The sequence below is a fragment of the Peromyscus maniculatus genome, chromosome 5 (genome assembly GCF_049852395.1).
Source record: "Peromyscus maniculatus bairdii isolate BWxNUB_F1_BW_parent chromosome 5, HU_Pman_BW_mat_3.1, whole genome shotgun sequence".
Classification (NCBI taxonomy): Eukaryota; Metazoa; Chordata; class Mammalia; order Rodentia; family Cricetidae; genus Peromyscus; species Peromyscus maniculatus.
In genome coordinates this window covers 101,685,599-101,757,687 of record NC_134856.1, presented here as the reverse complement: position 1 = coordinate 101,757,687, position 72,089 = coordinate 101,685,599, and the positions used below count along the sequence as shown (strand labels likewise).

Below are 72,089 nucleotides of genomic sequence, written 5' to 3'. Positions count from 1 at the left end.
ATGGGAACTACTACTAAGATCCACAACTGGACAAAATGCAGAGAATAAGTGAGCATGGGCTTCAAAGTCCCAACTGGTACATCTATAACACAGCCCTTACACTTAAGGCTCAGAGAACATCAGGGATGGAAAAGCTGTAAAAGCCAGGAAGACTGCTGGGAGCTAGTGTCTTCTAGACAAAACAAGGGTGATGTGTCCATAGAATTTCCACAATATGTTTGGTTGGGCATGACATGTGTCATGACTGCACCAGTTACAACATGCCAATTTTGATAGGGGAAGTGGTTTTCACATGGTCCCACCCTTAGATAAAGAGCTACAGGCAGTCCAAGTCTGCCAAGGTAGGGAGAATCAGTTTTCTCCAGGGTTAAGACCCCAGTAAGTTTCCCAACCCTAAGTTCAAAACCCTCAACACATGTACACATGAGCAACACTAATTGGACTCAGTCAGCTATAGATTATACACGCAAAACACAGGCATGCCCATGCACACACAAGTGTGTGTGTGTATTTGTAAAAATATTGATTATAAAAGAGGCCACAAATTTGAGAGGAGTTCATGAGGGGGGCACAGGAGGATGCAGAGCCAGAAGAGGAAATTACACAAAGAAAAGACATGTGAGGCAGCTATCTCAGTGACCACTAGCTTCTGATTCACAGAAGGAACCTCATGAACAGTTCCCCTTTCCAAACTCCTTGGCTGAGTTCCAAAGCAGTTCTGTTTGGCCCAGGAGTCCCATAAGCTTGTTTTTCAGGGTCGTTAGCTTTGACCTTTATCCCATGGGCAGAGTCTCAGTCAGTCTCTTGAGGAATGTGTTTGAATATTTCTGATTATGAGTCTTCTAACCATCGGTGATGTTCCTTTCCTCCATACCATCTTTGCGTCACTCTTTCTGCCTTGCCTTGCTCTAAGCAATAGGCTGCCCTCCATGCCTGTGTTAGGGGCTTTTTGCTGTCTGGCGTCTTGTTGGATTTGACCATTGTCAGGAGGCTCCATCTAGTGGGAGGAGGGAGACTGAGACTTCTTCCCTTCCTGGTCATTACAGTTCAGCAGCTGCCTACATCCTTTCCCGAAAACTGTTCCTGCCGGCATCCTGGCTCTCCTTAGATTCTTTTACCACTGTGTTTTGTACTGCCTCTTCAGATCAGGTGGTGCTAATCTCTGGGTACATCATGTCCCTCAATGACTTCCCTATTCTTGCCCACTTTTCTCGAAAGAGCAGCATCCTCAAGTTCATCCATCTAGGTCACGCTATTAATACAACCTGCATTCTACTTCTTTTAAAGAAGTTAACTAGAGTTCTACAGAGCTTAAACCTATTCCTTAAAACAGAAGGAGTAGAGAAACAGACCACACCCTCTCCATCTGTGAACGATCTTCGTCTTCTTGTGAAGGAAAAGCTTTTGTGATGTCACTGTATTTAAACAAATAACAGAGCAGGGAGAGGGGGTTGAGTTTTGGGTGGAAACAAACTCTTGGTGCTAGATGAAAGATAAGCATGGCCTTGCATGCCTGCCTTGAAGAGAACTCACTTGCTTCTTCCCTCCCCCAGGGTACAAGACTTATAAAGCCAATTCTGCCGTAAACTCCAGAACACTGAGAATCCAGCAGGGACTTGTGGTTGTTGCTAACATGTCCTCAACTCCTCCTTCAAGTTCTTTTTTTCTAACAAATACAGGGAATGTGTAAAGAAAAAATTCTTTTTCTTTGCCAGCATTTTACTGTAAAAATATGCATCTATTTTATAATTCATTTTAAGCTCATCTTTCTTAAGTTGCAACCTTCTTCGTTTTGAGTATCAAGTATCCCCACATAGCTTAGTTCATGCAGTGAGTACAATTTCCCTTTTTTCACCATTACTTTACAAAGGGCCCCTTTAAATTACAGTTAGAGAATATTCTTATAACTCTCTCTGGTTTTGAAGAAGGCTAAGCACACATTCTGCTGAGCTGGAGAGATGGCTCAGAGGTCAAAAGCAAGCCCTGCTCTTGCAGAGGATCTGAGTTTGGTTCCCACTGCCGACATCAGGTGGCACCTCTGGCCCCTGTTCCCCCCCCCCACATGTACATATTTCTACACACAAACACATACATTGAAAATAACAACAGGAAATTTATTTTTAAAAAGAAAAATTATTGCACCCACCATTTCAAATGTGCATGTACCACCTTGAAAGTGGATTTAGAATTTCGATTGCCGTAAGATCTCTCCACTGAGCTCATCAAACAGAAAGATCACATAGGTTGCTTGAAAGGAGAGAAACTGCAAGAGGAAAACATTCAGGGCCTAAAGCACAACATGCAGTATGGCCGACACCACACTCCTGTTGCATGGGGCACGGGAGCATACAAAAGGATGATTCGTTGCTGTGCCGAGGGAGTAGCAAGGCAGAGTAAAGACATTCCAGAGGAAGACACTTGTGTCCTTTCTTTAAACCGCCAGACTATTGAAGTAATGGTCCCCAAGAAATTGGAATTTACCCAGGAACACCAGGCTGAGGGAAGGGAGAAAATGAAGTCTGTTCCAGCCAGAAGAGGAACCTGTCTCTCTGAAAGATATTTCACGCAGTTCTGACAACTCCTTGGCCATCTTGCAGGAGAGCCTGGAGCTAAGACAGTAATAGGTCAGCGGCCAGCAGGACCACACTGTGAACAGGACTGCTTGGTTGTGCACACCTCTTGTCCTCTATTTAAACCTCAGCCTTACATCAGAACTCTGACAGTAAACATGGAGTCACCCAACCTCTATTTGCTCCTCCTCAGGTGGCTGCATTGAATAAATCTCCCTTTTCTGCTTTCCTCTAATTGGCCTACTGAGGACTGAAGCCAGACTAGCTTGTAGGGCTGCCAAGGCTCAGGTTCTGACTGTAGCAAGTCTGGTAACAGTAGTGGAAAAATTTCTATTTATATACAAGAATAAGCTAATTGCATAGTACTGATGCTATATATGTGGGATATCACTAGCATGAGGGTCTAAATATGAATAAATATATTTAGTGTGATTGCTTGTTAATTTTCAAAGGAAGATATATGGTGGGATACTATGAAACCCTTCATTCTAGAAGACTTCTAGACAAGGACATTATTCTCTATGAAAATGTTTTTCTCTTAAGGGAACAAATGTTCTCAGCTTAGGGAAGTATCTTGATTAAAGGTTGTGATAAAGAAGGCAGCTGGCTTCCTCAGTTAGCCTAGATGAAGTTGTAAGTAGCAGGTATTTGAATGTTGCCTCTGGAAGTTTCAGAAGGGATTTGAGGACAGGAAAACAGAGCTAGTGACCACCTCTACTCAGTGGAGAGGCACCTGCAGCGCTGTTAACGACAGGCCTGTGAGAGAGACAGTTGCAACATATGATCCACGAGACATGGGGATGTTTATTTCATGTAAATCTTATCTGTTCTTCTGGGAACTTGTTTGGGAGCAGTTTCCAGTTGGCAGGAGAAGCTTGAGGAGAAAGTATAGTAGCCCCATGTACCTCTTACCCTCACATATTTCCACCCCTCCACCACACCAGCATCCTTCCTCGGAGTGATACCTTTACCACATCAGTGTAACAATATTGCTTTCTATACCCGCTCAAAGTCTACAGTTACTATTACAGTTTATTCTTGGTTTTATATATTCTAGAGGATTTGAAACTGCATGGTGGTAGGCATCCACTGTTTTAGCTGCATAGAGAATAGTTTCAAAGTAAGTGGGAAAATCTTCTGGCTCTCTTTATCCATCTTTCCCTTGTCCTAACCCTTGGACCACTTATCTTTTTAAGTGCAATTTTCAGACTCATATGACTGGGACTATAAAGCATACAGCCTTATAGCTTAAGTTTTCCTGGAATCTTTTTATGGTAGGCATTATCATTCCTTTTTAGTATGGAACAATATTCTGACACTTTGATGACTATCTACTCACCTTCTGGAGAATATCACTTTCCAAGCTACTATGGGTCTTCCATATAGGCTTTTATGTGGCTCTGGTCTTTCAGCTAACCTGAGTAAATACTAAGGAAGCAGACTGCTGTATCATAGGGTCGAGTGAGTTTTATTTTGTAATGAGCTGCTTATAATGCCTTCAATTTCTGCAGTTAGCAGTTAGAAAGAGGCTGTATCATTTTATCCCCTACCAGCAACGAGCAGGACTGTGGTTGGACTTCTGGATTTTGGCCATCATAATTACTGTGTCCTGGTACTTCATGGTTCCTCTAATTTGCATTTTCAGATTAGCATGTGGCACAGAACAACTTTTTATAAATTAACTTTTATTATTATGTATCTTTTTATGAAGTATGTGTTTAAATTTTAGGTTCATTTAAAAATATTTTTATTGTTGATTTTTAAAAATTCTTCATATATTGCAGATATGGATACTTAATCAATTATATCTAGTACAAATATTTTCTCCCAGTCTACTTATCTTTTTATTATCTTTCAAAGTAGATTTTTTTTTACTTAATGAATCATAGCTTATCAGTTATTTCCTCTTGTTTTCAGAAACCATCAATCTAGGGTTGCTGGCCTCTCTCTTGTGCTCACTTTTGAGGTTCTGTTTCTGGGCTTTACCTTTTGGTCTGTGGTCTATTTTGAGTTAATGTATGTGAGAGAGAGAAGGGCTATGGCTCTGGACTTACTTGTTTAGGCCAGTTCTAGAGCCTCTGTTGAGAGGCATGCAGGCTTGTCTCTTCAGCCATGTCCAGTACGGTTATTAGCTACCAAAGACATTTTTTTTTCAATTCTATTTCAGTGTTGTTGGTTTTTAGAAATTTAGTTTGGTTTTGATTTTTCTTTCTTAGGACTTCTGTGTCTAAGACTTAGCAAGAGGGAGAGATGGATATAGAGAGACAGAGGATTTTCCCACCTACTTTGAAACTGTTCTCTATGTAGCCATAACAGTGGATACACTCCACCATGCTCCTTGGATCTGTACATCGTCTGCTTTTCTCCTGTGAACTAAAGTTCTCAGAAAGAAATTACACCTTCAGCTGAACCTTCTGCATGGTCGATTAGCTGATTAGAATTTTGATTACTGTGAAGAGGTTGGAATGTTGCATATCCAGATCCTAATTACAATTTGTTTTGGACTACCTTTAGCCACTAAATAACATTACTTGTTGTTGTGTGATAAAATCTCTCATCAGGAGATGCAACACATATGTACTCACCCCCAATAGGGACCCCAAGACTAAACAAAATATGGACACCACCAAGTCCAGCTTGGTGAACCAATGGGATCACTTACAGGAGCAGAAACAACTCAAGGACAGCTGCATCACCAAGGTCCACCCCAGCATGGGCGAGGGCTTGTGAAGGCTAAGAAACCTGGAGCACACTGTACAGACTGAAGGCAGCTCAATAGATTGGAGAGTTGTCTTCCAGGTGACTCTGATCTAAACCTCTTTCAGGCAACTTTGGTGGTCTCTGCTTCTTCCAGGCAGCTGGCCTGGATTCAGAGTCTTCTTTGCAGCTTTTCTCCTCTCGAGAGTCTTCTTTGCCACTCAGCTTCCCTTCCTCTGAGGAGGATTTCCAGCTTTTTCTGCTTTCTCTGGCAGGGAGGGGCCTTGTGAATCTTGTCAGTTTCAGGGACTTTCTGAAGCTACTTCAAGTTGTTTACTTTCCTGTTTAATGAACTTCCTATAGGATGGAATGTTTCAATCCTATTGGACACCATTATAGAACATTTGCCCACCTTTGTTTTAGACACAGTATCTACAACTAACAGACAAAAGTTAGTGGAATGTATTAACAAAACCTTAGTTTCCATCGACCAAAAGACTAAGAGTATCTAGGTAGTATCTGGGACCTATAACAGTGGTTTCTTCACTTGGCCATCAACCAATGTATTGAAAGGGTGCCTTCATTTATTACTTTCTTCATCCCGTTACTACAAAAGTTCATCAAACTGTTACCATGTTGGAAAATGGAATTTGGGATAATCTAAATCTGCGTTCCTAGGCCATAGTCAGGACAGTCTAGTATCTTACAGGAGCCTTACCTTTACTTTTAATTTTCCTCTCTTCTGTGTCTTGATGGGATTCCTCTTCATGAATACTGGACTTGGTATAGGAATTTTTAAAACCACAGCAGCCTTGGTGTTTTCTAAGGCTAGCCTGTGGCAATGGACAAATGATGGCCTCATGAATGACAGTCTCCTTCAACACACACAGATTCTTAGTTTTCTTTACCCAGTGCTCAGAGGGACAGGTGAAAGCAAATGTCATAGGCAATGCATTTGATAGATAAACATATTGACTACATAGTAAAATCTGATTTCATTCAAAGTCCAATTATTAAAGGCTAGTTGCTCAATTTGAAGGGAGCAGGCCTCTGTGGATATCATGATCAGTTGAAATTAAAGGCAGAATTTTCTAGAAAAAAGTTTTTGAAAGGAATAATTTCCCCAATAAGAAAAGACCAGCAGGACTTTAGAGATTGATCTGCATTGGCTTCTCTTCCAGAAGATCCCATTTGATTGCCAGCACCCACATGTTGTCTGATAACTATCTGTAACTCTAGGCATCTGACATCCCTTCTAGCCTCTAAAGGGACCAAACACACAGAGGTATGCAAACATACATGCAGGCTAAACACCCCTACACATAAAATAATAAAATAAAATGAAATACAATTACCTACAAAGACAAATAAGGTCTCTTGACCTTCTGTAGTGGTATCTTTGTTGATATACAGGGCTTCAGAATTCAATCAAAGGCTAGGGTGAGTAGCTCTATCTCAGGCTACACAATCAATATGTTTCTGAGTACCGTGTTTGTGTTTTAGAATCTAGAAGTTGAGGCCAATTACATACATGTTTTGTCATAGGATATTCTTCTGAGGTAAAAATTATGTAAGTACCTGGAAGCATTTTAAAATTACAAAATCTTAGGTTATTGTTACTTTAGACAAATAAATGCAACAGAAAGAAGTGGGATGGAGAAGGGCAGGAACTATGACCATTCTGTGAAGTCTAGAACTTCGAATATATGGTGTCTGAGAATTTTTGGAAATATTGGGAGGGTACAGAATCACCGGAGGCTGAATACAGAAAAAAATTGCATCATTTCTTTGGTTGTGAAGTAAAAGTGTGATGTCATAAACGGTGAATAATTTCTATATGACTAGGTAAATCATTGGATATACAACAAAAATATACTGCTTTGGAATTCTATATGAGCTCATTTTGTAGCTCTTGCAGCTCAGATGGAATATATTACAGGGATTTGGTCTCCTGCATTGTGATCTCATTACATCTTCTTAAAGATTTCCCTTAACCACCTTCTTGTTTTTAGAAAGGCTTTCTCACTACCAGTCTACTTTTCTCCATTTATTCCCCTCTATTTTCTTACTCAAGCTCAAGCCTGTAACACCAACAAGTACTTTAGTGGTGATACATAATGTTCAGACTCCGGGCAGTTTCCATCTAAAGAATTCAGTGAAGAAAATGTAGTGGTTACGCCCAGCCAGCTCTGCATGTTCACAAATCCAAGAGGCAACTTACATTCTATTTGTGCAGGAACTGTGAAGGGGGATGCTAAGAGGGTGGGGTCCACTATCCTGCTGAAGGGATAGTGTGATCTTCAGTCCACTGACAACCTTCAGTACGTGTCAGTAACCTGACAGCTTTCTTTTAAAGGTTCCAGTAACACTGGCTGGAGGTCAAGACTTTAACAGATGGGCTTTGGGGAGACATTCAAGATCCAAACTACAGGAACGACCTTGTCTGCTGTCTCCCAATCAATGTCACTTCTGAATCAGCTTCCCTTGATTGACTTCGCTCCTCATTATATTCCTTTCCTGCTTAGTCATGCATCTATAATTTTTTAAAGGATGTTGTGTGTGTGTGTGTGTGTGTTTAGGGGAGGTATGGGCATGTGTGGCATATGGCATGTAGAGGTATGGCCCATGAAGACCAGAAGAGAATGTCAGATCCACTGGAGCTGGAGTCCCAGACATTTGTGAACTTCCTGATAAGAGATCTGGATTCTAGTCCTCTGGTAAAGCTGTAAGTGTTCTTAACTGCTGAGTCCTCCTTCCAGCCCTGTATCTATCTTTTTTTTTTTTTTTAATTCAACGGCATCTAGTGGAAATTCTACCTGGCTGGATATTGACTGTTTGGTGCTTTTATAATTTTGTGGGGTTTTTTCCCCCTGCGATGTAGTTTGGTCCTTTTAGGCATTCTAAGATTCATTAAGCAGGTTCACAGCTGTGTTCAACCTCAGGGATTAATTCCCCAGTACTCAGCCAGTGGTTTTTGAGTTCTCCACCCAACACTCACTACATTAAGTACTTCAACATGCCTGGTGGGATCATGTGCCACTCCCAATTCTGTGAACACTGAACGGAGTTTCTGCTGTACTTCTGTATTCTCCTTTCCTCAATTTGCTGGGAACAGCAGAAGTGGAACTTCAGGGGGAGGAGTGAAGGAAGGAGAATTGGAGGGGGAGGAGTGCAGAGGGAGGAGCCCATGGGGAAGGAGTTCACTGGGGGGAGTACGGAGGGAGGGACTCATCTCATTTGGTTCCTATTGCCTGCTGATCACCACCCTTCTTTGCTTATGTCTAGTTAATGTCTTTGTAACCATTGTTTCTTTGCATTTCATTATTTTTTTCTATCTTGTTAGGCCAGAGAACAAATTCAACTCTGTTACTCTATCTCTGTGCGGAGCACAACAATTTAATACAGAACGATATGTCACGGGTATTCATGACCTTTCTTATTCTGTGGAAAGAGTGATTTGTCTCAGATGACATAATGGTGTTAAGATGACCTAAAATCAAAGGCTGTAGTCAAATTTTGTTTTCTCATTTGGTGACCAATGACTCAGTGGAACGGGACATCAGCAGTGGCCCTCTGCTGCTTTACCCCCCATTCTACTTTTACTAATTGATGATAGAGACTTTTGTTAAATGATGCTTATGCAAATTTTAAAAAGAATATAATTCTACACAGAAACACTAGGAAAAATTGTCTAAAGTAATATCTCTGCACAGAAATAGTTAACAACTGAATATTATACAGAACATTCACCATAAGCAGGAGTTATAAATTTCAATCGTTTAACTGCCACAGAAGTCATCAACTAAAACACATTTTAATCCACAGCAAAAACATTGGTGGGACGGGAAGTCAGGAAATTTGGCCAAGCCAGTAGAGACCATGGTTAATCCATATGGCCTCATGGAGACTTCATAGGAAACATTTCCTGGGGCAGAAAACTAACAAAAAGCAGCCATAAATGCATGGAAGTTGACTGGTTTGTTGGCATTGTTCCCTATGAACAAAAGAAAGAAATCCCCCCCCCCATCCCCCGGCATCTTAACTTCTACCTGGGCAAAACTCAACAGGTCACTTTCTATTAGAAATATTTGTGTTCTTACTGAAATGACACAAACGTAAAAGTTTAGTGAATTCACCTGATAAATGATGTGTGCACAGATTATATATATATATATATATATATATATATATGTATAAGCATGGGAGGATGAAATTATCAATTGACAGTCATGCATAGCTATATTCATTGATGTCTGGGACTATTTCATCCAACAATTGCATGTATAATATGTTATTTTTATTTGGTATTTATCTTAGCGTAATGTGAATGCCTTAATCTTTTTATCTTGCATTTTCATTTTTAAATAATTGGGGTTATAGACTGGACTAGATATAATATAGCCTTTATATACAGGATTTTTTTTATTTGTCCACCACAAGGATCTGTTAAGGTGTCTTTAATAGAAATAATTTGCATAAATACACTAGAAATGAATACAATGGAGAAAATAGACTGCAGAGAGATTTTGGGTTTGTTTGTTGCTGTTTTGGATCTTGCTGGAAGGAATGCTCTTCCTCTCACCTGAGGCCATCCCCTCCATCTAAGCCCTCTCATCTGTCTCCCAGTTCACCAGCTTCTCCGCCAGTGACTGCTAAATCAGCATTCAAATAGTCAAACTGATGCCACCTTATTAACACTATACAAGCCTTCTACCAACTCCTTTCCTCGGCAATGGACTCTTCCATCCTTCACTCCTTAGACTCCAGAAAGCACTATTGGTTCTGCCTCCATTTCTTACTTTTACATTCACTTCTTGGGCAATTTTCCCATGTGACTCAGCTGCAGCTGAGATCATATCAACTCTGTGACCTTGTTGCTCAGGCTGCCTGGATCATGCTATAAATGGCCACACTTAAGACTGGCCCATTTTTGAAGTTTTCAGCCTTATCGCATCGTTCTTTGACTGCTGACATTTGCTCCTCTTGCTGGTTTTGGTGATTTCTTGTAGTTTCCTTTCATAACTTTCATGGATTCTACCTGTTCCTAAATATTGATGTTCCTGGATGCCCTCATCCTCGAACTATGTGCTCTGCTGGGCTGTGTATTCTACTGCCCCCACATGCTGACTACAAGTAGTCTGTAACTTCAGCCTGGCATTTTCAGTTTTGTTTAGATGCTTTCGTCAAATTCTCTGGGCATATAAACCAATCTACAAAGTTAAGGAAAGAAAGTTAGGGGGCTGGAGAAAAAGCTCACTGGTTAAGAGCACTGAATGCTTTTCTTTAGGACCAGGGTTGAATGCCCAGCACCCACATGGCAGCTCACAGCCATCTTTAACTCCATTTCAAGGATATCCAGCACCTTCTTCTGGCCTCCCTGGGCACTTAAGTATGCATGCAGTGTACAGACATACACGCAGACAGAATACACATACATATAAAATAAAATAAATAAATAATTAAATGTCATTAATTTTGCTTGTTTATCTGAAACATGAGAAATACATAATACCTTTAATTACATATTCATTATAAGTAATGTCCTTCTTGGCATCTTTGTTCTTTCATTTCTGGGTAACAGAAAAAATACTTGTCTCAAGCTCTCCCAACACTGCAAAGCTACCCAGTGTCTCTCGTCAGGAGCTGGTTATACAGACACATCTCAGTTGTGCACCTTGCCCCAAACCCTCTTCATCCTTGGTTCCAGCAAAACCAGGTGATAAATATCCAAACTAAATTAATTATCATCACCCTCTAGTAATGATAACAGAGTTGTATGCACCATTTTTTTTTACCATTCAAAATGTTTATTTCAAACAAGATATAAGGCATCAGTGTGCACTCTAAACCCTAGCAGAAGAAACAAATCAATTCTGTAGCATATGTTAGAAAAAACTGCAGAAGTCTTAACGACAAAGATCATAAAAAACAACCAAATAAAAGGGACTAGAGACAGGAAAGCCACACTGACAACACACAGCCACAGAAACTGTGAAAGCCAGGCCAGAGAGTTCTTCCAATTTGCTAGGAAAAGCAAACACCAAATCCCACCAGCTTTAACTTAGTCCATTTTTGAGAAAAATATCCTTCACGTTAAAAATTCAGATAAACAAAAGCTAAGAGCATTGATGAAGCAGATTTTGCTTTTAAACCATCTGAGGAATATTCTTTTTTTTTTTTTCATTAAGAGAATTTTTTCATTTATTTTACACACCAATCAAAGATCCCCTCTTCCCTCCTCCCACCCTCACCAGCCTCCCCTCCCACTCCCCAACCCCCACTCCCTCCCACAAGAAGGCAAGGCCTTCCATGGGGAGGCACATTCAGCAGAGGCAAGTTTAAGCCCTTCCCCATGCCTTAAGGCTGCATAAGGTGGGCTCCACAAAGCCAGCTCATGCACCAGAGATGGATTCTGATCCTACCGCCAGGGGGCTCCCCAAGCAGATAAAGCTACACAACTGTCTCACCATGCAAAGGGCCTAATCCAGTCCCATGTAGGCTCCACAGCCATTGATCCAATTTTCATGAGTTCCCTCTAGTTTGGTTTGGTTGTCTCTGCAGGTTTCCCCATTGTGATCCTGATACACTTGCTCATAGAATCTCTCTTCTCTCTCTTTGACTGGACTCCTGGAGCTCTGTCTAGTGATTGGCTGTGGATCTCTGCATCTGCTTCCATCAGTCATTGGAGAAAAGTTCTGTGATGACAGTTAGGGTATTCACCTGTATGCACCCTTTAACAAATCACAGACCCCTAGTTACAGAATATCACTTGTCTTTAATCTGTTCCTTAGTGTTAGTCAACCGTAAGTTAATAATGAAAATGGACCTTAGATATTCTGTAGTTTCAATATGTCCTTCTAAGTTCCATGTATTGGACTAAAGTCCACTGCAATGTGACAGTGTTGAGATGTAATAAGTTCCTGAGGATGCTACCTTTGGTGAACAGACTTCTACTGTTTTTCAAGTGTGGCCTTGGGATGGTTCTCCAGAAAAGGCTAGGTTTAGCTCCTTTCCCCTCAGGCCTGTGGGCTTGTGATTGCTCATGCTCTCCTGAGGGGGTTCTTGCAGGTGTCATACAGGGAAGTGAACCCTACAAAGAAATAAGAATGAAAGCCCAGTGCAGATTGACTTCGTTAACCTGGATCTGACTTCAGGGAGTCTAATATCAGGTGACTCATTGTCAGCATATTTAAAACAGTACAATTTGGGGAAAGGTTTCCAGGCAACAATCAGTACAATCAGTCCAATTCTATGTGTAGTGAGTCTTTCTCTGTACTGACAGCCAGTTTCCAAATAGTGAAACAGAAACTTACTATTTATGAATGCTCAGCCTTAGATTAGGCTTGTTCTTAACTAGTTCTTATAACTTAAATTAACCCATTTATGTTAACCTACATTCTGCCACGTGGCTCATTCACCTTATCTCCATGCTGCCCACTCTGCTCCCTCTGTATCTGGCTGGTGACTCTTTTGTGCACCTAGATTCATCTCGAGTTGCTCTCTTAGCCCAGAAGTCCTTTCTAGTCTCTCCTGCCTAGCTATTGGCTATTCATTTCTTTATTAAACCAATCAGAAGGAGCCTTGGCAAAGGCACGTATTCACACAGCGTAAATAAATATCCCACAATATCCAGATTCACAACAAAGCTTAAGGTGTGACTACATAGAGACTCTTCACAAAGTACATGTGACCATGAGAGTGGGTTCTATAGCTAAAAGACCTGGAATCTAGTGAGGTCTCTGACAGATAGCATAGAGGTCAGCAGGCCATAAAGTACATGTGACATCTCCCTTAAGGGTGGATAATGGTCTAGCAAGGGAAGATTCTGGAATAATCATTCTGGGAAATTTGGATGAGGTCTTCCTCTATAGCAAAAGGTGGGTGAGGTCTGCCTCCATAGCTAGCCAAAAGGTCACCAAGTCGTGAATAGCCTGCACTCTCAGCTTTCTGGGTGGAAGGCAGATATTTGGTTTGTATCTCCTCTATTAAGGAGACCCCCCTGCATGACTAACATTCCTGGTCCCCATAGTGTCTCTCTGTGAGTGCAGGGCCCTCTGTGTCCCCAACACTCTCCCTTTTCAGCCATGTGGTCACCATAGGAAAGCCACTGGTCCTCTGCTAGCACCTTGATATTGGTTTAGCAAGACTCCCAAACTGTAGAAAACAAGTTTATTTTCTTCACAAATTAACCAGTAGGTGTGTGGTATTCTACTCCAGCAGCATAAGCGGGATGAGATCAACTCAGGAACTATCTCAAATGCAGACAAGTAAAAATGCTTTCAATAATAAATATTCAGGCTGGTGAGATGGCTCGGTGGACAAAGGTCCTTGCTTGAGTTTGATCCCTGGAATGCACATGGTGGAAGGAAAAAACCTAATGCTGCAAGTTGTCCTCTGCCGGACGTCTCTATACAGGACCTTGGCACTACTGTGAATGCACATGCACACAAGCAAGCAAATGGGATCAAGAGTTTTTAAAAGTAATGAAGAATTTTTAAAAAAACAAGTTTTTTTATTCTGTTAAAAAAAATTTCCAAAATGTTCTGATCCCCTATACACACCGTGATTCACTAACTATAAAGTACCCTGATTAATTGGGTAGAGAAACCAATTGAGATCTAGATACTGAAAGAACACAGGACAATCTCCTGACATGGAATATCTTCTATATTGTGATAGGGTGAACACAGATAGCCTTTCCTCCATTCCTTTGAAAGTCATAGTCTCATGTGAAGAAGTATTTTCAGTATCGAAATAAGTTTAAAAAAACTTATCCAGACATTTGAGCAATTTTCTTACACAAAGATTAAGCCAATATTTTAAAAACAAGCATTCAATTACATTCTTTATTAAAAATTAATAATACTATACTTTGTAAACACTGATGCTATTACACCCTGCAAGTGTGGAATAAAAGCATACCTCTTCACAAAAAATTAAATATTTTAAGAAACCCATAAATATTTTGAACTTAAAAATCAGATAAGATGAAGAATTCACTCATTTAATCAGATCACCATCTGGCCAAATGTTTGTTTTTATTTAATCTTTCCTATATGGAGAATTTCTCAGTAATCATTACATAATCTAACCATCTAATTGGAGTTACATGCTTAAATATGTTTCCTTTTTTTTTCCCCAAATTGAAGGTTTTAGCAATCTCAAATGGTCTGTCTGTGCAATTGTTCTAATATTCCAGATACCATTAGCTTTTAAAAATTTCTAAGTGCTTTCTTCTGTTGTATGGATCTGTCTACTCCTTTGTGGTCAGTCCCCACTGCCAATAATTTCATTAATCCTTTGAGCGTTCCATACAATGTATTCTGAAAACATCCACACCTACAATCTCCACTATTAATTAGCCTTCCCACCCTCCTGTCCATCCTTTCCACAACTTTCAAATTTCTTCTTCTCCTTCTCCTCCTCCTTCTTCTTTCCCCCCTCCTCTCCCTTCTTTTTCCCCTTCCCCTCCCCTTCCCCTCCCCCTCCTCCTCCTTTCCCAATTGTGTTGCCCACATAGTATTGGGAGCATGGTTAGCTCTGGTGTGTGGTCATCTTACAAGAGGTCTCATCATTAAAGAAAACTGACCCTCCTCACCCAAAAGCCAAAAATACCAGCTGTCAGCTACTGATGGGATTTCTTGTTCACTTCCCCTCACTCTATGCTAAGATTTTTGTCTGGCTGGAGTTTGTACACGTCTTGTGCATGTTGTCATGATCATTATGAGTACACATGGCATCTGTCCTATTGTGGATGGAAAAAGCCATTTCTTTGATGTTATCGAATGCCTCCAGCTCTTACAATATGTTCCTCTTCTACAAAGACACCTGAGACTTGGGATAGGGGTGTGACTCTAATGTCCCATTTAGGGCTGAGCATTCCACAGTCCCTTACTGTCTGTGCATTGACCAGTTGAGGCTTTCTGAGTTAACTGCCATCTAATGCAAGGAAATGCTTCTCCCATAAGGGTTAAGATATGCTCTGATGTGCAGGTATAGCGATAAGTTATTAGGAGTCATTTTAATTTGATGTTCATTTAGCATAATGATGGAATTGGGTTTTTCCCTAGGGTTATCTAGTCACTTGTTCCTTCAACAATGTCAGATATTTCACAGGTCAGACCTTAAACCCAATCAGAAAGTGGCTGGATACTCCCATAAAATTCTTGTTACAAGGAAACATTAGCATTTATTGGCAATAAGGTATCTTAACTTAAGCTATACACATTGTTTTTTTTAAAAAAACATAATACTTTTGCATGTTTAATAAACTACAATATATAAAACATAATTATATGTACTTTGGGAAACAAAGGCAAAATTCCAGTAGCTTGCCTTATTGGAGCAATCTGGAATTGGAATGGCACCCCAGCATTGAGGCAGCCGGGGGCACACCAGACACCTATCTAGTGCTCCCCATCCTCTGGTAGCACCCATGCTTTCTGCCTCCTTTCCTTGTTACCTCACAGCGAGCAATCTTTTTCAAATTGATTGCTACTCTGCCTTCCCTGGCTGTGTTTTCTTCATTTCTCCCCGTTCTCTTCCAACACATTCTCTGGTTCCTAGCCAGAGTAGATTTTTAAACTACAGAAATCGTTACATCACTGTGTAATCCTTCACTGGGTTCACTTCTATTGGCATTTATTCTAGCTTCCTCAGAGGAGCTCCTACCTGCTTGGAGACAAGCACCCTGCTGACCTGGCTGCATCCCATGGCCTGGTCTCCCAGAGAAGTGATTCAACTTTCAGGTCATTTTCAGGACATGCATTTCCTCTTCAGGGAAATGTGAGGTGAGCCCTCCTTACCTTCCAGGAACCACGGAAACAGCCTTGGCTTCCTTCAGAAAGCCTCCCCCGGGCCTCCATTTCCACAGTATCTGTGGACAACACCTATGCCGGGCCCTACCACATCATATTTAACTGACATTTTCCTTTATAATTAATCAAGGATATAGGTACTGAAACAAGGAGACCCCAAGGAAAAGGAATCACTAAGAGGCTGGCTTTTGATGATTTTTTGGGTGTGAGTCATCTTTCTTAAACTGTCTTCATCTACACTTCTTTTTCCCTGAGAAAAATAAACTACTAGACTTCAAACAATTTTTATTTGGCTTTCATGTTACATGCAGAAAAGTGTTATTATGAGATTATAGGCCCTTATTATTAGATACATGTTCAAATATTTTGTATATGTGTGGGGGGAAGGTTTACTAAGCAGCAAAGTGATGTTTTTTTTTTGTTTTTTTTTTAATTTACTGGGATGAGAATGCACTTTTCTATACAAATGAACTAATCAGGCTAGACTAGAACATGCTCATCTATCAAGAAAAATATGCAATTTCAGTGGTTGAGCACACTAAGATTTGTCTCTCAAACAAAAGCCAATATAGCCACTGATATAAGGACAGAACTCCTTCTGCCTTGTGGTTCCCAAAGGGGGTGAATAAAGGAGAGGATGTGGGAGGAGCATAACGATATCAACATGTGTAGGAAATAAACAACGTTTCTGATTGGCCATTCTTATTTGGTCAGCTGTCATATGATCTGTGAAGTTACTAGAACTGCATAATTTCCAGTGTGACTAAGAAGGATAGGTTATCCATTGAAGAGATGGCTCAGTGGTTAAGAGCACTGCTACTCTTCTAGAGGACCTGGGCTTGATTTTCAGCCCCCACATGGTGGCTAGGAACCATCTGTAACTCCAGTTTCAGGGGATTCTGGCTTCTGCAGGTAGTATGTGCTTTGGGTGCACAGACATACATACACTCAAAACCCCCATACACCTGAGATAAAAATAAAAGATTAAAAAAGAAGGCTGGAACATGAAGGAGCTGGTTTCTCTACCAAAATTAAAAATCAGTAAAATAAAGTCACAGTTGTGGGCTCCCTGAGGAGAAGCAATGTGCTATGCATCTCAGCAGCATTTCTTCTCAACTAGAAAGGCAGGAGGTGACACGTGAGGGAAGACACACCTGGTCTATTACTTGGGCTATTGTCTTGTCAGTTTGGGGTCTCAATTTCCACAACTATAAGATGTTATATATATGTTCTGTCCTTATATCAGTGGCTATATTGGTTTTTGTTTGAGAGACAAATCTTAGTTCTTTGCACTTCCTGAGAACTCATAACAGCAATGGCATAGATTGAGGATAATAATCTTTTCACACTCAAAAATGCATTCTCAATTCATTCAAGTTACTAGCTGAATTCTCCCAGGGCTGTTTCTACAAAGAAACTGTGGTTCTATAAGCATGAGGAACAATTGAACATAATTGCTTTTGAAGGACACCCAATAAGGGTCACCTAAAGCTACTTTAATTGTTGGTGAGTTTCTAGAAATTGTGATCAAGAAAGTGAACATGTGTTTGGTGATTCCTGCTTTAGGAGCATGCAATGCACTGCAGAGAGGTGAGCTAAGAGCAGTTGGATTGAATAGAAGAAAAACATTTCTAAATAAACCAGCCTGCGTAATAATATATTTAAACACTGAGTATGCAGTTTATTGCATATTTTGAAGAGAGAAATGGCACAAAAAGACTGTGCTAAGGAGAGGCTAAGCTGGAGTATGCAGTGAGACTCTGTCTCCAACAGCAAGCAAGCAAGCAGAAACTGGGACCATGAGGTTCAGTATCACCTGGATAGGTTAATGGCTGGAATGCCCTGCTTCCTCCAACTGGTGTCGTTTTATTACAGGGAGGTAAGATGATCCATGACAGGATAATCGATTCAAAGCTCTTGTGTAGGAGCCGAGAGATCTTCATATCTTTGATGTCCCAGGTTGTGGTTGATTCTCAGTGTACTACAGGCAGAGAAGCTTCAGAGCCCTGGAGGCAGCACGTGATCAGAGATTTTTGTGCGATTTCCTCCAGTGCAGCTTGTCATAGCCACAGAAGTGCATACTGCCACCTGATGGGCATCCTGAGAAGTTGCAACTACGTGTTTTTAATTGTGAACTTCAACTAGAGACAATAAACAACAAAATGTTTTTATAAACATAAAAAAGTGAAACATTCATATAAGGACTTCAGGAAGAATACATTCAGATGAAAAGATCAAGATTTCATTGAATAAGTTTAATAGCATTAGTAAACAGAATATTCTCTAAGCTCTTACAATTTTTAGTATTTTAGGAATTAGGGATCCATGAACTTCTGTGAAAGTTTTGTTAGAAAATTCACTTTCAGCTAGCACAATAATTGGTACATCTGATTTTTGGTTGCACCGAGATGCAGCCTGGGCTTTATGCATGTGTGACAAGCGTTCTGCTGGGCTATGGCCCTCCTCGCACATTTTACATCTTTGGAAATCCTACACTGTCATCAGGTTTTATCTCAAGAGGAAACAACCAAAGAAAATAGGGAAGGTGCACATACACATGCCCACTCCTTAACAAAGTTCTTGCTTTAGTCCTTTACAGTGTGGGTCTCAAAAACACACGGCTATGACAGTCACGTGAGCTTGGGAAAAAGTAGTATTGGAAGGAGTATATAGAAATGCTCTCAGGTCAGCCTGTAAGGGAAGTGTAAAGCTTATATTTTACTCTGAGCCCTTCAATTTCAAGGTTTGTGTTATTTCCCCAAAGATAGAAAAGAAAACATCTTTAGAAGAAAATGGAGTTATCTAGTAAAGGAAAGGCTTACACCATGATGTTTTGGTGGGGGGAGGTTATTAACTTAGGGAAAAAAAGAGATCCTGGAAAAGTAAGTGAAGTGACATGTTAATGTAGATGAAAAAACAGATAAAGCTCATTTTCCTGAAATTGAAATGAATCTGGGAAAGAATTCACGGACAATCAAAAAGAATTGGAGATAATATCAAGATAAACATTTTATAGGTATGCCTTCCACTGCTTTAAAAAAAACAGACATTCACATAAAATGCTGAGTATGTAAAGGAAGGGCAGACCAGAATAGAAATGCAAGAATGACCGCACCAGAGACAGACAATGTATTTTCAGTGTGTACACTAGGTCTGCAATCTTCGACCACCTTTCAAGGTAAGCACCCTTCAGTATCACCTTCTCTTTCTGCATCATTTACATTGCTTTTGCTTTATTTCTTTAGAGTTAATGTGTTTGATTGCAGAAGTAATAGTATAATTTTCTGTGTCAGTATCCAAATGCAGCAGACACACGGAATAGCTTTTTCTGACCTGCTACTTACTACCTGCTGCAACCCCAGATGAAAACTGTATTCCTGTTAAACACACATGGTTACATTTTACACTAACCATATTTTGACTGTATTGAGAGAATAAGTGCACAAATAAATAACACACTTTTCTAAAGAAATAGGCAAGGTTTGGGGATATATAGATGGATTACACATAAATGTCATTATTCTCAGCACTCTCCTGTCTTCCCTTTTCATTTAAAAACTTAATTTGGTAGTTTTTTGTGTCAGCACCTGTAGATACCAATAGCAGTATGTACCCTACACACACATCAGTGTGATACTTAACAGTTCAGGCATGCCATGTTTCATTCACTGTTCTTCTGTTGTTGGGAATATTGGAATAAGTTAATACACGCTTCCTTGACAGAACATGGGCTCTGGACTGGATCCTAGTCCAAAGAAAGCTGCATTGGCAGAGAAACTGCAGACTTGCGATAAAGTAGACATAGTAAGTGATTGCTGGATTGGTGGACCTTGCTTTTCTGGTGATTGCATTGTAGCTTTTAGCCCTAATATTGGAGCTGAGGGAAGAAGGGTGCGTGGGAACCTTGGGCATCATTTTGGCAACATATTTGTAAGTCTAAAAATTGAAATAGTACAAACAGTTCTGTGAGCCTAATTCCTAGGTGGGAAAGGGGGAAGGTGGGAACGCCAGGGTAGATTCAACAAAGGTGGAGAGTCAGAGCAGCAGGAAGGGACTGCATCTTCTGCTCCAATTTGAGGAATTTGTATCCTTTACTGCAAGGCGTGGCCAGTCACAAAGGCTCCAAAGCCCAGGAGAGAGATGGTCAGGTCTGCTGGAGAAGCCTCCCTGGAAACCAGAAATGCTGAGGCACACAGGGGTGGAGTGTGTATGTGTGGGTCGGGGACACCGAGGACAGGCTCAGATTCAGCAACTCAGCAGGAAGCAGCAGAAGGAGGGGTCTTGAGGAGATGGAAATTGTATTTCCAGGGCTGTTGCAGGAGTGGTGAAGGGTTTTTAGGTGCCAACTGCTCTTGGGTTTGGTGCCCAGTTCTACCTGCTGTGAGCAGGAGCCTCGAGCCTCCACCACAGGAAAGGAAGGGCAGAGCAGGGCTCGAGGGCTGAACGTTGGCGTCTTTGCTCTTCATCTTCCAGGGGGTGATACCAGGCATCCCTCAGCCCCTCTTTTAGCTGGACCTGCTGGGGAGGAAGGCGCAGCAGGAGCTCTGCCACCCTCAGCCTGGGCCTGACTCAGCAGTCTAGGCACTGAACTTCAGGAGCTCACGCTACCAAGGGCCATAAACCCCAGCCAGAGGGCCAACTTAAATGTTCTTTAAGGTCCCAGTCTAGCTGAGAGGGCCCATTTTGCTATGATATTTAGCAACTTTGTTGGGAAGTAGTCTTAGAGGCTGTTCCTTTCTCTCACCTTAACGCCTACTACCCTATCCTTGGTGTTAACACCCAAGGAAAATTCATGCTGTGCTTTAGAGAACATTCGTGATTTTATTCTAAAAACTCAATAACCTTGGAGTGAGCAGCTCTGAAGAGTATGTACACAGCCAACATTAACATGTTCCACTGAAGGTGTAAGAGACCATCACAATATTTAAAAAAATAAATATAACACATAGTATAACTTTACAATATTAAAACACACACATACAACACACACATACAACACACACAGTATGACTTTACAATGTTAAAACACACACACATATACCACATACACAGCGCACGCGCACACACATGCACACATAGACTATCACTTTAAACAGAACCCCCTAACATTCTTACATTCTTTTGTTTGTTGGAAGAATCCGTTCCCAGCATGCACTAGTCTGCCTATGACATTGACTCCTCTCTAGAGGCCATTCTGAGCAGGCCAGTATTTTCTAAAGGGAAATTGGACCATACACAAAGACGTTAGGTATACAAAGATAATAGTGATTAAATTCCCTCATGTTTCATGTTTCTTTTCCTTTTCCACGCAGAAGTAGATAAATGGCGAGCAAAAAGCGTGAAATCCAGCTACAGGTGGGTCTGTCCTGCCAGCAGGTCTGTGTCTGGTGCAATGGCACTTGTCCTGTCTTACAGTGTTTTGCTTTTCACAGTCAGTCATCAATAGTCAGAACCTGTGGGATGAGATGTTGCTGAACAAAGGCCTAACAGGTACTGGGGCTCTCTGCTGTCCTCATCCAGACTTTGTCCCCAAGCACCGGGGACACCTTGCAGAATTCAACTCTTGTGTTTCAAAGCTGCCTTCCTCCTCACCTGGGATGGGAATGTCCCAGCCTCTAGCTCCCTTGACTCTGCCTTTTGATAAATGTCGCCATCTTCTCTAGTGATTGATGTTTACCAAGCCTGGTGTGGACCTTGCAAAGCCGTGCAAGCTTTATTCAGAAAACTGAAAAATGAACTGAATGAAGATGAGATTCTTCACTTCGCGGTTGTAAGCTTTTCATTTTCATTCAACTTGTTTACTGTTACAATAGGGCTTACGGATTCCCAAGTACTTCAAGTACTGTCTTAACTTAAGCAACCCATCAGTCTTCAGTCGAAACAATGTTTGCTTGGCATTTTTACTATATATTTAGTTCTACTAGTTTGAGAATTAGTATGATTTTACCTAATTCCTGGGATGCTGACTGAGATAAATCATCATGACTGCAAACCTTAGAAAAATATAAAAATGGACATGTATCTGTTGATATTTCTTTTACCTCATGACATGTTAATATATGTCCCTGAGGTTAAGATGATGGGGAGCTGTGTGCTGGGTGTCATGGAGTAGATCCCGAGATACTTATCTATGCATGAATGTTTCAAAGGAAATAATTTCTCTTTTCACCTATTAGTTATAAAAATTGATGAGATTAGACATCATAGTCAAATTCATTTAACCCAATTGTATTGGTTATTCAATTTCTCTATATCCAGTTAACAATTGGTTAGAATCTTATTGTTCAATATGCCTTAATGTAAAACAGAACACTTGAAATCTATCTAGACGAATTACAGAAATGCATTTTCAATTTTAATTATTCTAATCTTAAAACTGAAGGCTGTTGAGACAGTGCAGTGGATAAAGGCACTTGCTGGGAGGCCTGATGACATGGGTTTGATCTCTGGGACTCAAATGATGAAAATAGAGACAGAATCTCTCTCTTTCTCTGTCTGTCTGTCTGTCTGTCTGTCTGTCTGCCTGCTTCTCTCTCTTACACACACACACACACACAAATAAATTTAAAAAATTTAAAAACTGATATTACCAAATTAAATTATTGTGAAATGTAATATGCTATATGAATCTACTTTTTATTAGAGGTCAATTATTGATTAATTATTTATTGAATATTAATCACTAAAATATGCTTTAAATATGAATTTTTATAAAATAATACATTTTAAGATTTATTATGGAAAATGATATGAGACATTTTTAACACTTTTTACATTGAATACATGTTGAACTGATAATATATTGAGTTAAAGAAAATACTTTATTTTCACCTGTTTCTTTTATGTGACTACCAGAGAACCTAAAATGCATTTCTATTAGACAGATGCATACCTCAGTCAGCCAGCTATAAACTGCCCAAACAGTATACTCCAGATCTCTAAACTACATAGTCCTTGAGCAGATATGAAACCTCCATCCATTGCATGTTTTGAGCATAGACCTTCCCTGCCCTTCAAGACACCCTTGGAGTCAGTTTGCTTCCTGATCTCACATGGTTTCAACTAGCCATCCCCTTCTGCAGAAGCATTCTGTCCTTCTTTTCTTTATAATTTTTAATTTTGTGTGTGTGTGTATGTGTGTGTGTGTGTGTGTGTGTGTGTGTATCTGTGTCTCTCTATGTGTGAGGGGGTGTCTATGTATGGGTGCATGTATGTTGAGTGCGAGTGTACCAAGAGGCCAGGGGTGTTGGATCCCCTGGAGCTGGAGTTACATGTAGTTGGAAAATCATTGCTTTCTTAACAAAGCAAGTGAGGCAGCCCCACACCTGCCTGTGGTACAGTATTGAAAGACACAGTCTGCCTTGGGTGAGGGACAGTCAAGTACAGTATGGAGCCAGAAGTGACCTGTCAGGAGGGAGTAAGAGACATTCTTTGGATCAAGGACACTTGGGCTGGATTGGAAGAGTAATGGCAGGACCAGGCAGCGAGGAAGGTAGAAACAGAGGTGAGTTTTACTGCAGGAACCAACATAACACAGGCTTGAGTTGCTAATGCGTGCAGTTTGATCCTTAATGCAACTATTACAAAACCAGAAAATGTTGCTGTTCCAGAAAATTGTGTATATCTCTACACCATTTGAACATAAGATCCAGAATAGTGTGGATATTGCTTTCTCATTGTTGTATAAAATATTTACATTGTTGTATAAAATAATTTATCCTTCAGGCTGAAGCTGACAGCATTGTGACTCTGCAGCCATTTAGAGATAAATGTGAGCCTATGTTCCTCTTTAGTCTTGTAAGTATAGCATTCATCATCTCATTATCAGATTCCTGTGAAGGAGCAGGTAGCAGGGAAAATTACCATGGGGCTGTTTGCTGGTGCTGGTAATTGCACAGTGTTTGCCTTATCTCTGTTTGCCTGATAATGAATTTAATAATTTGCCTTTGGGGAGCTTGTTAAGACTATCGCATACTGAGCTGATTTGAAAAAAGACAAGTCAGCATTTACTGGAGTGAGGAACCGTTCTCAGATGAGCGGCAGGAGAGAATTGATTCTAAGTGTTCATGGATTTGTGTGAAAGCATTTGCCTAATCACTCTCTCTATTGCATTTTGCTCCCATCTCTGTATTTACAAAGGTTTAGAAATAGCGTAGAAAGTTTATTCCCAAGTTGTTCTCATTGCTTTCTATGGGGGTGGGGTGATCTCTTTCCTCTTCACCCTTGTCAGTACTTCACCTGTAGTTTGCATTGGACACACATCTACAATAGTCAGAAAACAATGTGGTAAATGTTATTTCCTAAAACCAGTCTACAGTTAAGCCCTCAGTCCCGTGGTCATCAAGAGAAGTGTCAGCAGAGGTAAACACCACTAGGTCAACCTTCTGGTGAGGGCGCTTACTTTTCAATAGTAGAAATAATTATTAATAGCACTTCTTGTACACAAGCTCTCGATTCGGTTAAATAACGCTCTTGCAACTATTTCGAGCAAATGAATTATTGCTCTAGTTGAATAAAAATATATCATGCACTATGTTGAAAGTATAGCTCTTGATGTATAGTATTTTCAGCTTTTGAAGCAATATGGTCTGTGTTTAGAGTGATAGTTTTGATGCCACCAAGCCTATTTGCAGTTTAAGGAATCAAGATGAAAATCTTCACAGAGGAAAGGCTTGCTGCTTTGGAACATTCTTCCTGAAGCCTAAAAAGTGGTGACTTTTTTTTCCCGGATTTTTGTCAGACCATGAGCAAAGTAGATGTCTCTCTTTCTTCTTATCACTCATACTTCAGTTGCTTTATTTTCCTTTGTTTGTTAGAATCCACTACATTTGATTAATTTTCTAGTTTCCCACACCGGTTCTATTAATTCAGATCTAGAGTAAATTCTGTGGCTAATGTCACAGTTTGGCATTGGTTCAAAGTCTGATTTTCAAACCCACGTTCCCGTGTCCCCTCCAGGTTTCATTATCTATGTTGACACCTCACTCTGCCCTGGCTTGTGAATTCCTGGTCTCTTTTCCATCAAGGATCTTTCCTCCCAGCATACTTCATCCACTAAGCACTGTATTCATGCTTTAGGCACCTTTTTTCCTGAACACACCAGATCAACAACCACTTAGGGAAGAATAATATTCCCTACCTACAAAACTGCCCTCCAGCTGACCATTTGTTAACTTAAACACTTCCATCTCGACCTCTTTAATCAGTCAAGTTTCTCAGCCGGCAAAAACTTCCTTCTAGCAAGTTTCAGCCAGAACAGTTCTGTTCAAGAGAATTGTCAGGCTGGTATCGGACTGAGAATCCTTAGATGTACACCTGAACTGCAGACAGACATCTTCTCTTGCTCCCTCCAATGCCTTCCACAAAGCTGGAAAAATAATCTTCACAATTGGAATTTTAATTGTGGGGCTAGTGGGATGGCTTAGCAGTTAAGTGCACATCACCCACAACAGTGTCTCACAATCACCTGTAACTCCAGCTCCAGGTTGACCTCATGTCTGTACACACACGCACGCACGTACGTACACACGCACGCGCATGCACACACATGCACTCATGCATGAGCACATGAACAAAATAAAATAAATCTTTAAAAAAAGAATGTTAATCGTGAGCACAATCTACAGTCCAGCATTCTAGAGTTTTTGACTGAGGGAGGGTTGTCTTCTCCTTCCAAGGTACCCAAGGCTCCATATGGTCTGGGTTTCTCTGGGTATTGAGACCATGCATACTGGGTTCAGCCCCACTTTCCCAGAGGTCCTCTTCACTTGCCATGTCTCCTACAGGCCTATGCCCTTGCATCTGCTATTCTTTCTGCATAGTATATTTCCTCTCTTTTACTTCCCCCCACTTCACGATCTCTTATCATCCTTCATATCTTGAAGCAAGAAACACACTTCCTGATACTGAGTAATATCTCAGCTGATCTTTCTTAACAAACAAGTTCTTGTAGATGCTCTGGGTGCTCTAAGCCTCCCTTAATGGTACCTATGGGGTTGCTATTCCACGTGTCTGTGCTTTTGTGGGTCTTCTGGGTTTTTGTTTGTTATTTACTAGTGTTGGATACAAGGCCTCTCGTTCCATGCCATCATGCCTGGTTCTATGTCCATAAACAGATGCTTAGTGTATAGAAGGTAAAAGACAGATGAAAGTGCAGGACCAGTTGTGGGAATTACAGATCCAAAGAGAGTGGAACAATTGCTGAAAGCTGAGTTCTCCGAGCTCTTCTACCACTCCTTAGCCCGGTGGAATCCCTTCTGACATTGAGGGCAGGGGGTGCAGGGCAGGCTGAGCTGCAGGAGCTGGCTACTGTTTTTCCAGCTGCTGTGGCTCAACGTGAAGGGGTATGGCATCTATCTTAGTCTGCATTGTCAACCTGACACAACATTCATCTAACAGGAGAGTCTTAACTGAGGAGTTGCCTAAGTCAGATTGGGCTGTGAGTATGTCTGTGGATGCTCGGCTTGATTATTAATTGATGTAGAAGGGCCCAGCCCCCTGTAAGTAGCACCATATTTAAGCATGCAGTCCTTAGCTGTATAAGAAAGCTCGAGGACAAGCTGGCAAGCTGAGTTCTTTTATGGGTTCTACTTCAAGCTCTTGCCCTGATTTCCCTCAATGATGAAGTGTGGTAGAGAAGTATAGCACAGATAAACATTTTCCTTCCCAAATTGCCTTTGGTCAGTGTGCATGGCCACATAAAGGAAATTAGAATATCGTTAGATCAAACTGAAGGCCCTGTCTAGAGTCCCTCACATTTAAAGCAAGGATGAATGAGGCCGGTATTCTGTGAGTGCTCGTGTAGGGCAGTGATGTGCTGTAGGTGGTGGGGTTACAGGCCTGGGTGGTAGTGTACGGATGCTGCAAGGAGGTGGGAATGCAGCCATGCCTTTTATAGAGGGCAGACAAAGTGTGGAACTCTAATTGCTGATGTTACCAAACCAAAGTGAACTGTCTCATCAGTACTACTTTCAAAAGGCTGATAACAGTATCCAAAGGATGGTGGTGGGAAATGGGATCAAGGAGAGGGAACTTAGTCCAAAGTAAATGTTAATTATGGACTTCATATGAAAATGAAAGTTTCTTTATACTTTCCTTTCTCTTGTAGAATGGTAAAATTATTGCAAAGATTCGGGGTGCAAATGCACCACTCATCAATAGAAAGGTCATTGGCTTGATAGAAGAAGAGAGGAAAGTTGTAGCAGGTGAAATGGCTCGTCCTCAGGTAATACTATTGATGAATGTATATTATAACTTGTGAAATGCATCCTATTTTATGTTTCCTTGCAGCATTTTTCTCTAGCTATGTATGGCAGGCCACTTGATGTCACTGTGATAAAATACCCAAGACAGTTGGCTTATAAAGAGGAGAGGTATGGCTAGGCTCCTGTGACTTCATTGTCCTTCCTTCCTGTTGTTTTAGGGCTGTGGCAAGACAGCACATCATGGCAGGCAGTTGGTAGTGGAACAAGTTGCTCAACTCATGGGAGCCGAGAAATGAAAAAGAAAGAGGAGAGGAAGAGATCCTTCCAGGGCATGTCTCAAATGAACCATGTTGCTCCAACGAGGCCTTACTTTGAAATTGTCCACCACCTCACGCTAACATCACAGACGTGGGCTTCAGCCTCTCACACATGGCTCTTTAGGGGCACTCTATGGGAGCTATAGTGCTCTGTCTCTAGCTAGGGGCTGACATAATACCGCTTCCTCGGGAAGCGTGTTGCCACTGCGAGTCATAGGGGCTTTGTGTTCTACCTTTTATCCCCCTGGCTTTGATTTATATTATAAACAAAATTTCTTTGACTATCACACTAAAGGGGCTGTCCTACTTCCATTTCTCTTTCACAGTATGTGGAAATTCCACTAGTCGATGAATCTGAAGAAGAGCTGGGGGAAGGACAGTATGAAAGTGTTGGTAAGTCACAAAGTGAGGGAGTCCAGTAACTTTTCTGCACATGTGCCCTTTACTATGTTACGGTAGCAATGAAGAGCTGCTGTGTCAGTGAGAGGCAGTGCAGGGCTGTTCCTCTGCATAATGGCTCACATCTTTGGTTCCCCTTGCCTTATGCCTTTGATTTCTGATTAAAGACCCTTCATTGCTTACCCAGGAGCATGTGTTCCTATCTTCTGCAACTGATCTGGGATCCAGCTTCCAGTTCATCTTTCACCTTCCAAGCCTTGCAAAAATAATTTCTTCTTTGAATTCAGTATTTTTGATTTAATCTCAGTTGAAAATGTCATGCCTTTTCTGGAGTCTCTATGTCAGTGTTTCTCAACCTGTGGGTTGCGACCCCTTTGGGGGTCAAACAACCCTTTCATGGGGGTTTCCTAAGACCATCAGAAAATACAGATATTTACACTACAATTCATAACAGTAGCAAAATTACAGTTATGAAGTAGCAACGAAAATAATTTTATAATTGGGGGGGTCACCACAACATGAAAGAACTGTATTAAAGGTCACAGCATTAGGAAGGCTGAGAACCACAGATCTATGTGTTTGTGTGTGCATCTGTTTGACTGTGTATGTGTGTGCAAATACTCGTGTGCCTGTGTTATACTCATGAGCACATATGCACATGAGTGTGTGTGTGTGTGTGTTCATTCTCTGTGGAGTTGTAAAGGCAAAGAGTAACTTACACTCAGTGATCTGATGTGATGGGCAGTGTTAACTGTCAGTTTGTCAGAATCTAGAATCACCCAAGACAGAAGTGTCTGTGGGTGTCAGTGCAGGATCTCCTTGTTCAGATCATCTGAGGTGGGAAGACCTGCCCACTTGTAGGTGGTACCATTGCCATTACCAGTGTTGAACCTTAAAGAACATATAAGGGAACCAATAGCTCAGTGGCAGCCTTCATTCATCACTCTTTTCTTGTCGACCGGGGATATGATATGACCAGTGGCCTCAACATTCCGCCATCTTGGCTTCCCCACCATGGGAGACAATTTTCTTGATCTGTGAGCCAGAATAAACCCTCTCTGCTGAAAGTCACTTCTGTCAGACATTTTACCACAGTAACAGGAATGGTAACTAAGACAACCAGTACAGGAAGTTTGTGGTAAGAGTCCATTTTTTACATGGTAGCTCTGTTGATTTGTGATTTATATCTGCAAAGTGCATGACTGAAGCTTTTCTCACTGTTAATACAGACTGATAGGAACCACAGATGTGATTCTAATGTATGAGAATTGTATCAAAACTATAGTGCCCATATACTCATATCATGTCTCCTTAGTAATCGAAACATTATCAATTCATATTTCTAATTGCCAGATCTTTCATTATCCTAGTTCTGAGCCAAGAAGATTAACATTTGGTTTTTCTCTTAGGGGAATCTTACAATATGGCTATTATCAAACCTGATGCTGTACTCAGGAGAAAACATATAGAAATTAAGGAAAAAGTAAGTAATACTTACCAAAAGTTGTTTAAATTAATTACAAAATAGTACCTTATGATAAAATAGAAAACATTGAATTGCTCTTCCTAGCTCCCTCTAAAAGAGTTTGCTTATTCTGTCTTACAAAGACTATTGCTGCCTGGGGGACCAGCCTCCAGGCAGCACAGGAATCAAAGGGAAGTCCACAGGGTCAGTGTGTACCAGACTTTTCTATCTGTGGAGGTTAGGGAAAAAACACCCACATGCTCTCTTGATGGTTTCCTTCTTTATTCTTCTCTGTTGTTCTCTTTTTTTTTCTTTCCCTCTACATCTTACATACCTTCACAAAATCTTTCAGGCAATACATGAATCACAATGTGGTTACATTTCATTTTTCAAGTGAATAATTATAATGAATATAGATAAAACATGTTTCTGTCTCACTTACATGATTAAAAACATTCACCCCAATAACCCATATGTGATACATCTAAGTAACTTGTTACAGATTAATAAAACATGAGCAAGCAAGGAGCATTTTTCCTCAGCCATTGTGGTTACAATGAAAGGATCAATCACATTATTATCTATCTTGACAGGTAATCATAAGGAATTTTAAAGGAGTCACAAACCTAAACTTTTATACATAAAAAAGTTAGCTGAACTTCGAATCTTCAGTGTATATAACAATTCATCAATAGTTTCTTATATCAGAAAATTGAGGTCAGGAATGGGTACAAGGAATTATTCATCACTTTTGATTATCAACCAGACATAGCAAAAAAAAGTATGCTGGCTAGTAGCAATCGGGCTGCTTTGTATTTTTGACCTTAGCCTAATGAATCAGACAACTCAGCTATGTGTCCTTGTGAAGTTTAGATTGTTTTCTGGGGTTATTCATCTTAAAACTATTATCAAAGCATCTGGTCTAAGCTGAAGTTATTTTGAAGCTTTGTTTCACCTAATGATGCACACCAAAACCTGTGACTGCATTTTCCAGTATTAAGAGAATTAGAGCCAGCCTGACTCCTGGGGACTCAATTGTTTTCCTTAATCATTAATCTGAACTATGTAGCTCCTTAGGTAAAACTTATAGGCCCTAGCTGTATAATATTTCCTTGTATTTACTTTCATTCATCAAAACTCTGTATTAGCTATCATTATTATTATTATCAATTAGGCAGTACAGCTTAGGGAGGAATCATCTTCATGACAATCCACAGATTAAAATGCCCAGTAGAATGGGATGTTTCCATGGGATAAACACACTACATTACAAGCAGCGGGGATCTCTCCACATCCATTCCATGCCAGGTACCAGAGAAAGATAGCCACAGCAAACATGTAAAGGCACAGCAGGAGCAAAAGACATTCTGGAGTCTGGAGTCTTGTGGCCTTGCCTAACCAAGGTTGACCCATCAGAAAGTTTCCTCCTGGTGGGCTGATACCTTGAACTTCAATTGCCACCTGCTGCTGCTCTGACATGGCTACTGGCAAAGGACCTCATCTCCTCCTGTATCTTGCTTGAATTAACTACCTTACTACCACCCTACAGAAACTTTCAAGATTTTAGATGCTATATAGTACTGTAATAAATGTTTTTTTTTCTTTAGCTATTAGTGATGTAACATTGTTATAAACCCACATTAACTTGCTTTTTTTCTTATATTTTATAAACAAATGGCACTTTTCAATGCATGACGATTTAAGAAACCATTCAATGCTTTCTTTTAGACCCAAAGTATATTTTTACATTAATGTAATTTATAGTATGCCTAATATGGAAATATTTATAAGATACAATTTTCACAGTTCCTTACATGTATGTGAAATTGATTCTAATGCAGATGGGCAACTATTTCCTATAAAAAGTCAAAGTGACTAGTGTCTTCTTTCTAGTTTTTTTTTTTAAATTTAGTATCTTAAGGTGTTCCTTGTATTGATATTGTTCCACCTGTATGGTTAGGTTTTAGTCCTAGGTGTTTTCTTTTTGCTTTAATAAGTTTTCCTCTGTTTTTTGGGGGGGTGGGTGGGTGGGGAGGAACAGGTTTGTTATCAGTGTATAGAAACACTAGTGATATTTTTATGTTGATTTTTTGCACCCTGCTACTTAGCTGGAGTTTGTTAGCTCTAATTTTTCTAATAGTGTCTGCAAGGTTAAGTATAAGGTCATGCCATTTACAAATGGGGACAACATGTCTTCCTTCCTATTTGAATTTCTTTTGTTTTTTTTCTTTCTCATGCTTTCTTGCTTTATCTACGATTTCTAGCTATAGATGTCTAGCACTGCATTAAATAAGAGCAGAGATAGTGGATATTCTTGTGTTATTCCAAAGTTTAGAGGCAATGTTTTCATTGTTTCTGCGGCTAGCATAGTGTTGGCTGTAGACTCTTCATAGATAGCCCTTACTATGCTTGGATGTGCTCCTGTCTCTAGTCTCTTCAGGAATTTCTTTATGAGAGGATATTCAGCTTGTCAAAGCCTTTTTTACTCTGATTGAAATGATCATGTTTTTTTTTTCTGTCTTTTGTTTTATTTATATGCTGATTTACACTTATTGATTTATGTCTGTAGAATAAACATTGCATCCTGCAGTGAAATCAACTTGGTCATGATGTATGAACTTCTTAATGTATTTTTTAATATAGTTTGTGCTGTGGGATAATGCTCTTGAACACTGGTTTAATGAAATGCTGATTGGCCAGTAGCCAGGCAGGAAGTATAGGCGGGGCAAGCAGCCTAGGTGGATGTTGGGAAGAGGAAAAGGTCAGGAGTCACCAGCCAGACACAGAGGAAGCAAGATGACAAGGTAGAACTGAGAAAAGGTACCAAGCCACATGGCTAAACATATATAAGAATTATGGGTTAATTTAAGTGTGAGAGCTAGTCAGTAATAAGTATGAGCTAATGGCCGAGGAGTTATAATTAATGTAAGACTCTGTGTGTTTGCTTGGGGGACGCAAATGGGAGAGTTTTGTCCCAAACTTTTGCCGGCCAGGACACAGGAAAACTTCTAACTACAAGTTTGCAAGACTTGGAGAATTTTCATGTTTATATTCTCTGGGTAAGTTGATCTGTAGGTTTGTTTCTTTGTTGTGTCCTTATCCTTCTTTGGAATCTGGGCAATGCTGGCTCCAGAGAGTGTGAATTTACTGATAATATTCTTTCCATTTCTCTTTTATGGGTCAGTTCAAGGAACATTAATGTTTGCTCTTCTTTAAAGGTTTGGCAGAATTCATCTGGACCTGAACTTGTATTTGTTTTTTTTTTTTTTTTTTTTTTTTTTTTTTTTTTTTTTTTTTGGTTTTTTCGAGACAGGGTTTCTCTGTGTAGCTTTGCGCCTTTCCTGGAGCTCACTTGGTAGCCCAGGCTGGCCTCGAACTCACAGAGATCCGCCTGCCTCTGCCTCCCGAGTGCTGGGATTAAAGGCGTGCGCCACCAACGCCCGGCACTGAACTTGTATTTGTTGAGCAGTCTTTGTATTACTACTTCAATCTTACTGACTTATAGATTCATCTAAGTTGTTCATATTTTCCTGATTGAATTTTTGTAGGTAATACATATCCTGAAAGTTATTCACTTCTTCTCAATTTTCCACTGTTTTGAAATATAAATTTTCAAAGAACTCACTAATGCTTTTCTGTATTTCAGTGGTATCTGTAGTAAATTCCTCTTTTCCATCTCTTATTTACTAATTTAGGTCTTCGCTCTCTTAGTTATCTTGGTTTCACATCTTATTTTATCAGATAAATGAGTCTTTGTTTGATTCATTCTATATATCGTTGTTGTAGTCTCCAATTTAATGACATCTCTCCTGATCCTTACTATTTCTTACTCTCATATAGATTGTGCTTGAGGCCCAACTGTAAGTTATTTTCTTGAGAAGTCTCAGATATTTGTTTTTCTCTCTTCCCCAGATACTTGTATTGTAAACATTTATAACTACAAAGTTTTCTCCTACACTTGTCCTAGCTATATCCCAAAGATGTTGGGACTTTGTGCTTTCACCATAATTTATTTCCAGGAATTTTTCAAATTTCCTATTTGGTTGATTCAGTGAGTCATTAACATTCAAGGGTGTATTGTTTAGTGTCAATGAATGTATGTAGTTACTATATTTTTCTTATCATGGGTTTCAAATTTGATGGGACCATGTGTAGCTGAAAGTTTTCCTGTGTCCCAGCCAGGACAGATCTCTCCCACTTGCATCCCCCAAGTAAGCACACAGAGGATAATATTAATTATAACTGCTTAGCCATTAGCTCAGACTTATTACAGACTAGCTCTTACATTTAAATTAACCCATAATTCTTGTCTATATTTAGCCACCTGATTTGGTACCTTTTCTCAGTTCTGCCTTCAAATCTTGCTTCCTATTTGTCTGGCTGGTGACTCCTGTATGTCCAATCGATACAACATTTTGTCAAGCAGTCCAGGCAAGAACAGTTTCTTGCCCAAATGACTAACTTTTGCCATGAAGGAGATAAACTCCATAAGGAGTATCTTTGGTGCCCATCATCTTTCCTTGAAGTAATTTGGTGCTGCCAGGAGCAGACATGTTTCATTGTCCAGAAAGTCTAAGTTTTTAAAACATTTTAAATGCCATATTCTATAGGTCTTTGAAGTGTTTCAAGATTACCTACCTAACTGAAATATATCTATGTATATCTAGATAACAACTAATATGACTAAAAATTTGATTATCATGGATGACTAATTGTTAATCTGTATTTCTAATTATATATTACAATTTAAATGAGTTACATAAACACAATACCTTAAACAAGAGTAGAAATATATATACAATATAATAAAATTAACTTAGAATTTGTATCAATAAACTAAAATCCATAGCAATATAAAACATCTTTAAACAAGTTGCTGCTCTTTAAAAGTAGGTTCAGTAATCTATCCTTTCATCCTATCATATCTATACTATCCTCTTTTCTTCTTTAGAAAGAGATTGCATTTATAATCAACCTCATTTAAATAAAAATAAACATTTATTAACAATATTTTGCGAATTTTGGCATAGCTTCTCATACTGCCTCTTGCTGGTTGAGGGTGCTGGCAATCTTATGGGGATCCTGAGAAAATTAAGAATTACAGCTAAGAGCCGGGCGGTGATGGCACACGCCTTTAATCCCAGCACTCGGGAGGCTGAGCCAGGCGGATCTCTGTGAGTTCAAGGCCAGCCTGGGCTACCAAGTGAGTTCCAGGAAAAGGCGCAAAGCTACACAGAGAAACCCTGTCTCGAAAAACCAAAAAAAAAAAAAAAAAAAAAAAAAAAAGAAAAAGAAAAAGAAAAAAAGAATTACAGCTAAGTCCTGACTGAAATAGTCTGTGAGGCTACATTGTCTGAGCCAATTACCTTGAAGCCATTCTGGATGTTGGATCATCTGGGCCATGGTGTCATTAGAGACCTTTCAGGGAGTCTTGGCTGGTCAAACCATATTAGCCTGGAAGCAATCCATAGGTTCTCATCTTCTGTGGAAACAAAAGCAGAACCTCTTTTCCAAAACAACATATCCTTAGACATAAATTTTGAAGTCAAGATACCTTAAAAATATGCATATTGGTTTAACTGAGCAGCCTTTACAATCAAATGTCTCTCTGCAGTTAAAAATTCCAAAGACAATATATTCCAGACTCTGTGTGATCCCATCTTTATGTGGCTTATTTTTTAATATTATTTTTACTTTCTCTTTAAAGACTTTCTTTTTTAAAACTTTCTATTTCTTTATACAAATGCCTATATTCCTTTTACTCTCTTTTCCAAGCCTACATACATTTTAACACACACTGTAAACTGTTTAGGGTTTATCCCATCTGACTCTGTCTTACTGTGAATCTATTGCTTTAAACTGCAGAATGGTTATAACAGAAGTGGCAGCCTTGGCTGTTGACTCCACCCACCTCAGCTTTTCAACATGGCAAGGTGTACATTTGCCACCAGCTCTGGGAGCCATGAGTACCACCAACTCTCAGGTCTATACCTCTGTTAAAGCAGCATGTAGCCCAGAAACCTCTTTTGTTGTTGTTGTTTTGTTTGTTTTTGTATTAGCAAAAGCTAAATCCACTACGCAGCATACAGCTGGACTTGGAGATGCCTCTGTATCATGGTGGGAATCTGCCATGGTATGTTTCAGCCTGCCTACCATGAACTCACCATACTGTAGCTCAAGTCCACAAGCCATGGTGTCTCTGTACCTTGGCATCTCTATATCTCAGCCTGCATAAGACGTGAAGTAGAAATCTGTGTTTAGCTCCATTATTGTGTGTTTAGAAGCCCTTTTTAAACTCTTTTAGGCCTTGTGGAAATTCAAGAGCCCCACGTTGGTATGCCAATTGTAGTTGGAAGTTTTTCTGTGTCCTGCCCAGGCACACAGTCCCTCAGCTGCTTATAAAATAATCACTCAGAAGCTTATATTAATTATAACTCCTTAGTCTTAGCTCAGGCTTATTACTGACTAGCTCTTACACTTAAATTAACTTAAATTATTAGATTATTCTTATCTATATTTAGCCACCCGGCTTCATACCTTTTCTCAGTTCTGCCTTCACATCTTGCTTCCTCTGTGTCTCGCTGGCAACTCCTGACTCTGCTCTTTCTCTTCCCAGAATTCTCCTTGTCTGCTTACCCCACTGTTGCATATCTGTTTGCTCTGAGGTTTCATTGTTGATTTTCAGTTTGAAAGATGAATCTGAAATTGAGAGTGGGGTGCTGAAATCACCTATATCATGATCAAACTGACCTTTGAACTCCATTAGTGTTTGTTCCATAATATTTGAAGCTGAACATTCAGTACATGTGTATTTATTATTGGCATACATTCTTGCCAAATCATCACCTTCTTAAATATGTAATGTCTTTAAGAAATCTATTCTTACTATTTTTTGCTTTATATATACCCTATAAGATATCAGGATTGCTATGTCAGGTTGTTTTCGGTCACTGCTTGATAGATTGTTTCTAATCATTTGACTGTCAGTCTGTGGATGCCTTTACTAGTAAGGTGTGTTTCCTGGAGATAATATATCATGGGATCTAGTGTTTCAATCGAGTTAGCCTTCAAAAATGGAAACATGGAAACAAAGGAAGCTAAAATAGTTTTGAACATAGTTGAGAAGTATTTTTAAATTTCAATTTTATGAATAATTCAGAAAGATTATATGGAGTGTATGTATTTTCTTAGAATTATGTTCCTGTTTTCCCCATCCCTTTATATTAGTCTTTCAAATTTTGAGGTAGTCCACTGTAATATAAATATTTTGAAATCTTCTATTGAGGTTTTAAAAACATGGATATCTAGGGAGTATCAAAGGAACCCCTTTATGCATTTCTTTTTTTTTTTTTTTTTTTTTTTTTTTTGGTTTTTCGAGACAGGGTTTCTCTGTGTAGCTTTGCGCCTTTCCTGGGACTCACTCTGTAGACCAGGCTGGCCTCAAACTCACAGAGATCCACCTGGCTCTGCCTCCCGAGTGCTGGGATTAAAGGCGTGCGCCACCACCGCCCGGCCCCCTTTATGCATTTCTGAGCCACTTCAAATGTAGGTCTTCTTGGGGTCTTTACCTGAAAAGATTGAAACTAGGTAGTTATTAAGTTCTGAGGCAAACAGCCCTAATTTCTATGTTTTCTTGTGTCATGTTTGCTTCTGACCTTTCCTGAATTGAAGATTGTCAAAGAAGGATTTATCATAGAAGCAAAGGACAACATGTTTCTCCCTGAACTGCTAGTGAGGGAGTTCTATAGTCGGAATGCAGACCAGGTAAGAAGACTTTAAAAAAAAAAAACACCGTGTGTTCACTTACATATTTATACATGCACACATGTATTCAATTACAGTGTTTGCTGTAAGTGCACATCACAGAATTGATAATTAGTGAGTATAACCAATTGAATAAACTTTTGGTGCCTTGACGATGTCCACATCTTGATGATGCCAACAATGGTGGCTCTGGGAACATCTCCAGTGGAATCAGTAGCACCCAGGCAAAATCAAATCATTTGTTTTGTTGAAGACTTCCTTCTGCTATGCTCTCTGGGAGTGAAGAGCCAGTCATCTCCCATCAATTTTCAGACTTGGCTGAAAGTACTCCTTTCTGTCTGGTACATAGGGACGCTGTAACCCTCTCCTTGTCTGCATCTAAGGCTATATATACTCAAGCAAGTTGTCTTCTTCCTGGAAGAATGTGGTAAAGGCAGTGTTTTAAAAAAAATTTAAAGAAGAAGAGGGTGTGACTTTAAAAGGGAGATCTAAAAACACTGCCAATGTGATGGGCAGTAAATACATGTGGCTATTTGAATTTGAATTCATTTAAATTAAATAACATTTAGAAATTGATCCACATTTTAGGTACTCAATAGCCATATCCAGGAAGATTTAAAACTTTCTATTTCTTTATACAAATGCCTATATTCCTTTTACTCTCTTTTCCAAGAGAGTTCTGAGTGTGTTACTCATACAGAAAGCTCTACTGGTCAGCACTTTCGTAACTGATGTACCACTCCAGCTATCTCTCTTGGCCCTAGTTTCCACATATAAAAAAAATAAGAATTTGGCCAGCTGTGTCACCAATACTTGGGTACTTTTAAGAAAAAAAAATCTTAGGAATGTCACTCAGAAGCTATTATGTCAGTCAGATTTCTATCACTGTGACAAATATACCTGAGAAAATCAACTGAAAAGGAAGAAAGTTTTATTTTGGCTCATGACTGAAGACATTTCATTCCATAATGGTCTGGACCCATACCTTTAGTGTCTGTGGTCAGGCAGAGCATCCTATTCAAGATATCATGGTGAAAGAAAACTGCTCACTTCATGAAGCCACAAGATAAAGAGTGATTGAGAGGATATCAGAACACTGATAACTGCTTCAGGAAAAATACCTAGTAACTGAACAGCCATCCACCTAAGTGTTTCATTGCTTGCAGAAGCAATCACATATCGGTGACCAAGCCTTTATTTAGCACATGGCCATTGGGGGACATTTTGGATCAACCACGACAGTTACCAAATTAGACTCTGGGATTGTGCACCAAAAGATCTCACCCATATCTCCTCCCATATCCCTCCATCTCTCTCCCCTCACCCCGTGTGTGTATGTGTGAGTGTGTGTGTGTGTGTGTGTGTGTGTGTGTGTGTGTGTGTGTGTGCATGCACGTGTGTGTCTGTATATATTCTTTGAGGATTTTGGACAATATATTTATTCATTTTTCTCCTTTTCCCCAACTCCTTCTAGGTTTGCCTCCTCTACCCTACCCACCTAACTTGTGTCCTCATTTAAAAAAAAAGCCAGGCAGTGGTGGCATAAGCCTTTAGCCCCAGCACTCAGGAGGCTGAGGCAGGTGGATCTCTGTGAGTTCAAGGCCAGCCTGGTCTATAAAACGAGATCCAGGACAGGCACCAAAACTACACGGAGAAATCTTGTCTCAAAAACAAAACAACAAAAAAGACAAAACAAAACAGAAAAGCCATCAAATTTGTTTGTGACACCGTGCATAGGACCTGTTCAAGCTGAAGCCAGACAAAATCCTAGCATAGCGATGGGGAGGTGGGCACGAAGTGCCACCCGTAGCTAGGGAGCTATTAGCGGTGATAGCTGTGGGGAGAGAACTGATTTTCTTTAAGGTTTGGGCCCCTGGATCATGCTCCAGAGAAAGAGCTCATTTCCAAGAGTATGTAGGCAGCTGAAGGTGTTTTAACTAACCTTTCAGATGAATTAGCAACATTCTAGTTTTGGGAAGTAGTTGTGTACACGATTTAAAATCATTTTCTGCTGGCTGTAAATGTGTATTGTGCTAAAAAGGTCCTGCAAACAGAAGGTTTATAAGGGTAACATAACATTGCTAATGACCATGAAAGGGAAGATTTCACTGTTTTTTTTCACAGTGGCCACCATTTTAATGCCGCTGCATTGGGAGCCAGAGGGAAACAGTTTCTCATCTTCCTTTGTAGCCCGACTTTGAAGACTTTGTATCTTTTGTGACAAGCGGCCTAAGCTGTGTGCTCATTACATCTCAAGGAGAAGAAGAAGAGGTTATCCAGGAAGAAACTCTACCTCAGTCTGATGCAGAAGATGAAGAATCATTTGAGTATCCGGAAGAGACTCATGTTAAGTTTGCACCTATGGTGTCAAAGAAGAAACGGGACAGGTAGCTAAAGCCAGACATTATAATGTGTCATTAGCTGATGGAGCATCATGCTCAAATGTCTCAAAACCTAATATTCTTATGTAGATACTACAAGTTTCCTTTCAGTCAACCTAGAATACTATATGTTCAGAAAATGGGGGATTTCCCTGAATGTTTATGCCAAGAAGTTAGAAAGGGAAAAACTCTCCCTGCTGACCTTTCTAAGCTGGGCACGCCATCTGGCCTCATTGTCTCAGGCCCAGAGGGGATACTGGAACCCCATTGTCTCAGTCAGCCCTGCCCATCCTCCAACACTGCACACTTTCTTCCATCTTCTAGGCTCTCTGTTTTACTTAAGACTCTTACTGGTATAAAATTGATGGTAACAAAATAAATGTATATTTTGGTAATAAATTTATAGGTATTTCAAAATGAGAAAGCAATTTTCAGAATGCTGTTTTTATGTGTTGCTGCCCATGACTTTTATTCTGCTGAAGACTAAGAGGTGTAGTTTGATCCAGCAGTTTTGCAGGATGGGCCTGAATGAGTTTTGTGAGTAGAAGGCTCTGTGGCTAGGTCCTCTGCTGCTCCATGTCCCAATGCTATTGCAGCTTCTGTCAGGGAATCACAAGATGTTGCCTCCTTGCCTTCGGAAATGTGAGTTTTTCGTTTGGTTTCTGGTCACTTCATATTTCTTAGGTAGTGGGTAATTCTAGAATTTGGTTTGCTATTGTATTGTATTGTAGAACCTAAAGCCTTCTGCATGCTACCCAAGTGTTCTACCTCTGAGCAAGTTTATGATGTCATTTAGTTTAAAGTTTTAAGCAGGAAAGAACAACATAAAAGGGGATTCACCAGTGGATGCTAAAGGGCTGTGGAAGTAGCGGGAGTGACTTTCAGAGTGATAATGTATGGGCAGAAAGAAGTTTTGTGTTAACTAAGCTCTAATTCATACCTTAACTTGCAATAATCTTAGGTTATATTTTGGATTTCAACAGTTTGCAAGACTACTTGGAAAGACAACACATATCTGAGTTTTGCGATGTTGAGGATGATGCGTCTAAGGTTTCTCAGATGATTGACATCTTATTCCCTGATTTCAAAACCATGAAAAGCAAGAATATACAAAGGACCCTGGCATTACTGCGGCCAGACGTCTATGAGGAAAGTAAAGGTAGGAATGAAGCACAAAATAAGAACTTGGTGGGTAGGATTTAAATGTTGTTTTCACTTAATCCATGATAATGGACAAAACATTTTTAGCTGAAGAGCTTACAAAGTACTTTCTAATCTGTGACTTGTTAGAGTTTGTCTCACCACTGTCAGGGCCGTAAAGAATACAAGGAGCCAGGACAACTACCTCAAGTCTGCATTGTCTCAGCTCAGGATAGAGTTCTGGGAAAAGCTGATCAGTAGTGTGACCCAAGTAAGATACTGTACCAGGTCTATTTCATTTGTAAAAATCAAAAGACTAAGATGAGCAAGCATACACAAAGTGCCTGGTACTCTGAGTGTTACTTTTTATTTGCCTCTTTGTTTTTCAGTACTGGGGGTGGCGGTCAAGCTCTCATATTTGTAGCTAAGCTCTCTAATAATGAGCTACAGCCGCATCCCTAATTGCTGGACATTTTAAACCCTGATCCATTGTTACGCAGCATAGCAAATACCCCAAAGTGAGAATAGAGGTCCTAGATACCTAGATACCATTCATTCATTTACTCATTTTTTTATGCCTGATGTCTTGAAACATTTGCATAAAAGCTTTGGCACAGTATTAGGGATATCATCATAGAATACTGTATTGTAACCGTAGCTCTATTTATATTTGGGCCAGGTAATTTTCTTTTTGAGTATGTGGGTACATAGGTCATCACATGCTACATTGTCAAATGCTTACCATCACTCTTTGCCTCTAGGTATCAGGGGCATCCTTTCCAAGCTAAATTGTAACAACGTGAATGTCTCTAGACATTGATTGTCAAATGCCCTGAACAGGACTGAGAATCATTTAAAATGCAGTTATGTCATCTGCCTTGGGAGACATGCACATTTTTTCTTTCCATCCATGTGCCTTGGTTTCTTTTGCTTTTTTTCCTTGTACAAGCTGAAGTGTCTGTGTGATGCTGATTAGGAGCTAATGTTGAAAAGGAGTAGTGAGACACCATATCTTAAGGCAAAAGGTTCAGTTTTTGTAACATTCAGTTCATTGTTAGCTATTGATTAAGGAAATTTCCACATATTAAGTGGCTTAAGGTGAATTTTATTTTTTGTTGTTAATGCTTTTATTTTTATTTTATTTTGCACTGCTGGGGATTTAGTAGATAGTATGTCTTATTGTAAATGAGTGTTGTCATGTTGTAAACAATTTATTATTTGTCTACTGCAACTATGTATTTTTCTATATTTGATAATATGATATATTAATTATAATAGATTAATTGAAGACTGAACAAGCTTTGCATACCCTGCTTGCTTCTTGTGTGTTCTTAAGCACATTTGTGTCTGTATACATGGGAGATATTTGTGGTTTCTTTTATGATAATCTGGTTTGGGAGTCAAAATAATGTGGAACTTACAAAATGAGAGAAAAGAAAGTCTTTTCTCCCATGTTTTCTGGAAGAGGCAGAACATTATTTACTTCAGATATTTCCTAAATATTTTCTGAGATTTGTTAGAGATGTCATCTGTGCCTGGGATTTTCTGTTTTGGAGGTTTTACTATGTTTTGTATTTTTTTCCTTTTGGGCTTTTTTTTTTTATCATGACCATACTGCTTTTTTAAATTAACAGACTTAATACTTTGAAAAACTTTTAGCAAACCACTAGCCTACCCTGTAGCTCCCATGTGCAGAGCTGTGCTTCTGCCCCAATTTTCTTGTTGTAACCATCTTGCATTTTTATGATATGTTGTAATTAATGCCACAATAGTATTACTATACCTAAATTAACGTTCATAGTGTGTATGAAGTTTCATTCCTGGTTTCGAACAGCCCAGGTATGGAGAGAAACGTATGATGTCATTTATCCTCGTGCAGATTAGGTCTGCATGGAGTCTCGGGCCTGAAAGTCGCTGTGCTTCTCGTTCTTGTGCACACCCTGCCAGATCTGAGCTCTTTGCTGTCTTTTCAGTTTGTGTAGCTGGACGTTTTCCTGGTCCTGCCTGGTCCACAGCCACTCAGACCCAAGTAAACACACAGAGGCTTATATGAATTAAAACTCCTCAACCATTAGCTCAGGCTTACTACTGACTAGCTCTTACACTTAAACACAGCCCATTTCTGTTAATCTATACGTCACTATGTCTTCTATGGCTTTACCTATGTGCCATTACATGCTGCTCCCTGGATGGTGGGCTGGCATCTCCTCTGCTCTGTCTTTCTCCTCTCTCTCTCTCTCTCTCTCTCTCTCTCTCTCTCTCTCTCTCTCTCTCTCTCCTTTCATTAGAATATCCCACCTAACCTTATTCTGCCTCACCAAAAGAAAGTTTTAACTTTCCAGAATGATGCCATTGAAATTGCACAGCATATAATCCTTTCAGACTGACTGCTTCCACTTATCAATGTCCACTAGGATTCTGCTCATTGCTTTTTATTGCTGAATAATATTCAGTTGGAAGAATGCAATGGGATTCATCAGGTGATTTATTAAAGGACATTTTGCCCAGTTTTAGTTTCTTTCACATTCATGAATGAACTGCCATAGACATTCATACAGAGGTTCCTGTGTTGACACAGCTTTCAATTTAACTATGTAAATAGCTGGGACCGTGATTCATGGATTGTGTTTAAAATTGTATTTTAACTGTGCCAGAGTGCATTTCAATGTAGCTATACAATTTTCTATTCCACTATCACTGAATAAGAGTTCTTCTTAGCCTGCGTCTTGGTCAGCCTTTGTAGTGTCATTTTTTATCTGAGCTAGTAGATACATGATGATACTTTATTTCTGTCCTTATTTGAGGGTTCCCCATAATGTGTATGTAGCTCAGCATTTTTTGACATGCATACTAGTGATGCCTATATCTTCCTTTATGGCGCATCTCTTTAGATCTTTTGATATTAGCTACAGGAGCAGATATCAAATGTGCCTGACCATAATGAGATGCTTAATATTTCAAATAATAAAAATGCTCTAATTTAATCATTCTATGAGATCTTTAGCTTTGTATGTCATTTTTTCTTATTATTAAATTTTTAGATGTCTTTGTGTATTTTGAGCCTAAGTCCTTCTCATGAGATATGTGACTTATAAATATTTTCTCTGAGGTTTGGTTTGAAGATACTGATAGTAATGTATTTTATAGAAAAATATTTTAATATAGTCCAATTTAAATGGCACATTACCATCAATTGCATTATTATAAAGCTTATGAATGTGTATTGTGTTTGAAATTGGTTCTTATTCTTTACAATTTTTCTTGTCTCCTTTCCCTTTTACGTCTTTTTTTCTGTTTTCTTTCATTCTAAATGAGCATTAAAAGATTTTTGCCTCTTTTTCTTTGCATATTTTAAGAAACTAATTTATTCTTCTCACCTCAAAAGTGAGTGCATGTGGTGACAGAGCCTTTAAGAAAGTTGTTCAAGTGAAGTGATATCATAAAGGTGAGTCTACACAGGCATTGATGTCAGGACTCTACAGAAAATGCTGTCATGGTATGATAGGGCATGGCGAGTTACACCTCTCCACCCACACACACCGAAGACAGACCAAGCAAGTCCACAGGAAAAGTGTACATATTCCTTAGCTGGAAAGGCAGACCTCAGTGGAAATCAAACTTTCTGGCATCTTGATCTTGCACTTCTATAAGAACTTCTAGAACTATGAGAAAATACACTTCTGCCATTAAATCCATTGAATCTCTGATACTTTTTCACAGCAACTCAAGCTGACCAGTGCACATTTCAAATATGCTTTGTTAAACACATTTAAGTTTGAAATACTCATCATAAGCTAATCTAAGTCTACCTTAAAATAATACTATGCCCATTTGTAGCTGAAGTTTCCTGGTCCTGCCCGGCTCCCTTGGCCCTGTGTCCCCATGGCCCCATTGTCTCATGGTCCCACAGTCGCTCAGACCCAAGTAGACACACAGAGGCTTATATGAATTAAAACTGCTCAGCCATTAGCTCAGGCTTACTACTGACTAGCTCTTACACTTAAACACAGCCCATTTCTGTTAATCTATACATCACCATGTCTTCTGTGGCTTTCTTTACCTGTGTGCCATTACATGCTGCTCCCTGGAAGGTGGACTGGTGTCTCCTGACTCAGCCTTCCTCTTTCCAAATTCTCCTTGTCTTCTTATCCCACCTATACTTCCTGCATGACTACTGGCCAATCAGCATTTTATTAAACCAGTGTAAAAAAGCATTATCCTACAGCATTTCCCCTTTTCTGTTTAATTAAAAATGGAAGTTTTAACTTTAACAGTAAAATTATATATAACAAAACAGTTATCAAGCAGCAATTACGGTTACAATATATAGTCTCTTTATATTTGGCAAATTTAAAGGAAATATTTTATTTATCCTATATTTGTGAGTCCAAGGTAGTTTCATATCTACCTTATCTCTTATCATAACCAGGGAAAACCATAATTATAACTATCTAGTCTTCAACTACATTAAGACCTCAGAAGGATATAATATTACCTAAGTAAACAGGAAGAGCATTGTAAGCAAATTCCAAAACTCTGGAAATGACAGAGACAGCAGCCTGCCTGGACAGTCATCCAAAGTTCCTCTGCAGCATTGGGATATCCATCTTCAGCCCACAGGCCTAGAGTCTCTCAGTCACTTCTCTCTCTGTCCTGTAGAATGTTTAGCAGTTTCTTCTGCAAAGCAGGAACCTGAAAGACCATTTTTGCTTGCAAAGTTCAGTGGTCACCTTCCTATGGGTCCTGCATGTACAGTTGATGCAACGTTTTGTCAAGCAGTGCAGGTAAAAACATTTTCTTGCCCAAATGGCTATTTTTGCCAAGAAGAAGATAAACTCCATATGGAGTGTCTTTGATGCCCACCTTTCTCTCTGAAGTAAATTGTTGCTGCCAGGAATAGACATGTCTCATTGTCCAGGAAAGTCTATGTTTTTAAAACATTTTAAATGCCATATTCTGTAGGTCTTTGAAGTGTTTGAAGATTACCGGCATAACTGAAATATATCTATGTATACCTAGAAAACTTAACTAACATGACTATAAGTTTGAATATCATAGATGACTAATTATTACTCTGTATTTCTTAATTATACATTACAATTTAAATGAGTTACACAAACATAATACCTTAAACAAGAGTAGAAATATACATACAGTATAACAAAATTAACTTTAAATTTGTATCAATAAATTAAAATCTATACCAATGTAAAACATTTTAAACAAATCGCTCTTTAAAAGTAAGTTCAACAAGCCATCCTTTTATCTTTTCATATCTCTATCATATATTTCCATATCATATCCCCCTTTCTTCTTTTAGAAAGATATTGACTATGATCAATAACAATTTGTAACCAACAATCTAAACAAAGACAAACATCCATGATCCATTTTTTTGGGAATGTGGCTACAAAAACATACATAGTTTTCTAGGCTACTTCCTGCTGATAAAGGGCACTGTATTCATATGGGAATCCTGAGAAAATTAAGAATTATCGTCAAGTCCTAACTGGAATAGTCTGTGAGGCTGCATTGTCTGAGCCAGTTGCCTTGAAACTGTTCTGGATGTTGGATCATCTGGGCCATTGTGTCATTGGAGACCTTTCAGGGGGTCTTGGCTGGTCAAACCATATTAGCCTAGAAGTAATCCATAGGTTCTCATCTTTTGTGGAAATAAAAGCAGAACTTCTTTTCCAAAGCAACGTATCCTCAGACATAAGTTTTGAAATTGAGACACATTTAAAATATACATATTGATTTAACTCAGCAGTTTTTGCAATCAAATGTCTCTCTGCAGTTAAAAATCCTAAAGACAATATAATCCAGATTCTGTGTGTGATATCCATCTTTACATGGCTTTTTTTAAATAATACTTTTACTTTCTCTTTAAAGACTTCATTTTTAAATTTTTTCTATTACTTTATATAACTGTCTATGTTCCTTTCCCCCTCTCTTTTAAGCCTATGTACGTTTTTACATACATTGTAAACTGTTTAGGGTTTATCTCATCTGAATCTGTCTCATTCTGAATCTATAATTCTTTTCTGGCCAGAAGAGACTTTAAACTGCTAAACTGCGTGGCCAGAACAAAAAGCCCTGGCTGCGGACTCTGCCCATTTCAGCTTTTCAACATGGCAGAGGTAATTCACCTCCAACTTTGGGCCATGTGTACTATCAGCTTTCAGAAGCAGTGGGTCTATGTCTCCATTAAAGCAGCATGTAGCCCAGAAACCTTTTTTTTTTGTCTGTACTATCAAAAGCTAAATCCATCATGCAGCATATAGCACGACTTGGAGATGCCTCTGTGCACCATGGCAGTAATATGGCATGCTGCAGGTCAAGACCACATGCCTCTGTGAACCTGCCATACTGTAATCACAGCTTGTCTGAGAGACACAACTAGGAAGCTATTTTTAGCTCCATTTTTTGTGTGTTTAGAAGCCTTTTTTACACTCTTCTAGGCCTTATGGAAATTTGAGAATGCCAAGTTGACAGCCACTCAGACCCAAATAAACACACAGAGGCTTATATAATCTACAGACTGTATAGTCTATGGCAAGCCTCTTGCTGGCTAGCTCTTATATCTTAACCCATTTCTATTAATCTATGTTTTGCCATGTGTTCTGTGGCGTTACTTGCATCCATTACATGTTGCTCCTTGGGCAGCTGGCTGGTGTGTCTCCTCTGTTCTGACTTTCTCCTTCCTCCTCTCTTGTTAGAATGTCCTTCCTAATCTTATTCTGCCTCACCATTGGCCAAATGGCTTTATTTATCAACCAGAGAAACACATATTCATAGCTTATGGAATGAATGACATCACCAATCACAGGAAAACTTTCAGCTATGCCCATTTTTTAAAATTTAAATTTATTTGTAATTTATGTATATAAGTTTTTTGTTTGCACATCTGTTTGTGCACAATGTGCATGCCTGGTGTCCATGAATGTCAGACGAGGACACCAGACTTTCTGGTTGCTAGAATTACATGGTTATAGACAATCATAACTCAACATGTGGGTGATAGAAACTGAACTCTGGCTCTTTGCAAGAGCAGCAAGTGTTCTTAACTGCTCAGCCATTTATCCATCCTTGATATAATACTATACTTTTGATGGGTAGTTCAGATATTAGAGAATTCCCAGTTGGTTCTGCCCCTTCTAACCTCACAGCAATTCATTTTATTCACCTCTTGACCATAAGTACACCGCACTGAATGCCAACACTTAGTTGAGAATCTGAAAAGTAACAGCTGTTATTGTACCATCACTTTTACTCTCATATGTCTCTCCTTTTCAGTATAGATGTCCTTAAATTCCTAATACAATATTTTCCTTCTCCTTAAACATTCTTTCCAATTCCTACCTGCTCATGAGACCTGTTGTCTGTGTTTGTATGTCTGAGAATAAAGTCAGACTTTCTTGTTGGCCACCAGCCCAGCCTTTAGCTTAGGCTTGTTCCCAGCTAACTGTTATAACTTAATTAACCTGGTTCTATTAATCCATATTTTGCCATGGGGCTTTTTACCTTTCCTTTATAATGTGTGTCCAACTTTCTCAGTGTCTTGCTGGTGTCTCCTGCATGCCTAGATTCTGACCCTCTGAGTTCCTCTTTCTGACAAGAGTCCTGCCTAACCTCCCCTGCCTAGCTATTGGCCGTGCATCTTATTAAATGAATCACAATGACACATCTTCCCACAGTGTAAACAAATATCCTACAACCTGAGAATGTTTTTATTTGTACTTTTCTTTTGATGCCTAATTCCACCAAACCCAGGATCCTAGGTTAGTACATTATTTTCAGAACTTTAGATAGTTTCTACTTTCTTACTGTCACAGTACCCAAGGGAACAACAGTGTAATTCTTATCATGTTCTGTAGGTAAGTTATTTTAGATCCTTCCTCAAGGTTTTCTTGTTATGTTTATTTTTCTGCAGTTGGAAGACAGTATGCATAGGTGTAAGTATTTTGGAATTCATCATATTCAGTGTTCTCCAGCTTGCAACCACTAATTAAACGTAATTCTTAGCTATTATAATTTTCTCTTTTTTTGTTCTAGTTCTTTCTTCTGGTTCTTTATTTCCAGTACGGCCATTATGGGTTTGGGTCACTTTATAATTGTCCAACAGTTCTTGTACACTATACTCTGCTACTTCATTTGTTTCACATTTCAATTTGGAGGGTGCTTATTAATGTATCATCAACTCATTGATTCATCTTGGCTTGTGGCACAACTACTAATTCTGCTGATCCTTTGATACTTCTAAATCATGTGTATATCAGTTTGCTTCAGTGCCTGGTTTTTCCTTTTTAGACCTCCCTCCTCCTTTTTAAAAATTACTTCAATTTCTTTACAGTTATTAAAACAGGCAGGAGGAGTGCTTGTTCACCTTCTAATGAAAACTAAGATTCTATTGGACCTGAGTGCCCCGACTGAACAATTCAAAGTCTTTCTTAGATATAATCTTTCCTCGTGTGAGACAAGGGGGTCAGAATGTGCTACAATTGCTTGTTGCCCTTTCCCTAGATTGGATAAGTCTATGATAAATTAGTTTTCTGTAAAAAACTTGTTTTGGAGAATTTTCTGGTTGTATTTCAAAATGATTGATTTTTCTCTTGGGCATACTTTGATGCACTCAGTTTTTCAGTATTGCCTGCCATCTAGTCTTTCAGTGGCCATCTTAGATACCAGTTGGAGTATTTTAGTGAGCATTACACACAGATATATTCAGAGATAAATCATCTATAAATAACATTTATACCACTGTTAATAAGTTGTTAAACATTTTGTTCTATTTTAGCTGGGTGGTGTAGCTAACTCAAGAAATCTCAGCAGTTTGGAACCAGAGGCAGGAAGATTACCATGAGTTCAAGGCCAGCATGGGCTATAGAGTGTAATTATACAATAACCTCAAAAAATATAATTTAACAAAAATCAAGGCAGTACTAAATGTAGCCTGGATATATTTTAGAGTATCTTTTTAAAGATATGATATGATCTTCATACCACACAATTCAACATTCAGAAGTCCACCTCATTTATTTATTTGTTTTGCTCAGGCAGTGGTTAAATGTTATTTCCTGAGGTCACTCCTCCCTTAGTATTTTCAGGGCTTGGCTACAGAGTTGCTCTGAATGCTAAATCCCAGGATACTCAACCCCGTTTACAGTGGTGTACCCTTTGCTTGTGATGTATATCCATGCCACTGTGTATATCAGATGATCTCTATATGACTTGCAATATGTAATGCAGTGTAAATGCTATGTAAATTATTCTTATGGTTTGATTATGGAAAAGCAATGAAATAAGTATATGTTCAACACACTCAGCAGCTTGGTATTTGGCCAATAATACTCTTCTAGATAGTAGGACTATTCTGAGAAGATTAATGCTGTGAGGTTAGAGCTGTGACATGTGTCACCAGGATCACTTGCTCCCCATCATATCATCCATCTTAGAGCTACACTTTTAAGTCCTTTGTATTTGAATTGTCCATGTGACTAAATTAGCTGAAGGACTGACGACGAATAGAGCCAGGCAGAAATGACTTCTGTAACAGAGGTGTTAGGATTAGCCTTGGAGAGAAGACCTTATTTCCTGTGCAGTAAGAGAAAGAGATTCTCAAGACCTACAGGTTTGAATAGTGCTAGTGGTAGAAAGCTGAGGGAGTTTTCGTTTATTCATGCCTTATTACTCTATAAATGAAAAAGCATCATCCTTGGCTGAAAGAGATAACTCTTTGCTGTATATGACCCTTCAGATCCCTAGCCCTCTGCCAGGTCTCCTAGGTGCCCCAAATTCAAATCTCTCTCTGTGTGTGTCTCTCTGTCTCTCTCTCTCTCTCTCCATCTCTCCCTCCTTCCTTCCCTCCCGCCCTCCCTCCCTCTCTCTCTCTCTCTCTCTCTCTCTCTCTCTCTCTCTCTCTCTCTCTCTCTCTCTCTCTGTCTCTGTCTCTCTCTCTTTCTCTCTCTCTCTCTCTCCCTCTCCCTCTCTCTCTCTCAACAATGTTTAACATGATTTCTATGTCCACATCAGATGCCTTGGTTTGGACTGCATTTCAGCCCCTGACTCCCATTACTGGACAACTGATACATTCTTTCCATTTTTCTAAAGAAAGCAAATATACTCCAGTCAATGCTAGAAAAGCTCATCTTTTTGAAGAGTATATGAAATATTTTTGCTTAAACAAAGTCGGTTTTCTTTCCTTTATGAATTTTAATAGAAGCTAAGATAATAACAAATTGCTGTCATGGCTCAGGGACCTTAGTGCTGCTTGAAGTTGCTGGGATGGTGATAAAGTGGGGAAAGAAAATTGAAACTATTTCTCAGACATCCTACTGCTCTGGTCCTTGGTTTGATTCTGGTCTCAATTTTTGATCCTTTTTAGGTTTATATGATTGGCAGTTGATAGTGGAAATCCATCATGCTATTGCAACTAATGAAACTATGCTTACCTGGAGAGGTAGTTGGCTGTCTTTGTGTGTGCCTTCCTTAGTTTGATACTCTTTGAATCTGATTGTAAAAAATTATCAAGCAGGCATAATACTGATTGGGCTCTGAGTTAAGCTTTGTATTTTTGCTTTATCCAGTGGTGTCTACAGATCCCAGCATCATATCCTAAGCTGTCCAAAGCAGAAAACTAGTGCAGAGCAGCAAGATTTTTCCTAGGTACCTCTTTCAGAAACATCTCAACATATTCTTTTTACATGTCATATACCACATATGGGTTCATTTCTATATTGCGCATGAAGAAGGATGGAAAAATGCTTTATTTTCTGGTCTTCAATAAAGAGAAGCAGGCTAGTGAGAAGGAGATTGAGAAATATCTTTGGATATTCAGTCAACTTATTTCTCCCCAAATGGACAAGTAAAATAATGGCCTGCTATTTATAAATATTTATACTAGAATTGGTTAAATATTTAGGTTACCATCTTGTTTTAGTTACTTTTCTATTGCCATGGAGAGACACTATGACCAAGGCAACTCATAAAAGAAAGTATTTAATTGGTGCCTCCTTAGAGTTTTGGAGGGTGAGTCCATGAACATCATGGCAGGAAGCATGGCAACAGGCAGGCAAGGATGGTCTTAGAGCAATCCCTAAGAGCTTACATTTAATCCTCAAGTTGGAGGCAGAGAAAGAGAGAACTAATTGGCAATGGCACGTGCTTTTAAACCGCAAAACACACACCCAGTGGGACACCTCCTCCAACAAGGGCACATCTCCTAATCCTTCACAAACTGTTCCACAAACTTAGGACCAAACATTTAAGTATATGAACCTATGGAGGCCATTTTCACTCCAGTCACCACATATCTGCATGTATATGATGCATGTGAAGCAAAGGAAATTACTTCCCGAGGCTCCTTTGTGTAAGTATTTGTAACTACTATGTGCTGGGAAAATTTGAAACAACATTATAATTGATATATTAAGAAATGCCATTCTGCCAGGCAGTAGTGGCACACACCTTTAATCCTAGCACTCGAGAGGGAGAGGCAGGCAGATCTCTGTGAGTTCGAGGCCAGCCTGGTCTACAAAGTGTATTCCAAGACAGCCAGGGCTATTATACAGAGAATTCCTGTCTTGAAAAACCAAAAGGAAAAAAATAGTCTCATTCATCTTGAAACCTAAGAAGCTATTTTTGTAAACTTTTACATTTCCCAAGATAATTAGACACATAAGATACCTCACAATGCTGCACCATGAGTTGTGTTTATAGCCAGGAATCTGCGAGTTTGAAACTTACTTTGTCATGACTGTTTTTATTTAGATAACGTTTTGAACATTATTCAGAATGAAGGGTTCACCATACTGTTGCAGAGACAAATGTCATTATCAGAGGAAGAAGCCAGAACAGTGTGCAAGAACTATGAGAACGAAGAATATTTTAACAAACTTATAGCATTCATGTGCAGGTAAAGCAATGTTCAGAGTTAGAAAGAGTGGTGATCTATTTTCCACTCATTTCAACCTTTTCTTAAGCTACCTTTTTATTGATTTGGCATACTTCTAAATTCTATAAACAAGTTCCTGGTCTATGTCTTTGTCAGTCTTATTACTGTACTCATTCTCTGCTCAAATATCTGTTTCCTCTCCATTCCTGGAACATTGTTAGGGTAAATAATAAGTCCCATAGACACAGACACATAGCAGTTTCCAGTTGAGTTGGATGCAGAATTCCAGAGTGGAGAGCATCGCCAAGTCCAAACTGAGAACTGTTTGACTCTTTGGGCAGTCTAATTTCTCTTTTGGGGGCTTTGGTAATCTTCAATATCATACATCCTGGAGAAGAAATGAGATGCTAGAAATTGCCTGGTTTCTAGAGGAGTAAATGAAATGCACCTGAAGCAAAGACCCAGCAGGGTTACATCAACCAACCAGAGATTGACAGCCTGGAAGAAACCATTCTAAAGAACTGGGGTCCTACCCTTCTTCCCTTTCCTGTCTTTCTTCCCAGTTCATGTAAGTATGCTCTTATGTGGATTCCAACATATATTAATGTTGGACTCCTCATAGATTGTTTGACATGCTGCAGTCAGTTTAACAACACTCACACTTGTGTTCTCTGTATGTCATTAGCTACTGAGACATCCTTTTATTAACCTTTGGTTTTTCTTTTTTTTCTAACAGCAATCCATCTTACGCCCTTGTTCTATTGAGGGAAAACAGTGTGGAATATTGGAAACAGTTAATGGGACCAAAAACTGTTGAGGAAGCTTACTCATTTGATCCAGAGAGGTATTGCTCACACCATGGCTCCCTACCCTTTTTCATGCAATGCAGTTTAATTTCTCTTTAAGTCTAAGATACAGGAAGTGCAGTGTTATTGTGAGAGGGCTACTCATGAAAGCTCCTGTATCTGGTGGAGTATTTGACTGCTTATTGTACAAACCTGGTTTAATGTAAGCTTGAAAATGACTACAGTTTTGCAAGAGAAGGTGGGATGTTTGATGTGGGCCTGAAAACTAAGAACCCAGCTAATGGTTCATCTCACTTACTGAAAGAAATATCTACCATAACCACAGCTTATGACAAATGACCTTTATTAAAGCTGAAGTCATAGCTCAATGTCTTTAGTTGATCCTAAGAGTTTTGAAATTTTGATGAGAAAAACCAAGATTAACCCTAACACCACTATACAGAGAACTTAAATTTTACCAAGTGAGGTCATGTAGCTAGCCAGGATTCTAGTCCAGGTCTCTTTTCACTTCAGGGGTCCTGTTCTTCTAGTTTTCCTTGGTCATACCCATTAACAATGGGATTTAAATGTTTATGTATTTCCTTTCTAATGTTTGCTACCTCCCTGAAAGGATATAGTATGTCCAAGTCACTGGCTAATTACTTCCTTTTGCACAGTACCTAGATATGGAATGGGTGCTGTTGCATGATTTTTTTAAAGCAAATTAAATGAGTAGTGTTCTATTACATTAGATTGCTATATTACATTCAATTTTTGACTTGGCCTCTTTTTCAAAGCCTCTGTGCACAGTTTGCCACAGGAAATTTTCCTATCAACCAGTTCTATGGAAGCAGTTCAAAGGTGGCTGCAGAGAAGGAAATAGAGGAGTTCTTCCCTCCTCAGGCCACGCTGGCATTGATCAAGCCTCATGTGACTCAGGAACAACGATGTAAGCATCTACTATATCATCATGTCTTGACATTTTATCTTCTGCTTGATTTATTCTACAAGAAGCTTTTCCCCCTTAATTTTCTAATTGAGATATTAAGTTTTTTCAATTTTACTGTTATTTTGGCTTGTGTTCTCTTCAGTGTTTTTCTTTATTGAATTCAGTCTTCAAATCCTGACTTATCTCTATTCTTTCATTCAGTTGTGTATTTATATTTTCTTGGACATTACTCAAGTACTCATTCTTATCAATATAGACTTAAGCGAAGTGTTTATTCATATCTTCTTTAAATTCATTGAGTTCTTTGGTGAAGTTTATGATTTTCTTTTAAATTCTGCCTCCTGGGTTCTTCTGCAGGACTAGTGGGTCTGATTGGGGGACATCCTGCTTTGGCCATTTGTGTTGATTTTGTTTTTGTGATCTAACCCAGGCCCGTGGAATTCTTTCTTTGATTGTGTATCTGATATGATAGTCTAGCTTTCCTTAGATTGGGCCAGTACAGGAGATGTGTGACCTGAGTTAGGCCAGGTAAAGCCGGTTGATGAGCTATTTAACTGAATCAGGGAAGCTGGCTCCCAAACCACTGGTGTAGAGCTAGGCCAGGCAAAGGGGTTTCACATATGAAAAGGCTTCAAAGACACGGGTCTGGAACTAGGATTGTTGGTTTGCAGATGGCAGAGGGTTTGAGGGGTGCTAATGGGAAGAAGTGATTTTCCCAGGTAAGGTGGCCCTGGCACAAAGAGGGCTCAAGGACATAACTAGGAAAGGTGGTTCTTGGGCTGTGGGTCTAGAACTTGGCCAGGAAAGATGGCCCATACACAAAGAGCCACTTTCTTGGTTAACTATTGAGGTAAGTGCCACTAGTTCACTGTGAGTGTTGCCACCTCTAGGCAGAGGGTTATGGATTATATAAGAAAGAGGATGGGTCAGCTATTGGGAGCAAGTAAGTAAACAATGTTCTTCTAGGGCTTCTACTTCAAACCTGCCTCTTGAGTCCCTGCCCTAACTTCCTTCAATGATGGACTGTGACGCAAAAAGTATATGATGAAATAAATCTTTTCACCCCCAAATCATTTTCAATCATTGTGTTTTTTCTTTTTTTTATTAAGAAAATTCTTTCAATCATTTTACATACCAATCAAAGATCCCCCTCTTCCCTCCTCCTGCCTGCCCCCAGCATCCCTCTCCCAGCCCACTCCCCATTCCCACCCACAAGAAGGAAAGGCCTCCCATGGTGAGGCACATTCAGTAGAGGCAAGTCCAAGCCCTTCCCCCTGCTTCCAGGCTGCACGAGGTATCCCATCATAGGTAGTGGGCTCCAAAAAGCCTGTTCATGCACTAGAGATTGATTCTGATCCTACCACCAGGGGGTCTCCCAAGCAGGTCAAGCTATACAACAGCCTAGGCCATGCAAAGGGTCTAGTCCAGTCCCATGCAGGCTCCACAGCCATTGATCCAACTTCCATGAGTTCCTGATAGTTTGGCTTGGTTGTTCCTGCATGTTTCCCCATCATGATCCTGATGCACTTGCTCATAGAATCCCTCTTCTTTCTCTTTGACTGGACTCCTGGAGCTCTGCCTGGTGTTTAGCTGTGGATCTCTGCTTCTGCTTCCATCAGTCATTGGAAAAAAGCTCTGTGATGACAGTTAGGGTATTCACCGGTCTGATCTCTGGGGCAAGCCAGTTCAGTTCAGGCACCCTCTCCACTATTTCTAGTAGTCCAAGCTGGGTCATCCTTGGGGATTCCTGGCAACTTCCCTATCACCAGGTTTCTCTCTATCCCCATGATGTCTCTCTCTATCATGGATTCTCTTTCATTGCTTTCCCCCTCCCTCCCTGTTTCAGCTCAACCATCCCATTCCCTTATGTTCTCATCCCCTATCCCTTATCCTCCATTTCCTGCACCTCATCCCCAGTTTACTCATGGAGATCTCATCTATTTCCTTTTCCTAGAGAAGTCCATGCATCCTCTTTGGGTCTTCTCTGTTAGCTAGCTTCTCTGGAGTTGTTGGTTGTTGTCTGGTTATCATTTGCTTTATAACTAGTATCTACTTATGAGTGGGTACATACCATGTTTGTCCTTCTAAGTCTCAGTTACCTCACTCAGGATGATATTTTCTAGTTCCATCCATTTGCCTAAAAATTTCATGATGTCATTGTTTTTCTATACTGAGTAGTACTCCATTGTATATATGTACCACATTTTCTTAATCCATTCTTCAGTTTAGGGGCATCTAGGTTGTTTCCAGGTGCTGGCTTTTAAGAATAATGCTGCTATGAACATAGTTGAGCATGTATCCTTGTAGTATGACTGAGAATTCCTTGGGTATATGCCCAAGAGTGGTATAGCTGGGTCATGAGACAGACTGATTCCCAATTTTCTGAGAAACCACCATACTGATTTCCAAAGTGGTTATACCAGTTTACATTCCCACCAACAGTGGAAGAGTGTTCCTCTTTCTCCACATCCTCTCCAACATAAGCTGTCATCATTGTTTTTTATCTTATCCATTCTGATAGGTGTAAGATGGTATCTCAGTGTCGTTTTGATTTGCATCTCCCTGATAATTAAGGATGCTGAGCAATTCCTTAAATGTCTTTTGGCCATTTGAAATTCTTCCTTTGAGAATTCTCTGTTTAACTCTAATGCCCATTTTTAAAATTGGATTGTTTGTTATTTTGATGTCTAGTTTCTTGAGTTCTTTATATATTTAGGAGATCAGCCCTTGTCAGATGTGGGGTTGGTGAAAATCTTTTCACATTTTGTAAGCTGTCATTTTGTCCTATTTAATGTGTCATTTGCCTTACAGAATCTTCTCAGTTTCAGGAGGTCCCATTTATTAATTGTTGTTCTGAGTGTCTGTGCTACTGGTGTTATATTTAAGAAGTGGTCTCCTGTGCCAGTACATTCAAGACTATTTCCTAATTTCTATTCTATTAGGTTCAGTGTAACTGGTTTAATGTGGAGGTCTTTGATCCACTTGGAGTTGAGTTTTGTGCATGGTGATAGATATAGATCTATTTACAATCTTCTACATGTTGATGTCCAGTTATGCCAGCACCATTTGTTGAAGATGCTTTCTTTTTTCCATTGTACAGTTTTTGCTTTTTAGTCAAAAATCAGGTGTTCATAGGTGTGTGTGTGTGTGTGTGTGTGTGTGTGTGTGTGTGTGTGTGTGTGCTAATGTCAGGATCTTCAATTTGATTCCATTGGTCCATGTGTCTATTTTTATGCCAGTACCAAGCTGTCTTTATTACTATAGCTCTATAGTAGAGCTTGATGTCAGGGATGGTGATGCCACCAGAGGTGATTTTGTTGTACAATATTCTTTTAGCTATCCTGGGTTTTCTGTTTTTTCAAATGAAGTTGAGTATTATACTTTCCAGGTCTGTGAAGAATTGTGTTGGTATTTTGATGGGGATTGCACTGAATCTGTAGACTGCTTTTTGTAAGATTGCTATTTTTACTATGTTAATCCTACCTATCTATGAGCATGGAAGATCTTTCCATTTTCTGATATCTTCTTCAATTTCTTTCTTCAGAGACTTAAAGTTCTTGTCATACAGATGTTTCACTTGCTTAGTTAGAGTTACACTGAGGTATTTTATATTATTTGTGGCTATTGTAAAGAGTGATGTTTCTCTTATTTCTTTCTCAGCCCATTTTTCATTTGTATATAGGATGGCTACTGAATTTTTTGAGTTAATCTTATATCCTGCCACATTACTGAGAGTGTTTATCAGCTGTAGGCGTTCCCTGGTAGAATTTTGGGGGTCACTTATGTAAACTATCATATCATCTGCAAATAGTGAAAGTTTTCCTTCTTCCTTTCCAATTTGTATCCAATTGATCTCCTTTTGTTGTCTTATTGCTCTATGTAGAACTTCAAGTATATTGAATAAATATGGGGAGGGCAGAAAGCCTTACCTTGTTCCTGATTTTAGTGGAATCGCTTTGAGTTTCTCTCCATTTAATTTGATGTTGGCTGTTGGCTTGCTGTAAATTGCCTTTATTATGTTTAGTTATGCTCCCTGTATTCCAGATCTCTCCAAGACCTTTAACATGAAGGGGTGTTGGATTTTGTCAAAGGCCTTTTCAGCATCTAATGAAATGATAATGTGTTTTTTTTCTTTCAGTTTGTTTATATGGTGTATTACATTGACAGACTTTTGTATGTTGAACCATCCTTGCATCTCTAGGATGAAGCCTACTTGATCATGGTGGATAATGTTTTTGATGTGTTCTTGGAGTCAGTTTGCCAGTATTTTATTGAGTATTTTTGCATCAATGTTCATGAGGGATATTGGTCTGTAATTCTCTTTCTTTGTTGCATCTTTGTGTGACTTGGGAATCACAGTAACTGTAGCCTCATGAAAGAAGTTTGGTAACGTTCTTTCTGTTTCTATTGTGTGGAAGAGTTTGAAGTGTATTGGTAGTAACTCTTCTTTGAAAATTTGGTAGAATTCTGCACTGAAACCATCTGGTCCTGGGCTTTTTTGGTTGGGAGACATTTAATGACTGTTTCTATTTCCTTAGGAATTACTGGTCTATTTAAATTGTTTACCTGGTCTTGATTTAACTTTGGTATATGATACCTATCCAGAAAATTGTCCATTTCTTTTAGATTTTCCAATTTTGTGGAGTACAGGTTTTTGAAGTATAACCTGATGATTCTCTGGATTTCCTCATTGTCAGTTGTTATATCTCCCTTTTGATTTCTTATTTTGTTAATTTGGATGCTATCTCTCTGCCTTTTGGTTAGTCTGGATAAGGGCTTGCCTATCTTGTTGATTTTATCAAAGAACCAACTTTTTGTTTCATTGATTCTTTGTATTGGGTCATGGAGTTAATGAGTAAGAATGATAACTCTGTTTATTAATGATGTCAAAACTTGAGGGGAAATGATTGAAAATGATAACTCTGTTCTGTTATGGTTTATTAATGATGACAAAAAGATGCACAAAAGGAAGTGAAACACATGTCCAAAACCAAAAATGATATGATCTATGTTTTGGAACATCATGAATGTATCCCTGCTAACTAAATCCTGTATAAATAAATAAATTAAAAAAAAGCACTCTGGCTGCTATTCAGTGAGGCTGCAAGATTCTCTCGACCACCATGGCCTGGCTCACTTCCTTCTCCCACTGACTCCTTACATCCTCTACAGGACCCATCCACCACTGGGGAGGGCTCCTGACAGCCTCTAGCATCTTCATGAAGCTATATTTAAGGTTGCTTTCTTCTGCTTTTTCTACATTGTGATGTTCAGGTCTTGCTGTTGTAGGAGGGCTAGGTTCTGGTGATGCCATATTGCTCTTTATGTTGTTGTATGTATTTTTGCACTGATGTCTGCTCATCTCTTCCTCTAATAGGTGCAAGAGGTGTCTGTGTCTGAGCAAGCTGCTATTGGTCCACTCTGTGCTTGTTGTGTCTGTGTCTCAGGGGGCCCCTCTGGGTCCAGTCTTAGCTCTTGGTCTAATTGGAGCTGGAAGATTCTGTATTTTCAGGAAGATGCTCTTGGCTCAATTCAAGCTAGCTGATTCTGTGACTCAGGGAGCCACTCTTGGTCTTGTTGGGGCTCTTTGTCCAGTCAGAGTTGATGGATTCTGTGTCTCAGAAAGCCTCCTTTGGTCTAGCTAGAGCTGGCAGATTCTGTGTCTCAGGAAGCCACTCTTGGTCCAATGAGAGCTGCTGAATTCCTTGTCTCATAAAGTTACTGGGGTCTCAGGCAGATGGGTATTGGGGTAGGGCATGGGTCTTGTAGATTGCAGGGTCTGATGTGGGGGGGTTGGTGGGGGAGCCTGGTCACAGGAGTTTTCCCTACTGGCCAGCAACTGGAGCAGAGAGGGTTGGAGGTTCCCGGGGACTGGCTGTGCCTAAATGTGTTTTTATAACAGTAAAATCAACCCTAACTAAGATAGAAATTGGTACCAGAGAATGGACTATTGGTTTGACAGAACCCACCATATTTGCGGGAGGATTGTGAAAGGTCCTTAGAGCTTTGGGCTAGAAAAACAATCAAGAGTTCATAGCTTAATGGTCCATTCTGTGGCATCTTGGCAGATAAGAATGTTGAGAGCAATGTAGATGACGGAGGTCTGGCCTGTGAAGTGTCAGAAGAAAGCAAAGACCCTGCTGTGGCTGTTTGTATGATATTTTGTGTTAAGAATCAGTGGTGTCTGGTCAGCTGTAGCTGAAGAATCATCTGTAATTGATTAGAGACCGATACCACTAAAGTAAAACCTTTGCTTTATTGGGACAACTAGTGCTAGTTAGCAGTGATTAAGAAGAGACCAGCATCACTGAGGTAAAATCTTCTGAGAGGTGTTTCTGCAGGGTCAGCACACAGAAGCCATGATCCAATGGTGGCTAAGGCTGAAACTTGTATTGGCAGCTGAACTTGGTAATGTGTAAGAGTCTCCCAGGTGGTACTGGTTTTGAAGGCATGAAAGAAGTCATGAAGAATAGTTGAGGCTGGACATAGTGAGAGTCCACTGGTGAAAGTGCAGCCTCAGTTACAGTAGAAGCCTGAGAATTAAAGGAATAACCGAGAGAAGTTGAGGTTTGGCACCACGTGGCAAGGTCAGAGTACCCGAAAGAGCCCAGAAGCTATTGGTGAAGGTGAAGCTCAATTGTAGCAGAGACCTCAGGATTCTGGAGATGACAGTACCATGGGACAACCACCAAGGACCGCAGCATGTGTGGCGTGGAGTGGGCCTGAGTGTATGAGATAAGCTGTCCTGTGCTGCAAACAGCAAATTTGAAGACATGGGTCTCTTTAGATCCCAGAGGACTGTGAATAGGTCTTAGGCATCAAACACTGAGACTTCTACACCTTGAAACTTTGTTTTGCTTTGATTTGACTGTAACTGTGAACTGATGCTTCCCTCTTGGAGTAAGAAAGTATTTACCTCACTTTTTTTATTTCGACAGGTGCTCACAGTTGACTTTGAACTTTTAAAGAGACTTTGGAGTTTAGAGAGACTTTAAAGTCTTAGAGAGACAGGATATTTTAGAGAGGCTTGAAGTCTGGGACTCTGGATGCTTTTTAAAGACTGAGTTTTTGAAGACTGGGTGTTTTAAGTGTTGTGATGTTTGGCATTGTGATATTAATGTTAACATGACATCTGGAGGACAGAAGGAACCAGAAAAGTTGTGGTTGGACAGTGATGTGTTTGTGGACCAGGAAGGTTGTAGTTGGATTGTGATCTGTTCATGGACCAGGAAGGTTGTGGTTGCATAGTGATGTGTTTGTGGGTCAAGTTGGCAAGTTAATTGTACTGACATGTATTCTCAACTTGAACAAGCTAGATTCATTTAAGAATAAAGAACCTCAATTGAGAAAAATATCCTGAATGGATTGGACTGCAAGCAAATCTGGAGGACATTTTCTTTATTGATGATTGATGATTGACATGGGAGGGCCTAACTCATTGTGGGAAGTGCCACTCCTGGGAAGATGGTCCTAAATTTTGTAACAACTATAACAAGACTGAGCAAGCCATGGGGAGCAGGCCAGTAAGAAGCACATCATCATGGTTTCTGCTTCATTTTCTGCCTCTTGAATTCCTGCCCTAACTTCTTTCAATGATAGACTGTGATGTGGAAGTACAAGATAAAGTAACTGCTACCCTCCCCAAGTTGTTTTCAATCATGGCGTTTTATTGTAGCAGTAGAAACATCAACTAAGACACACTGCTTTGTGATGGTAGCTTGCTCTGTTCAAGCCTATCACAAAAATCGACATTTCTAAAACTAAGAATCCCTGAGAGTCCAGAGATACTTGTTTCTTGGACTGTGGCTTAGCACCATACACATTACTCTTTTTTTTTTTTTTTTTTTTTTTTTTGGTTTTTTGAGACAGGGTTTCTCTGTGTAGCTTTGCGCCTTTCCTGGAGCTCACTTGGTAGCCCAGGCTGGCCTCGAACTCACAGAGATCTGCCTGGCTCTGCCTCCCAAGTGCTGGGATTAAAGGCGTGCGCCACCACCGCCCGGCCACATTACTCTTTATAATATCATTTTCTTACGATAAACTTATAGGATTGGCCCATTTCTGTTGTATGCTTTGGACTTTCACATTTGTTATCAGAGGGTCTCCTGAGGTATATCCTAGCTATTTCCTTGCCAGCAAGAAAGGCCCAGCATCCTTCAGCTTTTCTACAGATTAGGTCTCACTCACCTTTCCTCCCAGCCCAGCATCTCTGAGCATTTTTTATTTGGAATAAATAAAACAAATCCTTTCTTTCCTATTTCCTTTGCATGCTCTGGAGTCAGATACACTTCTTTTAGCTGTGTCTTTCCCTTCCCCTGCCCTCTTTCTCCTGAATTCTGTCTTTCCCCACCCTTCTTCTTCCTTACTAGAAAGCTCCAAGTCTTTTGGTTGGTTCCCCTCAGTCTGGAGAATGCAATGCAACTTCAATGCTCAGGCTGTTGATGAGATTCTTGCAGGATTCAGTGTATTAATGCACTCAGCACACTTTTCCACTTCAGACAAGAATTTTCACCTTGGCTCTTCCCCAGTACAGATCACATAAGACATTCTTGGGCATTTGGGACCTAAGGATGAAAATATCTCTTCATGCTTAGCATGCCAGCAGATCTCCTTTTCCCTTTGATTCTATATCGGTTGATCAAAGCAAGATATTCATGCTAAAATTCTGAAGGTCTTCTGTCTGTTAATTTGGAGCTTTTAATTGTACACAATTATATATGTATATATACCACAAGATGCAAGTTGAACTATTATTTTCCTCTGGTATTTTGATCTTGAATATACCATGAACATGGAGTGAATGATCTACAATGTTAACTAATGTTTGTTTCCTTAGTGGAGATCCTGAAGATCATTAAAGATGCAGGATTTGAGTTGACCTTGCTGAAGGAAATGCACTTGACTCCAGAGCATGCAAGCAAAGTTTATTTCAAAATAACAGGAAAAGACTTTTATAAAAATGTCTTAGAAGTCTTATCTTCGTAAGTTTCTGAAATGTGGTTGTTTGTATTGTAGAAGTGGTAATTATACACTCTAGAAACTGTGGGAAACACAAATTATTTTTTAACAACTTTCTGTCTAATTTGCCTCATGAAAATACACCTTGTTAACTTTTAAAGTTTATTTATTTTTACAATTTCTTCCCTCCTTCCTTTCCTTTCTGTCCCTCCCTCCTTCTGTTTCTTTAGTTCTTCACACTACATGTAGAGGCTGTCAGGATTTAGGTTCTTGATTATCCAATTCAGAACTATGCTTAAATCCCCTTTTTCTGTAAAATGGAGAGGAAACCATGAGACCCACTTCACAGAGGGTAAAATGACTGAGAACCTGCACCATGAATACTAAGAAAGTAATGCTCCAGATGCATCTGTTGTAGGTTACATTTCCTGGGGAGAGTTCATGATTCAGGCTATGCATTTAGAGGATGATGTGAGGGTGAGGCAGGAAAGAGAGGCAGGAGGGGCAGGAGGAAGAGGTCAGAGTGCTGTACAGATGACCAAAGTTTAGGACCAATTAGACTGGCCATACAGGTGGCTTTGCATTGAGCTGAGGTAAGACATCTTTGCACCAGCACATCTATGGAAGGTGGGTGGTCTGTGCAAGATGCTTTCCTGCAATGGAGGCAACCCCTAAAGAACTAGAGGCTGAAGGGTGGACGTGAAACAAAAGTCCTGGGTCCATGCCAATGTTCGTGTGGTCTCCAAAGCAGTAAAACTATAAATCCATTCACATTCATTTTTTAGAATTAAACTACAGCACTGAAATAACACAAAACTTCTTGAAAAAGGAGAAAACATAGGAAGCACATGATCATATTGTTAGGGAAAAAAATGTTCTGGATGGACCAGAAGCATTCTTTCCTTAGCCCTGTGTTCAATCCTTGAAGGAGCTGGCCTTCTAAAAGAATTGCTATTTGCAGGGGCATGTCTGTAATCATGGTTCTGACCAAGTGGAATGCTGTTGCAGAATGGAGACGAATGATGGGTCCAGTAGACCCAGAAGAAGCAAAACTACTCTCCCCAGATTCCCTCCGAGCCAGATATGGAGTAGACATTTTGAGAAACGCTATTCATGGGGCGTCTAATTTATCTGAAGCAGAAACCACCATCAATAATGTGTTCACAGAGGGAAATGAGGAGGACATAGAAGAACACTAGAGTATGTACTATAAAGTGTACACTTCAATGACTTTTGTTTTCTTTTTAATTTTATTTTTGATATTATAATATAATTACAACTTCCCTTTTCTCCCTCCAAACCATCCCATATACCTACTCCCACTCTCCTTCAAATTTATGGCCTCTTTTTCTACTGCTATTGCATGCATATTTGTATATACATATATATTCCTAAATGTAAGCTGTTTAGTCCATATAATATTGCTTGTATGTATGTTTTTAGGGCTGATCATTTGGCACTGGACAACCAATTATGTAGGACACAACCTCACAGCAAACTCCCTGATCCTCTGCTTCCTCTTTCACAATGTTTCCTAAGCCTTAGGTTCAAAGAGTGTTTAGTAGATGTTGGGTCTAGGCTCCATAATTCTGCATTTTGATTGGTTGTGGTTTTCTGGTGGTACATGCCTTAAATTCCAACACTAGTTAACCTTAAAGGTCTGGAGGTCTGTACAGACAGACAGGAAGTGACAGAACTGGGCAGAAAGAGGAAGTGATGTAGCTGGGTGGAGAGGAAATGAGATGGCAGAACAGAAAGGCATATAGGCATGGGTATACAGGAAGTAGGTCTCTTTGACAGAAGATCTCCAAGCGGGTAAGAATGTGGCTGGCTTCTTTCTGCTATTCTGATCTCTCAGCTTTTTACCCCAATATTTAGCTCTGGGTTTTTATTAATAAGACCGTTTAACACTTTGTTTTACATCCATCTATTGCAAAGAAAACTTTCCTTGATGAGAGGTGAAGACTACACTTATCTGTGGGTATAAAGACAAATGTTTATAGAATTGTTGTTAGGGATTATGCTGATTTAGTAAATTAATGGTTATAGATTCTCTTTCAATAACCATGACTTCACTAGCACTGAACAGTTAGCTAGGTTTCCAGTACCAGGCATTGTTTCCTTCTTAGTAAGCAGGTCTTAAATCTAGCCTTAAGGATGATAACCCTAAGGTCTCTAGCTGTGGATTTCCAATAACAAATCAATCTATGTGTGGAATGTTGTCATCACATTCCTGGGCCATGTTGATGTTCAGTGTCTACAAGAAAGTGAGGAAACTGTGAAGTAAAGAAAACCTTCCAGGAAGGCCCCTCTGGGTTAGAACAGCATACTATTTGTCTTAGTTAGGGTTTCTGTTGCTGTGATGAAACACCATGACCAAAGCAACTTGGAGAGGGAAGGGTTTATTTGGCTTACACTTCCACATCATAGTCCATCACTGAAGAAAGTTAGGACAGGAACTCAAATAGGGCAGGAACCTAAAGGCAGGAGCTGATGCAGAAGCCATAGAGGGGTGCTGCTTAATGGCTTGCTCCTCGTGGCTTTCTTAGCCTGCTTTTTTACAGAACCTGGACCACCATCCTGGTAATGGCACCACCCACAATGGCTGGACCCTCCTCCATCAATCACTAATTAAGAAAATGCCCTACATACTTGCCTACAGCCCAATCTTATGGAGGCATTTTCTTAATTGAGGTTCCCTCCTCTCAAATGACTTAGCTTGTGTCAAGTTAAGATAAAACTATCCAGCACACTGTTCCATGTTCTATTTGGCCATTTGAACACTGAGTCAAAGCATTATGTATAAAAGTAATTCTATAAATCAAGGCATGGATGTTCATGTTTTGGAAATCTGAATTTTATATATGGCTTGAGCTATGGTTGGATTAAGTATGCTCTTGCAGGCCAATGCAAATCCAATGGAATGAAAAGTGAGTAAATGCCAGAAGCAAGACTTCTTAACAGACCTACACTCAACGTATAGCTTCTGTTGAGAGTTAGTCTTTCTCCTAACAACTGTATTTGCCCTCCTTCTGTGCCAGGAGCAGCATTATTACTGATTTGGATATTTCCATTTAGTGTATAATTCAGTGCAGGACTGTGAGGTATACATATTTCGTGGGTAGGAACCAGACAAGATAATATTGAAATATACCCAGAAACGTGGGCTGGAATTTCAAAGTCAGAGATAAAGAGGCAAGAAAGAGAATTCATTTTTTTTAAGTTTCTAAGTACACACACACACACACACACACACACACACACACACACACACACACTCTTGATGCTTGTGTGTAAAGATCTTCCGTTGGATGCTACATTGCTGTGCCTTCTGTGCTATGGCTATGTAAATTACTATGGGGGTAGTATTATGAGTCTCTTTTAGACATTCAAGATTCATTTTTTTCAACTCTTGCTGGATGCTCCAGAGCTAGGTATACATAATTCTTTATTCTGAATGAGCTTATGACAGTAAGAACAGAAGACAGGAAATGCCATGTGTCCTAGGCCTTTTGAAGTAAACAGCGGTGATTTTAGCATATGCTTATAGGAAGTAGAGCAGGAAGAAGTGAGGCACAAGTTACCCAGGCAGGACACTTGGCCATAATTGATGTAAAGTATTACAGAAGCCTGAACTAACTTGGTAACAGTGAGTTTAGGATGGGTGGATGATAAAATGATTCTTAAAAGGCTGCAGTGCACATGGGGGGTTTGATAATTGGCTGCTGCAGTACCAAAGAAATGAGAAAAGACATTCTTCTGGCTTCAGCCACTGAGTAAGTAAGATAATAATTCTCAGACAGAAGATTCAAAAGAGAGAAGTCATTTAGAAAACACCATGTTTTCTGTGTTGGTTGTATTGGGTAGATGATATCCACAACTGAAGATAAATCAAGTTATAGGAGTTAGGGAGGTTTAGAATATCCCGAATGCAGTGATATCAAGAAAATGTTGGAGCATGTGCCTGTCCTGCTCATGGGACATAAGAAGAACATTACCAGAAATGGTCAGAAAGATATTTTTAATGAATTTTGGAAGTAAAGATTTTCAGGAAGCTGGAAAATTATGATTCCATGTAAGGGCAGCATAAGATGGTCTAGAATGCTGTGGTATTTTCACTTGTATTGACTTCTCAAGAGGATGACCACGGGAAGACACTAGGCTGAGTTCCCAGTGTCAGACCCTAGTCTCTGGTTCCAAAGACCAAAGAGCAGATTTTACAAATTATTGTGTTTGCCCACTTTTGCTTTTCCAGATGCCAGCTGGAATATAATTGCATGTATATTTCACCTAAGCTGAAAACCAGTCACCTGGAAAAGTAGGAGCATTGCTTGGAAATATTGCTTACTAACTAAGAAATCCACAGTTGTTTGTGGCTGAAAATTAGGGCTAAAATGCATATAATAGACTGTCTGAGGTCAGAGAGAGGTTAAAGGAAAATGTCTTTAGGAAACCATAGCATGCAAAAGTGCTAGTATGTATTGTGGAATTTATAAATTTTACAGATACCCAGAGCAGTATATATGCTCATAAAAGACATGGAAGTCCTAAATTTTCAACACTGGCTGATGTATGCACTCAGTTTAAGCAGAAAGTATAAATGTCTTGACTTACAGAAGCAAAAGTGTCAATGTCTTAAAAAACATTTAAGTACAAAAGTAATCTGTAAATATGGAGAGGTATTGTGTTGCTGTTGTTGAAGCTGGCTTTTAGAGAACACTGACACACTGATAAATACAAAGTAAATCTTCACCAATAAAAAAAAAGAACATAGATAAGTGAGAATGTATCCTATGTTCATGAACTCAAAAAACTACTATTATTAGATTGAAACTATTAACCAAAGTGATCTACAGATTAAAAACAATCCTAACAAATCCCTCCACTTTTTGCAGAGACCCTCAACCATCAAGTCACCACCGCATCCCAAGTCCAACAGGATAAAAACTTATATCAAAGATACAACCAACAACCTAATTCCAAATGCCTAGATCATAAACAAACAATAAACATAAACAATAACATAAACAATAACATAAACAATATGAAAATACTAGATAATATGTCCCCCAACAAACTACCAATCTTATAGTAATGGTCTCTAACAAGCATAACTCAGACAAAACTCAAGACATGGAACTCAAAAGAATAAAGAGTTCTAATAAACACACACAAAAGGTTCAAGAAAACAAAGAAATCCAAAAAAAAAATAAGAATTACAACCACTCCTCAAAAATTCCAAAAACTAAAAATAGAAAGAAAACTTCCAAGCTCCCTTTACAAAGCCAGTCTTAACTGTTGTGTCCAAACTATGTGAAGACACAACAAAGGAGAGTTACATGTCAATGTCCCTGATGAACACACAAGACAGTACATGAAAATGAAATGCAGACACAAATACAAAAAGATCAAACCAAGGTCATGCTGGCTTTATCTCAGAGATAAAGAAAACTCCTAGAATTGAGAAACTCAGCAAAGCTGCAGTATACTATACATGGCCTTTCTATATACCAATGGCCTTTCTATATACCAATGGTAAACTCAATGATAAGGAAATCAGGGAAACTATCATTTACAATAGACAAAAAAAATACCTTATGAAAAATCTAATCAAGTTAGTAAAAGACCTCTATGGTGAAAATTTTAAAACTGAGAAATAAGAAATCAAGGAAGACACTAAAAGATGGAAAGACCTCTCATGCTCAAAGATGAATACAAACGATACTGTGAAAAATGGCCATCTTGCCCCAAACAATGTATATATTCATTGAAATCCCAATAAAAGTCTCCATACCAGTTATCACAGAATAGAAATAACACTCTTAAACTCACATGGAAATACTAAAGATCCCCAGATAGCCAAAGTAATTTTGAGTCAAAAGAACAATGTTTTAGGCATTATTATATATCTGGTCTTAAGTTGTACTCCACAGCTATATTAATAAAAGAAACAATTATATGGTACTTGCACAAAAAAAAAAACCAGACACATAAATATCACTTGAATAGTAGATCCAGATCTAAGCCCAAGAGATCACAGAAAACCTATTTTTGACAAAAATACACACTGGAGGAAAGAGAAGCTTTTTAACAAATGATGTTGGGTAAATTGAAGGTCTACATGAAGGTGAATGAAACTTGAGTCTCAACTCTCATTCGGCACAAAAAATCATATCCAAATAGATGAAAGACTTCAATGTAAAACCTAAGACTGGCCGGGCGGTGGTGGCGCACGCCTTTAATCCCAGCACTCGGGAGGCAGAGCCAGGTGGATCTCTGTGAGTTCGAGGCCAGCCTGGGCTACCAAGTGAGTTCCAGGAAAGGCGCAAAGCTACACAGAGAAACCCTGTCTCGAAAAAAACCAAAAAAAAAAAAAAAAAACCTAAGACTGAAACTGCTAGAAGAAGGGGTATAGAGCACACTACAATGTATAGGCAGAGTAAGGAATCTTTTAACTAGTCCTCTTGGTACTCGTGAAATAAAACCAACAACTAACAAATGATATTTCATGAAATAAAAAGGCTTCTGTGCAACAAAGAAGACAATAAGTGAGGAAATAAATGTGAGGAAATCTTCACTAGCTGTACATCTGATTGAGAATTTGTTGCCAAGTATTTGTTTAGACTGTAAAGATGTATCTCTGCCTAAGGTGCCTTCTGGTTGGTTTAAATCTTAGCAAATGCTGGCAATGATGTGGGAAAAGAGGAAACCTCATTTACTCTTGACAGGAAGGCAAACTGGTCCAGCCACTGTGAAAAACAGTGTGGAGATTCCTCAAAGAGGTCGAAATAGAACCACCATCAGATGCAATTATTCCACTCCTAAGCATATACCAAAGGACTGTCTATCCTACTGCCCAGACACTTGCTCATTTACACTTATTGCTGCTTTATTCAAAGTAGCTAGGAAATGGAATCTGTAGATTTCCATCAACTGGTGAATGGATAATGACAATGTGGTATGTATACACAGCAGAATTTTTATACAGCTGTTCACAAATATGAAAATTGCAGACAAATGGGTGAAACTGGAAAAAAAAAACTGCACTGAGTGAAGTAACCCAGGTAAGAAAACAAATGCATGTTCTCTCTCATATGTGCATTTCAGCTTTATTTCATTATTTTGTGTATTCAATTTAGAGTTCCTGTAGGTGACAAGAGTTGGGAAAAGACCACTGGAAAGGGGTGCCTTAAAAGAGATAGGACAGTAGATCAGATCCTAGGTAATAGGCAAGCAGAGGGGGTAACACTGGGGTTGGAAATTTTTAAATTGAAAAAAGATGGGAAGATAGTGGAGATGGAGTGGGGAGGGAGAGTCGACCAAAATGAAGCGGTCTGAAAGACCTCCAATCGTATAACAAAAAAAAACTGCTCTAAAATTAGTCTATAATGTTGCCATTTATCTTATGAAGTATATGTTTTTTCTTTTCACAGAAGTTTGAGACGGTAATGAAGTTTTCATCAACAGAAAACCATGAAGCACAGCCTTCTATGAAAAGCAGTAACCAAAATTCCTCCAAGAAAAAGACATGTCAAAATGAAAACTTGCATGGTTATACATGGTAACAATAAAAGTCATAACACCCCTCAAAACAGGTTCATATGTCTATTTTTCAGCAAGGACATAGACGGATTATATAAAGGCAAGAAACAACAGAAGGTGAGGAGAAACACAAGCTAGAAAGAAGTCTAGTGTGTATGCAGCCTTCAGAGGAGTGACTTGGGAGAGAATACTGCAAGCTTCTAAGACTTACAAGATTTGGAAGTGACAATATCAGATCTGACAATAAATCTACCAGCCAGAGAGTCTAGGAAGGTGGAATATGGATAAAAACAGTTTTTCACCCCAATTTTTAAAGTATTTGTTTTATTTCATGTCTGTGAGCATTTTGCCTGCACACTTGTATTGCACCATGTATATGCCTGGTGCCTGCAGAAGTCAGAAAAGGGTGTCAGGTCCCCTGGAACTGGAGTTATAAGTGGTTGTATGTGGGTGCTGGAATCCAAACCTAGGTCCTCTGCAAGAGCAACAGGTGCACTTAACCCCTGAGCCATCTCCCAAGCCAGAGACTTGTTTAATTTGCAATCTCACTATGGGACTGTGCAGACCCTGCTGCTAGCTCCCTGAAGGTAGGATGCTGACACTATCTGCACAGAAAGGAACAGAAGAAGGTAGAAGTTTTCCTCTCTCGGGTGAAACTGCACGTTTCTTGCAGTGAAGGACTCCTGAGCTCACGCCCAGGTTCATGTGCAATTCCCAGCCACTAGATGTCACCTCCTTCTCAGTCCACTTAAGAGTGAGCTCAGGCAAATGAGCTAGGAAGTTCTATGACCTGTCCCATCTGATGTTAGTAATAGATTACTCCCTTGAAAACTATAGTGCTCCAACACTGCTTGATACAACTGAGTGATGCTTGTGAGTGGTACTTGATTATGTACAATCTAATTACATGAGAATTGTTAAGGAAAATGTTTCTCATTTTTTTAATTACAAGTGAATTTTTAACTTATTTTTTAGACTATCACATGAGATTAGATAATATATTAGGGTGCTTGTTCCTGAAGAACACTGAATCCCCTTCTCCCAAAAGCCAGTAAATGCACATAGCTCTTCACCTAGGGTAGGGCTTGTAAGATCCCCCCACCCCATATATGTTGGCATGTCAGTTGGTGTCATTTTTCAGACCTAGTTTAGGTGACTGTATTGTGAGTTCATGGATACAGATTCTTTGCTGTATATAAAAGGCAATCTTC

General features: G+C 39.5%; 1 protein-coding gene across 2 annotated transcripts; it reads left to right on the top strand.

Moving 5' to 3' along the window:
- The first annotated feature begins 21,217 nt into the window (after positions 1–21,217).
- Positions 21,218–70,928, top strand: Nme8 (NME/NM23 family member 8). Of its 2 annotated transcripts, XM_042278254.2 has the most exons (17): positions 21,218–21,286; positions 21,397–21,439; positions 21,517–21,574; positions 21,748–21,854; positions 23,810–23,881; positions 27,192–27,308; positions 27,932–27,998; positions 29,414–29,487; positions 37,141–37,233; positions 39,424–39,620; positions 40,598–40,773; positions 52,524–52,668; positions 53,384–53,491; positions 54,230–54,381; positions 63,215–63,359; positions 64,298–64,536; positions 70,770–70,928. In XM_042278254.2, the coding sequence occupies exons 2-16, from the start codon at positions 21,407–21,409 to the stop codon at positions 64,533–64,535; spliced, it is 1,782 nt and encodes a 593-aa protein (XP_042134188.1). In that variant the 5' UTR covers positions 21,218–21,286; positions 21,397–21,406; the 3' UTR covers position 64,536; positions 70,770–70,928. The 2 variants fall into 2 exon arrangements, with proteins under 2 accessions (XP_042134188.1, XP_006988962.1); XM_006988900.4 differs by having other exon boundaries at positions 21,269–21,439.
- Positions 70,929–72,089: the final 1,161 nt, after the last annotated feature.

Coding starts and splice junctions, on each gene's coding strand:
- Nme8 (XM_042278254.2), top strand. CDS start 21,407: ATGGCGAGCAAAAAGCGTGAAATCCAGCTACAG. Junction 27,999..29,413: donor AGGACAGTATGAAAGTGTTG/GTAAGTCACAAA, acceptor TTTTTCTCTTAG/GGGAATCTTACAATATGGCT. Junction 37,234..39,423: donor ATAGTCGGAATGCAGACCAG/GTAAGAAGACTT, acceptor CTTCCTTTGTAG/CCCGACTTTGAAGACTTTGT.